The sequence below is a fragment of the Triticum aestivum genome, chromosome 5D (genome assembly GCF_018294505.1).
Source record: "Triticum aestivum cultivar Chinese Spring chromosome 5D, IWGSC CS RefSeq v2.1, whole genome shotgun sequence".
Classification (NCBI taxonomy): domain Eukaryota; kingdom Viridiplantae; phylum Streptophyta; class Magnoliopsida; order Poales; family Poaceae; genus Triticum; species Triticum aestivum.
Window position 1 is genome coordinate 132,746,206 of NC_057808.1, and position 72,089 is coordinate 132,818,294.

Sequence of the window (72,089 nt, forward strand, 5' to 3'; positions counted from 1 at the left end):
GAAGAAACCCAAGGTTGAACCCAAACCCGAGACTACGTGCTTCTGAAATGAGGGGAACGGTCACTGAAGCAGAACTACCCTAGATACTTCGTAGATGAGAAGGCTGGCAAGGTCGACAGAAGTATATTGGATATACATTATATTAATGTGTACTTTACTAGTACTCCTAGTAGCACCAGGGTATTAGATACCGGTTCGGTTGCTAAGTGTTAGTAACTCAAAATAAAAGCTGCGGAATAAACGGAGACTAGCTAAAGGTGAGATGACGATATGTGTTTCCAAGGTTGATGTGATCAAGCATCGCATGCTCCCTCTACCATCGAGATTGGGGTTAAACCTGAATAATTGTTATTTGGTGTTTGCGTTAAGCATAGACATGATTGGATTATGTTTATCGCAATACGGTTATTCATTAAAGGAGAATAATGGTTACTCTGTCTATTTGAATAATACCTTCAATGGTCTTGCACCTAAAATGAATGGTTTATTGAATCTCGATCGTAGTGATACACATGTTCATGCCAAAAGATATAGGATAGTAATGATAGTACCACATACTTGTGGCACTGCCACTTGAGTCATATTGGTATAAAACGCATGAAGAAGCTCCATGTTGATGGATCTTTGGACTCACTCGTTTTTGAAAAGATTGAGACATGCGAACCATGTCTATTAGTATATATGCATGAAGAAAGTCCATACAGATGGATCATTTGGACTCACTTGATTTTGAATCACTTGAGACATGCAAATCATACCAGATGGGCAAGATGACTGAAAGGCCTCGTTTTCAGTAAGATGGAACAAGAGAGCAACTTGTTGGAAGTAATACATTTGATGTGTGCAGTCCAATGAGTGCTCAGGCACGCAGTGGATATCGTTATGTTCTTACTTCACAGATGATTTGCGTAGATGCTGAGAATGTTTACTTGATGAAACACAAGTCTGAATTATTGAAAGGTTCAAGTAATTTCAGAGTGAAGTTGAAGATCGTCGTGACAAGAGGATAAAATGTTTGTGATATGATCATAGAGATGAATATCTAAGTTACGAGTTTGGCACACAATTAAGAAATTGTGGAAATTGTTTCACGACTAATACCGCCTGGAACACCATATTGTGATGGCATGTCCGAACATCATAACTGCATCCTATTGGATATAGTGCATACCATGATGTCTCTTATCGAATTACAACTATCGTTTATGGGTTAGGCAGTAGAGACAACCGCATTCACTTTAAATAGGGCACCACGCAATTCCGTTGAGACGACACCGTATGAACTATGGTTTAGAGAAACCTAAGCTGTCGTCTCTTAAAAGTTTGGGGCTGCGACGCTTATGTGAAAAAGTTTCAGGCTGATAAGCTCGAACCCAAAGCGGATAAATGCATCTTCATAGAATACCCAAAACAGTTGGGTATACCTCCTATTTCAGATCTGGAAGCAAAAGTGATTGTTTCTAGAAACGGGTCCTTTCTCGAGGAAAAGTTTCTCTCGAAAGAATTGAGTGGGAGGATGGTGGAGACTTGATGAGGTCATTGAACCGTCACTTCAACTAATGTGTAGCAGGGCACAGGAAGTTGTTCCTGTGGCACCTACACCAATTGAAGTGGAAGCTTATGATAGTGATCATGAAACTTTAGATCAAGTCACTACCAAACCTCATAGGACGACAAGGATGCGTACTACTTCAGAGTGGTACGTAATCCTGTCTTGGAAGTCATGTTGCTAGAAAACAATGAACCTACGAGCTATGGAGAAGCGATGGTGGGCCCAGATTCCGATGAATGGCTTGAGGCCATAAAATCCGAGAGGATCCATGTATGAAAACAAAGTATAGACTTTGAAAGAACTACTTGATGGTAGTAAGGCTGCTGGGTACAGATGGATTTTAAAGGGAAGACAGACAATGATGGTAAGTGTCACCATTAAGAAAGCTTGACTTGTCGTTAAGATGTTTTCCGGCAAGTTCAAGGAGTTGACTACGATGAGACTTTCTCACTCGTAGCGATGCTAAGAGTCTGTTAGAATTATATTAGCAGTTACTGCATTATTTATGAAATCTTGCAGATAGGATGTCAAAACATTGTTTCCTCGACGATTTTCTTGAGGAAAGGTTGTATGTGATACAACCAGAAGGTTTTGTCAATCCTGAAAGATGCTAACAAGTATGCAAAGCTCCAGCAATCCTTCTAAGGATTGGAGTAAGCATCTCGGAGTTGAAATGAACGCTTTGATGAGATGATCAAAGATTTTGGGTTTATACAAGGTTCATGAGAAACTTGTATTTCCAAAGAAGTGAGTGGGAGCACTATAGAATTTTTGATGAGTATATGTTGTTAACATATTGTTGATCAGAAATGATGTAGAATTTCTGGAAAGCATCCAGGGTTATTTGAAAAGTGTTTTTAATGGAAAACCTGGATTAAGCTACTTGAACATTGAGCATCAAGATCTATAAGGATAGATCAAAAAACGCTTAATAGTACTTCCAAATGAATACATACCGTGACAAGATTTTGAAGGAGTTCAAAATACATCAGCAAAGAAGGAGTTCTTAGCTGTGTTACAAGGTGTGAGTATTGAGTAAGACTCAAGACCTGACCACGGCAGAAGAGAGAGAAAGGACGAAGGTCGTCCCCTATGCTTTAGACGTAGGCTCTACAGTATGCTACGCTGTGTACCGCACTTAAAGTGTGCCTTGCCATGAGTTAGTCAAGGGGTACAATAGTGATCCGGGAATGGATCACATGACAGTGGTCGAACTTATCCTTAGTATCTAGTGGACTAAGGAATTTTCTCGATTATGGAGGTGGTAAAACAGTTCGTCGTAAAGGGTTACGTCGATGCATACTTTGACACTAATCCGAATGACTCTGAGTAGTAAACCGGATTCTTATAGTAGAGCAGTTATTTGGAATAGCTCCAAGTAGCGCGTGGTAGCTACATCTACAAGATGACATAGAGATTTGTAAAGCACACACGGATCTGAATGTTGCAGACCCGTTGACTAAAACCTCTCTCGTAAGCATAACATGATCAAACCCTAGAACTCATTGAGTGTTAATCACATGGTGATGTGGACTAGATTATTGACTCTAGTGAACTTTGAGTGTTAATCACATGGTGATGTGAACTAGATTATTGACTCTAGTGCAAGTGGGAGACTGCTGGAAATATGCCCTAGAGGCAATAATAAAATGGTTATTATTGTATTTCCTTGTTCATGATAATTGTCTGTTGTTCATGCTATAATTGTATTAACTGGAAACCATAATACATGTGTGAATACATAGACCACAACATGTCCCTAGTAAGCCTCTAGTTGACTAGCTCGTTGATCAATAGATGGTTATGGTTTCCTGACCATGGACATTGGATGTCATTGATAACGGGATCACATCATTAGGAGAATGATGTGATGGACAAGACCCAATCCTAAGCATAGCACAAGATCGTGTAGTTCGTTTGCTAGAGCTTTTCTAATGTCAAGTATCATTTCCTTAGACCATGAGCTTATGCAACTCCCGGATACCGTAGGAATGCTTTGGGTGTATCAAATGTCACAACGTAACTGGGTGGCTATAAAGGTGCACTACAGGTATCTCCGAAAGTGTCTGTTGGGTTGGCACGAATCGAGACTGGGATTTGTCACTCCGTATGACGGAGAGGTATCTCTAGGCCCACTTGGTAATGCATCATCATAATGAGCTCAATGTGACCAAGTGTTTGGTCACAGGATCATGCATTACGGTACGAGTAAAGTGACTTGCCGGTAACGAGATTGAACAAGGTATTGGGATACCGACGATCGAATCTCGGGCAAGTAACGTACCGATTGACAAAGGGAATTGTATACGGGATTGATTGAATCCTCGACATCATGGTTCATACGATGAGATCATCGTGGAACATGTGGGAGCCAACATGGGTATCCAGATCCCGCTGTTGGTTATTGACCGGAGAGTCGTCTCGGTCATGTCTGCATGTCTCCCGAACCCGTAGGGTCTACACACTTAAGGTTCGGTGACGCTAGGGTTGTAGAGATATTAGTATGCGGAAATACGAAAGTCGTTCGGAGTCCCGGATGAGATCCCGGACGTCACGAGGAGTTCCGGAGGTAAAGATTTATATATGGGAAGTCCTATTTTGGCCACCGGAAAATGTTCGGGATTTTTCGGTATTGTACCGGGAAGGTTCCGAAGTGGGGCCCACCTGCATGGGGGGACCCACATGAACGTGGGTAGTGGGGGCAAGGCCCCACACCCCTGGTCAAGGCGCACCAAGATCCCACCTTAGAAGGAATAAGATCATATCCCGAATGGATAAGATCAAGATCCCTAAAAAAGGGGGATAACAATCGGTGGGGAAGGGAAATGATGGGATTTCTTTCCCCCACCTTTGCCAACGCCCCAATGGACTTGGAGGGCAAGATACCAGCCCCCTCCACCCCTATATATAGTGGGGAGGTGCATGGGAGCAGCACCCCAAGCCCTGGCGCCTCCCTCCCTCCCGTGACACCTCTTCCTCCCCGCTTGCGCTTGGCGAAGCCCTGCCGGGATCCCGCTACTTCCACCACCACGCCGTCGTGCTGCTGGATCTCCATCAAGTTCTCCTCCCCCCTTGCTGGATCAAGAAGGAGACGTCGCTGCTCCGTACGTGTGTTGAACGCGGAGGTGCCGTCCGTTCGGCGCTAGGATCATCGGTGATTTGGATCACGACGAGTACGACTCCATCAACCCCATTCTCCTGAACGCTTCCGCTCGCGATCTACAAGGGTATGTAGATGCACTCCTTCCCTCTCGTTGCTAGTAAACTCCATAGGTTGATCTTGGTGATGCGTAGAAAATTTTGAATTTCTGCTACGTTCGCCAATAGTGTTGTGATCATGGAAGCTGACCATTCCAAAGTCTTCGAAGGCTTTAGGAGAGGAGACTTGTATATTGTTGATTTCTCTGCAGGACCACAACCTGCTACATGTCTACTTGCAAAAGCTTCAGAAGGCTGGCTATGGCATCGACGACTTGGTCATGCCGGCATGAGGAACTTGCACACTCTCCCGAAGAAGAAGCATGTCATTGGCATCGAGGATGTCAAATTCCTCAAGGATCACCTGTGTGGAGCTTGTGAAGCTGGAAAGATGACAAAGGCCAAGCATCCCTCAAAGACCATCATGACTACCACTCGTCCATTTGAATTGCTTCACATGGATCTCTTTGGCCCTACTCATTATGCCACATTCACCAATCCTGCATCATTATATGGCTTTGTTATTGTTTATGACTATTCTCGTTACACATGGGTGTATATCGTCACATACAAATATGAAGTGCGGGAAGTCTTCAAACGATTTTCCTCGAGGGCTTCAACCAACTTTGGTGTGAAGATCAAGCACATTAGAAGTGACAATGGGACCGAGTTCAAGAATACTGGTCTTGATAACTATCTTGATGAACTTGGTATTACTCACGAGTTATCTGCTCCTTATACTCCTCAGCAGAATGGCATCGTGAAGCGCAAGAACAGGACTCTTGTTGAGATGGCTTGCACCATGCTTGACGAATAGGACACCTCGTCATTTTTTTCCTGAGGCAATTGATACTGCGTGCCACATCATCAACAGGGTATATCTTCACAAATTCTTCAAAAAGACCTCATATGAACTCATCACTGACAAGAAACCCAATGTAAGTTATTTCAAAGTCTTCGGTGCTAAATGTTGGATTAGAGATCCTCATCACAATTCTAAATTTGCACCGAAAGCACATGAAGGTTTTATGCTTGGTTATGGAAAGGACTCGCACACCTACAGAGTCTTCAACACCGTTCATCACAGGTTGTTGAAACTGTAGATGTGTGGTTCGATGAAACCAATGGCTCGCAAAGAGAGCACCTACCTCCTGTGCTAGATGAAAAGTCACCTGAGGAATCCATAAAGTTCAAGGCTACTGAGGATGTCATTCCTACCGAAGAATCTCCTGAAGAAGTCATTCCAGAACGTGAAGAACATCATGCTGGTGCACCTGAGGAAAATGGTTCTAAAGAAAATGTTGAGCCGACTCAACGTCATCAACCCGCTCATCCTCGCATTGCAAATGAAGTGCGGATCGAGAAAATTATCAGCGACATCAACGCACCAGGTCCTCTCACACGCTCAAAAGCTTCATATTTGTCTAAATTTTGTGGGCACTTTGTTTTTGTCTCTATCACAGAGCCCACCAAAGTTGATGAGGCATTTTTGGAGCCTGAGTGGATTCAAGCGATGCAAGATGAATTACACCAGTTCGAGCTCAACAATGTCTGGGAACTTGTCAAGCAACCAGACCCACGCAAGCACAATATCATCGGCACCAAATGGATCTACCACAACAAGCAAGATGAAAATGGCCTTGTGGTGAGGAATAAGGAACAGCTTGTAGTTCAAGGCTACACACAGGTTGAAGGAATTGATTTCAATGAAACTTTTGCACCTGTTTCTAGACTTGAGGCTATTCGCATATTACTTGCTTATGCTAACCATCATAATATCATCTTATATCAAATGGATGTGAAAAGTGCATTCCTCAATGGTAAGCTTGAGGAAGAAGTATATGTTGCTCAACCCCCAGGTTTTGAAGATCCAAAGCATCCTAACAAAGTCTTCGGACTTAATAAGGCCCTCTATGGCCTCAAGCAGGCCCCTCGGGCGTGGTATGATACTTTGAAGGAATTCCTCGTGAAGAAAGGCTTCAAACCCAGTTCACTTGACCCAACTCTTTTCACCAAAACCTATGATGATGAATTATTCATGTGCCAAATATATGTTGATGATATCAGCTTTGGCTGTACTGACCAACGTTACAGTGATGAATTTGCCTATATGACGAGTGAAGAATATCAAATGTCTATGATGGGAGAATTGAAATTCTTCTTAGGTCTTCAAATTCGTTAACAGCGCAACGACATCTTCATATCTCAGGAGAAATACCTCAAGGATGTATTGAGGAAATTCGGCATGCAAGATTGCAAAGGTGTCAAAATCCCTATGCCCACAAATGGTCATCCATGCACTCATGAAAATGGTATTGACTTCGATCAAAAGGTATACCGCTCCATGATTGGCTCTTTATTGTATCTATGTGCATCTAGGCCAGATATTATGCTTAGTGTTTGCATGTGTGCCCGTTTTCAAGCTACACCGAAGGAATCACACCATAAGGCTGTGAAGCATATTCTTCGATATCTAGCTCACACTCCAACACTTGGATCATGGTACCCCAATGGCTCGGCTTTTGATCTCATTGGATATTCAGACTCTGACTATGCTGGTGATCGTGTGGACCGCAAGTCAACATCAGGCACATGCCATTTCCTCGGACGATCCTTGGTATGTTGGTCCTCAAAGAAACACAACTGCGTATCACTCTCTACTGCTGAAGTTGAGTACATTGCTGCTGGTTCATGCTGTGGTCAATTGCTATGGATGAAGCAAACCCTCAAGGACTACAACAACAATGTGAAGAATGTGCCTCTCTACTGTGACAACGACAGTGCCATCAAGATTGCTCATAACCCGGTTCAGCACTCGAAGACAAAGCACATCCAGATTCGTCATCACGTTCTTCGTGATCATGTGTTGAAGGGCGACATCTCTATCGAGTACGTGAAGAATGAAGAACAGCTAGCCGATATCTTCACAAAGCCCTTGGATGAGAAGAGATTTAGCAAGTTGCGGTGTGAGCTAAATATCTTAGAATCTTCGAATGTCCTTTGAAAAGGACACACATCCTAACACTTATGCAAAATTGATGACTTAGATGTGCAACACACGAAGTAACATTTTTCTTCAATCAATGAAGACTAACCCTCTAAGTGTAAAGAAATTAATGAAGAATTTGATTCTCAGAGCCCTACGATAATTGTATGTACGCGACGTCAGAAATCATCATTCTTATACGGTGGGTCACGCCATGTGACGCCCCGAGACCGACGCTTCAGACGCCTTCCATGTTTTTCGTTGTCGCCGTGTTTTTTTTGTTTGCTGCATTTCATCATGGCATTATCCGCATTGCATCGGCACTCGTTGCCGTCATTGTTTTTAAAACTTGCATCCGCTCGTAGTTGCCGCTTCTTGTCTCTGTTGACCTTCTCTCAGATCAACCGGATCGCTCACTTCTCTCTCTTCTCTGAACCCGTCAAAACCCGTGGTCTCCGTTGACCTTTGGTGAGACCCCTTTATCTTTGTCGACCTCTCTCACACCCCCTCACGTGCGCGTCCGAAAACTTCCCCGAACCTGAACCGGGTTGTCGTTATCGATGGGTCCAGATCATCCCCAAACACCCCTAAAATATCTTTGATTTCTCTTTTGATCTTCCTAACCTATTTATTCTGGGCCGTCCGATTATGATCAGAGGGACCAAAACGACCCTACCCAAATCCACTAGGTATATATATCCGGACAAACCCTAGACTAGGCAATCCCATTAATCATTTCCTCCCCGTCGCCGCAAAAAACCTCCACCTTGTCTCCTCTTCGTTTTCCCCTCGGGATCACCAGCGATCCAATCACCAGCCTCATCCTCCCCGGTCCAAATCCATCTAGCCTCCACCTCCTCCCTTCGATCCATCCTCGTGCCCGCTTCCAGATCGAGCAGGAGGCTCGATCCCAAGCCACCTCTCTGCCCGAGCTGCTCCTCTGCTTCTTCCCCAGGCGCCCGAAGCCTACCTCTTCTCCCCTCGATCCCGAATGGATCGTGAAGCCGCCCAAGGCCCCGAGCAGGAGTGCTCATCCTCGTCTCCTCGCGACCCCGAGCCAACCTCACCTTGTTTGACCCCGCCGCCCCTGCTGCACATCTGGCCGTGCCCGGAACCGCCACCGCCAGAGCAGCAGCGCTGCCGGTGACCCGCTCCTCTCCTTCTTGTTGTTATTCTCATTTTCCTCTTGTTCTCTCTCACCCCGCAGCTATGGCCGTTCCTTCTGCAGCTCGACTCGCCGGAGTTCCCCGTGAGCCTCCCGCTCGTTTTCGTCCGCAACCGCGAGGCAGTGCCTCCTCGCGCGCCCGTGCTCCTCTCGAAGTCTGCGCCGCCTCACCTGACTAGCAGGTCTCATTGCCGCCCTCCTTCCCTGCCTCTTCTGCTTTCTGCTCTCTCTCTCTCTCTCATGAGGCTCTCTCTCCCTGTCTTTCCTGCTACAACAGGGAGCTCGCCATGGCCTTCGACGCCTGCTGCCGCCACTGCAGCGCGGTCCGGATCCGTCCTCCGCCTTGGATCCTGGCCGTCCCCCCCTGTTCGTGCCGCCGACAAGGTCCCCGACGACCCAGCCACCGCCGGCTTCTTCTCTGCTCGAGGAGCTCCAGCAGCCACGCACGACCACATCGACCTCCCCTGCCTCATTTGCGTCGTCGTTGCAACTGATGCATGCGCCTCTCGCCGACCTTCCTCTCCGCCTCCCCAAGCTGCGCCCTCGCCGACCGGAGTTCCTGCTACCGCCATCGTCCTTCGAGGCCAGCACCTCGCCTCTGCTTCGAACCAGGGGGTCGACGCCTCCAGCGCCCGCGTTGACCGCTCCCTTCGTCAGATCCCCCAGCAGATCCGGCCTCCAAGACCTAGTCGCCCCGCCTGGCCTCTTCTTGTAGCCAAGGCCCGGCCGCTGACCAGATTCGGCCCAACGAGGTGAGGACGCGCCCAGACCCTCTCCTGTGAACTGTTGGCCCAGCCAGTTTTGGCCCGCTTATGTTTTTTTTCAGCGTCTGCGAATTTAGCTAATTATCCAGAGTTGGCAGATTTGCAGAAAAACCCTCATGTTCATGCATATAATAACTCACAAACCATGCATCGGATTAAAATGTTTTATATATGTAAAATGCTTAGTTTTTCATATACTTTCGTAATATGCTACTTTCATCTATGTTTAAAATGTTTAAAATTCTGTTTGATCAAATTTGCTCAAATGCCATGCTAAAATGATTTATTTAATAGCTAAATAACTGTAGCTCCGAATTTAATAAACTTTATATGTAAATGGGGTAGAAAAATGCATAGATTAACTTGGTGGCATTACTTTGCATGTTTAACAACTCTAAAATATGGTTTAGGGCAGAACAGTACCAATTCCAAAATATGCATATGAGGATTTTTCGGAATTGTTGTTTGTTGTTCCGGCCTCATTTAGACTTCCCCAAATATTTAGTTTACTTATGCTTCACCTCTTGCCATGTTAATCAACATTTAATATTGTTGGGTACATAAACGAGAGCGAACTAAATAACTTGAATGTGGTGTTTCGTCAATATGCAACTCGTTGCATATTGAGCTCCACTTAATTTGTAGTGTTGTTTGTTGCACTTTGCCATGCCATGCTCATTAAATCGGACATGCATCATACTTGATTGTGCATCATGCCATGTTTATGTGATGGTTGTTTACTATGTCGTTTGCTTCTTTCCGGTTGCGCTTCTCCTTGATAGTTCCGGTTATGTTGCGATTGTGAGGATTCGTTCGTCTACGCCCGTTCGTCTTCTTCATGGACCTGTTCTTCTTCCTAGCGGGATTTCAGGCAAGATGATCACTACCCCCGATATCACTTCTATCTTTGCTTGCTAGTTGTTCGCTCTATCGCTATGTCGCGCTACCTACCACTTGTTTCTCAAGCCTCCCATATTGCCATGTCAAGCCTCTAACCCACCTTCCTAGCAAACCGTTGTTTGGCTATGTTACCTCTTTTGCTCAGCCCCTCTTATAGCGTTGCTAGTTGCAGGTGCAGTGCAGTGCAGGTTGTTCCATGTTGGAACATGGATATGTTGGGATATCACAATATCTCTTATTTAATTAATGCATTTATATACTTGGTAAAGGGTGGAAGGCTTGGCATTTTGCTCGGTGTTTTATTCCACTCTTGCCGCCCTAGTTTCCGTCATACCGGTGTTATGTTCCTTGATTTTGCGTTACTTACGCAGTTGGGGTTATGAGACCCCCTTGACAGTTCGCTTTGAATAAAACTCCTCCAGCAAGGCCCAACATTGGTTTTACCATTTGCCTAATAACAACTAAAAACTTGCATAGGGACTTTCCGGACCCCGTGGACTTAATCAACCCCTCGGGCCAGTGCTACGCGCACCTCCTACAGGCTGGTTGGTGCAACGGGAGGTCTTGCTGGACTTGTTTTACCATTGTCGAAATGTCTTGTAACCGGGATTCCGAGTCAGGTCGGGTTGTTCCGGGAGAAGGAATATCCTTCGTTGATTGTGAGATCTTTTGATGGGATAAGTTGGGACACCTATGCAGGGTTTAAACTTTCGAGAGTCGTGCCCGTGGTTATGTGGCAGGTGGGAATTTGTTAATATCCGGTTGTAGAGAACTTGACACTTGACTTAATTAAAATACACCAACTGCGTGTGTAACCGTGATGGTCTCTTTTCGACGAGGTTCGGGAAGAGAACACGGTGGGGTTATGGTTGAACGTAAGTAGTTCAGGATCACTTCTTGATCATTGCTAGTTTACGATCGTTGCGCAGTTTCTCATCTTACTCTTGTACTCGTATGTTAACCACCATATTTGATTAGTGCTTGCTGCAGCTCCACCTCATAACCACATCCTACCTATAAGCTTAAATAGTCTTGATCTCGCAGGTTTTGAGATTGCTGAGTCCTCGTGACTCATAGATACTACCAAAACAGTTGCAGGTGCCAACGATACCAATGCAGGTGATGCCACCGAGCTTAAGTAGGAGTTCGACGAAGACCTTGGTTGTTACTATGTTTCCTTTTCAGATGAACAGTAGTGGTGCCTAGTTGGGACGATCGGGATTTAGCATTTGGGGTTGTCTTCTTTTCATTTTTATCCGCACGTAGTCGGACCTTGTGTGTACTCTGATTGATGTATGAATAATTTGATCATTGTGTGACATGGCGATTGTAAGCCAACTATTTATTTCCTTGTTCATTACATGGGATTGTGTGAAGATGACCCTTCTTGCGACCATACCAAAATGCGGTTATGCCTCTAAGTCGTGCCCCGACACGTGGGAGATATAGCCGCATCTTGGGCGTTACAAGTTGGTAATCAGAGCCATCCCGACTTAGGAGCCCCCTGCTTGATCGAACCGCTGACGTTGTTGAGTCTAGAGAAAACTGTTTTGAGTCTTAGAATTATATATATCGAAGAGTAGGATTCTTTTTACTGCTCAGCCCCCTTCATCGCTCTAGTGAGATCTCTTGACGTGGATGTTTTGACTTCCCTCTCCTCATTTTCACTAAAAAAAATTAGGATCGCGCAGGTATGTTGGGATCATTCTGATATTCTTGTGACGAGAACGTTGTTCTTGGTGCCTCCTGACATTTAGGGGTTATGGCAGCGTCCCCCGGAGTTGAGCTCTGAGGTGTTGTCGTCACAATTTTATCGTTGCTGTTCTGCAATACCTGAGCTCGCCGACATCGAGAATCTCTTTTATGCAGTTAGTGGTGAGATAACCTCGACGCCACCCAGTACTGGGGAGGGAGTTCGGGAGTATTGCCATAGCTAGTATAACAGATGCTTTTTGAAGGTCGAGGTACATGATTTCCGGAGTTTTCTTGGTTATGTGTTGACAGATGGATACAGTTGGAGCGTAGGGCTTGTTAGTTGTGTGATATATTTGTGCCTCCCTGTATCCCCAACACCAGATTGCATAACCAGAAAGTTTCGGGAGTTAATAGGTGGGAATTCAAGTAGCTCCTAGAATATCTTTTCCGACAGATGCATGATATGGGATTGGGTAAATCTCTATCATATGTATTTGTTCCGGCTTATTCTGCAAGCCAAATCTTTGTTTTGTTTTGAGCTGTGGTATTCAAGTTGCTTCAAAGTCAAGTGTTGATTCCATACCTTTCCTCAGCGGTGTTCTCGTATTCCTATGTGAATACTAATCCTTCTTATTTATCGAGATTGTCATCCCAATTCTATTTCCAACCAGTGCGCTTCTCTTTGAGATGATCCCATCATTCTCCCCATCCGCAAGATCAATTCTAAGGTTTCTCAACGGTGTTTGTTCCATCTGTCCCAAGTTGCCTTTGTTTTTCCTGCCCTCCCACCCTTTTCTTCAAGGACTCATATATCCTTAATCAAGTATCCATTTATTGAGTGAAGTCTCTTCATTATTTTCCTTTAATGTTTTTACCCGGTGCTTCTTATGAAGATGCTAAGGGAGCTTCAAGTTCGTCATTCTTCACACGTTTTCTTCTCCGGTGGATTAATTTCAAGCTTTAGGTGTTCATCATATCACTTTCCTCCTTTCAAATGCTTTCTCATGCCGGTGGACCTCTTAGTTGTTCACCTTTGTCTATTCATGTCTGGAGTGCTGAATATAACTCAGAAGATTCGTGTTTCCGTTCTAGATACGTTCAAACTATTTGAGGTTGTTATCTCATTCAAGCCATTTATTTCAACCGGTGCAATCTCTCTTTGAAAAATCATTCAACGGAGTTTCTTTGAGTGGGCCCTAACCCACAGGTCTTTTCCCAGGATCTTACCTGACTCTTCTAATTTATCCAGAGCGATTCTCAAATTCTTTGAAAGTTTGACGTAAGAATGAATTCTCATCAGTCAAATGTCTTCTCTGAGGTTCCCTTCAATTCCTTCCATTTTGATCCCAATCCTCATCTTTTTATCATTCCGGAGTGTCTCCAATTTTTTTCTTTCTTCCATGGTGGTTCTCGTTGTCATTCTCAACTTTTGAAGACCGAAGAAGTGTTTTCCTTTAAATCATGCTCCGTTTCTCTTGAAGATTCGTAGTTCAAGCTTGATGCCATTCCTCTCAAGTTGTTTCAATCATCAAGAATTATTTTCACACCCAACTACAGCATTCAGGATTCTTTTCAGTTTGATTCTTCGGAGCCCATCATTTCAGAAGTATTCATCCTCAGCTTTCAGCTCTCGTTCTCCAAATCTTACCGGTGCACCGTTAAAGTATTCTCTATTCAGCTTGTCATCTCTTCATTCTCATGTATCTATATTCACTCAAGTATCTTCTCTCTCTCTCTCTCTCTCTCTCTCTCTCTCTCGCTCTCGCAACGATCTCAAGGCTTAACTCGACGAACCCAAAGAACAAGAGACACGAGAGTTTATACTCGTTCGGGCCACCGTTGTGGTGCAATACCCTACTATAGTGTGGTGTGGTGGATTGCCTCGCAGGCTGAGGATGAACAAGTACAAGGGAAGAACAACCTCCTGAGGAGAGGTGTTCTTGAGCTCGGTGAGCTTATGTGGTCGGGGATAATCTGAATGATCCGTCCACTTGCTAGGGTGGTGGCTAGTCCTATTTATAGTGGCCCGGGTCCTCTTCCCAAATATTAGGCAGGAAGGGATCCCACAACGGCCAATTTGAAGGGGGACAGCTAGTACAAGTTATCCTGACAAAAAGGTGGTCTCCGCCGGCCAAAGACTCTGGTGGTGACGCCGTCGTGGGCTCCGCGGTGACCTCCGTCTTGACGTCCTGCTGGTCTTGGTCTCGTTGCACCAATATGGAAACCTTTGCCTGATGCCTCGGGACTCCTCGCCTGCGCTTGCCCCTTTAGCACCAAAGAGGCAACGAGTACTCTGCGCCTGCTGGCGCCTGCCTGGCCGCGGCCGTCATGGCTCACGTCATGCGAACCTCGCGAGGTGCCCCTTGCATAGATATCTTCGCTCCTCGGGATCCAGCCTAGGGAGGCCGCCCCTGAGGAGGTCTTGCATTGTCTGCCTCGTGAGGCTTGGCCCCTCGCGAGGGTCTTGAGTGGTTGTTGATGAAGATGGGCCGTACCAGGCCCCTGACTGAGCCACGCCCTAGGCCGTAGGCAGGCAAGTCTGGGTACCCCCGTTCCCAGGACGCCGACAGTAGCCCCCGGGCCCAAGGCGCGCTCGGACTTGGCTTCGCGGCGAAGCCAAGGGTGAAGTGCGGAGCGCCGCGGGCCCCAATAGCCTGCGGCCTTGAATGACGTGTGGCGATTGACAAGAAGTGGGTGTCTTCGCTTCCCCACGCTGCCTTGGCAACTGCCCCACTTGACGAGTCCCTGCTGCATGCAAAAAAACCATCATTACCTGCGATCGTGGAGGCCGGTGGTTGGCCTCCCTTGGGCTATAAATGAGGAGAGGGGCAGAGCCCCCGTCACTCATCTCTTCCTCCATTCCGACCGCTTCTTCTTCTTCCTCCTTGCCGCGACACCCATGGCGCCGATACGGAGATTCTCTGCTGCTGAAAAGGGGAAGGCTCCCCGCGAAGAGCCGAAGCCACTCCCGCCGAAGAAGAGGCTGGCCCGCTCCCGCGATGTCATCGTGAGGCCGGAGGTGACGAGGCCTTGGCATGAACAGCCTCCCCCCGGCTACCCGATGCCTTTGTACGCCCAGGCAGAGGGCTCCGGAGGAGGAGGCAGCAATCGGCGCCGTGGCCGCGGTGGCCGTGCCACGACGGTGCGCGTTGCCGCCCCGGGAACCCACGGCGAGGGCTCCTCGCGTGAGCTTGTGGTGTGGGCGGCGATGCCACCGCGCTCTTGGATCCGCTTCCCGCAGTTCTTCTCCGGAGAGATGCCGCCAAGGGGGCCGCTTGAGCTGTGGCTGCAGCATGCCGAGTGCGACACCCCGGCGACTGGGGCGGAGGTTGAGGTCGTCTCCCCGGGCAAGATCTTCATGACTCGCGGATGGGGCGAGGTCGCCCGAACTTGCCGCGCGGAGGGTGCCCTCGCCATCCACTTCGAATACGATGGTGCCTCCATGATGTTCTTCAAGGTCTTCGACGAGGAGGGCCGCCGCCTGGAATGCTGCCCTGGAGGGGGCCGTCGGGATGGCACTGCGGCAGGAGCCGGGCCCGCCACTGGCCTTGCCGGCAGCTCCTGCAACAGCAGTGATGACGCTTGGGAGTCCAGCGACTCTCCCGAGCCCTACGAGACTCCAGAGACGAGCGACGACAGCTACATGCCACCGAGCTCTCGTCGTGGCCGGAGCGCAACAGCGGCGTCCGCCCGTCGCCGCCGTTGATCTGGATGGGGTTAGCGCCGGCCCCCCCGTGGCCCACTGTTGATGATGGCGTCAGCGGCGATGCTTATAGGTAGGGCTCCTAGAAACCTTCTCCTTTTGTTCCCTGCGAGGAATCGAGATGAACCCCATGGGGGCGTGTAAAGGATCTGTAGTGCCTTTTGTTAATATTATCCTTATTATGAAGATCTACAACTGCGTGTCTTGCTTCGGCTCAGTCCCTCATTTCCCAACCTTGTGGTAGCTTGGTGCTCGACGCTGACAGGTCTCGGTCCCTAGGCAGGCTGCAGTCGTCGCTTGTATGCCAGGTCAGGATGTCGTAGTCAAGGCCAGGAAGTGAGCGGCCCGAGGTCCAGTAGAGCTCCTGAGGAGCGATGCTCAAGAGGTCCCCTTTAGCGTGCAAGCAACTACCTGAAGGCAGGAAAGGAAGGTGGTGTCGCCGTAGCAAGGCTGCAAGAGATGGGAATCCTGTGTCGCAACGCTTGGCTGATCCGAGTGCGAGACTTATGTTAGCGGTCCAGAGTCGATCCTTCGTGCAGCGCCAGATTCGCGCGTCAATGGCCATAGTGTAGCCGGGTTAGGCCTGTGCGAGCCTTCCTCTCTTTTTCACGCTCTGACGCGCGTCTTCAACCATCTACATCTTTGCAACCCCGACGTTGACCTCGGCGAGCTGCTCGAGCCCGTGGAGGAGGAGCGCTGCGCAGCTGCAGCCGTGGAGGGCCAGGTGGAGGCCCTGCTGAAAAAGTTCCTTGCAGTCGAGCCTACACCTCCAACCGACGGCGCCGCCAATCCCGCGACCAAGGCCGACGACGCGGCCGACGGGAAGGTGCTCCCTGACGACGGCGCCCAAGGCTGAAGACAAGGCTTGCTGGTGAAGGACGGCGCTCCTTCTCGTTTTATTTTCCTGCGAACTTTCCTGTGACATGAGGCGTGTCTCGTGGAGGCGTTAAAACTCTGCTTGATGTTTGGAGGACAATATGTTGTGTCATAATTTATTTAGGTTCCGCGATTTCCTTCCCGTTTGCTTGATGTTCTACGTTGGCAGGGCCCGACCCCGCACATACCTCAGCCACCGTTGGGCCGTCCGGATCACCAGGACGGGACCAAGGGGTGAGGGGCTACGTGGCCAGTTAGGCTCCTGAGTCGCGATGCTCAGGAGTCCCCCTTGACGTGCAAACGACCTGCGGGGAGGAAATGCGAAAATAGGCCTTAGGGTTCTACGTTGGCAGGGCCCGACCCCGCGCATACCTCAGCCGCCGTTGGGCGGTCCGGATCACCTGGACGGGACCCAGGGGTGAGGGGCTACGTGGCCAGTTAGGCTCCTGAGTCACGATGCTCAGGAGTCCCCCTTGACGCTCAAACAGACCTTCATACTTTCCTCGCCGAGGTCCCGCTCGGGAGTGGTGCGCGACGACCAGGTCCGAGGGACCTGGCAGGGTGGCGTACGCTAGGCGAGGCCTGAGCGTAGCCCCCTCACGCGACTCTCCTGAGGGGAAAGCGTTGCGGTGAGGCTGGACATTGAGCCGGGTGGCTCCCTAAGGTCGGTATGGCCGTGGGGCCGCCCTCAGTTGTTTATCACCAGCGCGGAGCGTAGCGCTTCCGCACTTGCACGGGCATAGCCGCTCCTCGACCGTGTCGACTGCCAGCGCGGAGCATGGTGCTTCCACTGGTGCGTGGGTGAGGGCTCCCTCTGAGTGGAGCCCCGGGGCGTGTACAGCCCCGCCCTGACACGTGGCTTGCACGGCAGGACTAGACGAGGTGTGTCTAGGCACCCGTGAGCCAGCGCGGGACTCACGAGGCCCTACCTCAAGGCGGGTTGCGCCTGGTCTTGGTTCTTGATAGCTTCAGTGGTCCTGCGAGATGGTTAGGCAACTTGCGCCGGACGAATTTCCTGAGGCGATCACATGAGAAGGCCAAACACCAACGACCCAGGAGGTGACGTGAACGGGGCCGGCCCGCCAGACAGAGCTCAGTCATTGGGTTTATCGACGCTGCAGGGATGGACCCGAGCACAGACACCATGCCTAGCCTACTCATGCGAGGAATCATAAAGAAAGACAACCGGCGTGCGGCTCCCGTGGTAACGAGGGCGGTCGCGGGTGGGGTATCAAAGTACCGGATAAGCCGGTGACAATCATAGGACAACTCAAACAAAGAGTCAGGTTAGCTTAGATAGATGCAAGAACGACACATGCCACTGGGACGGACTCGAGCGGCCTGGGGAAGATGCAGCCCGAGGGGCGCTCCTAGTAGAGTGAGCTAAAGATGCAAAAGGATACACGTCGCAGGGACAGACCCGTGCGACCTAGGGATAATGCTGCCCGAGGGGCGCCCCCAACTAAATGAACTGGAAAGAGTTACCTGATACCATAGCCGGAGCGATGTTGGAGTAGCTGAAGATGCATGTTGAAGAGTTGCTCCTCACGAGCCGCCAGGGTCCTGAGCCTCAGGAGGCTCTGCAGGCCCAGGTGGCTCCTGGAGAACCATCACGATCTCCTCCAGGACGGCGTGATGTCTGGGCTCCTGAGCCGCCAGGATGCTCCGCAGGTGGCGCTGGAAGGTCACAGCCATGTTCGGCAAGCCGAATGGCATGCGGACGTAGCTGTGAGGTGGTCCCTCGCACCGTCCAACGCGCGAAGGCCAGAAATGTCCTTGAGACGCGGCCCTGTTGAGCCCTGGAATGTCGCCGCAGATGCGCAGCCCGTCGTCCTCGCCAGGATGGGGAGCTGCGCCGGGTGGTGGGCGGCGGTCGCCGCGTATGGCCCTTGCTTCCTGAAGCTCCTGGATCGCCTTGGTGATGAACTCCTAAGCACTAGGTGCTCCTCGCCTTGTGCCCTCTTGAGGGAAACGTGCAGCGAAGCACGCCTCCACGTGGTGCCCGAGCGCCTCCCTCGTGACATTGGCTAGGTCTAAGGCCCTCCAGAAGAGAGCTCCCGAGCCCAGCCTGAGGAGGGCATCGGGCGTGCCTTCCTATGCAAGGAGGGAGGTGCCTCGACTGCGGGCGCAGATCCTGAGGTGGTGCAACTAGAGACACCGCTTCCCTGAGGCGCTGGGTGGAATAGCTGCTTCTTCTTCTTGGGGACGGCCTCAGGAGGGTACACGGTGCCTTCGTTGTCGGGGTTTCGACTGCTACTACCTAGTAGGCGCGCTCGAGGGAGCACACCGCATCTCTTTCTTCACATGGGACCATGATGATGCCGCCGCTCCCTGGCATCTCGAGGACATTGTAGCCGTGGTGGGTCACTGCCATAAACTTGGCCAAGGCTGGATACCCAAGGATGGCATTGTACGGCAGGCGGATGTGGGCGACGTTGAAGTCGATGAGCTCGGTGCGGTAGTTGTCACGCTGGCCGAAGGTGACTGGGAGGCGGACCTGCCCCATCGGGGTGGTGGAGCCGTCGGTCACTCCTGAGAAGGGCTTGGTAGGCTGCAGCTGATCGTATGGCACTTGAAGGCTGTCGAATGTCTCGACGGACAGGACATTGAGCCCTGCGCCGCCGTCGATGAGGGTCTTGGTGACTTGGACGTTGCTGATGACTGGTGAGCGGAGCATCGGGAGGGCGCCGACAGTTGCCGCGCACTTGAGCTAGTCTGCTGAGCTGAAGGTGATGGCGCACTTGGACCACCTGAGCGGGCGCGTGGCCTCGAGCCTGGGGAGGGCCGCATTCACCTCACGAGCAAACTTCTTGAAGATACGCTGAGTGGCCGGGGCTTGGGCGCCACCCAAGATGCAGGCGATGGCGCCAGGCTCTTGGAATCCCCCAGCCCCCTCGTCCTGATGATGGTCTTCGTTCCTCCTTGGCGGTGGCGGCAGCGGAGGGAGCCCGGCGTTGCCCTGAGGGCGGTCCTCACGGGGCTGGTCTCTCCATGTGCCCTCGCGGGGTGGGTCCTGCCAGCGGTCCTCACGAGGCCAGTCGTGCCACTCCTGGCGGGGGCCGCGGTCATCCCAGCGTCCCCCACTTTGTCCTCCTCCTCGGCCGTAGCCCCGGTCGTTGCGCTCAGGGTGTCGACCGAAGCGCCCATCACGGATGGCCCTGTGCTCCCGACAGTCGCTAGTGTTGTGGCTGTGAACGTTGTGGAAGGCACAGAACGAGCAGTTGGCCTTGGACGACTCTGGGTGGTCGCGGCCGCGCTTCATCTCTGGCTCTGCCGTGAGCACAGCAGCCCCCTTGCGCTTCACGTCCTTGACCTTGGCCTTCTTGTCCTTTCTGAAAAAATTTAGTAACTTAAAATAAAAGTGAACCAATTTCAACAAAATTGATAGCAACTACTCCCACAAGTGCCTAGAGACTATATCATGCATTAGAACTACTTGGGACCAAATAAATTTGACATGCAAGCTCAAGAACAGGGTCACCTAGGCAGCAAAAATTTGCAATGAATAAAGCACTAGAAAAAAAACTAAGTTGACCATTGGAGGAGTCACATACCGAAGAACAATCCCCCAAAGTAGTTTTGTGAGTGCAGCTTTGAGCAAGGAGATTGAAAATCGCAGCAAGATGAGCAAGAACTTGTGCTTGAGCTGGTTGGTGATTTTTTTTGGGAGGAAGAAGGAGTGTGTGGTTGCTGGAATAAGTGGAGGGGGGCCACCAGGGGCCCACGAGGCAGGGGGCGCGCCCAGGGGGTGGGCGCGCCCTGGACCCTCGTGGCCAGGTGCTTGCTCCCCCTGATGTGTTCTCAGTGCCAAATATTCTAAAATATTCTAAAAAAATCATATTTCATTTTTGGGGTATTTTTTATTGCAAGGATAATTCGGAAAACTGACAGAAAATACTATTTTTGCTTTATTTAATCTTAATAACAGAAAGTAAAAGGAGGGTACAAAAGGTTGTGCTTTCTAACTTCATCCATCTCATGCTCATCAAAAGGAATCCACTAACAAGGTTGATCAAGTCTTGTTAACAAACTCATTTCGAATAACATGGAACCGGAGAAATTTCGAATGACACTATGTTACTTCAACGGGGATATGCACATCCCCAACAATAAGAATATCATATCTCTTCTTGACAGTAGGAAGAGGAAATTCAAAACCTCCAATAATGATTGATGAAATTTTTCCAATAGAATTGATACTGTGGACTTGAGGTTGTTTCCTCGGAAAGTGTATCGTATGCTCATTACCATTAACATGAAAAGTGACATTGCCTTTGTTGCAATCAATAACAGCCCCTGCAGTATTCAAAAAGGGTCTACCAAGGATAATCGACATACTATCGTCCTCGGGAATATCAAGAATAACAAAGTCCGTTAAAATAGTAATATTTGCAACCACAATAAACACATCCTCACAAATACCGACGGGTATAGCAGTTGATTTATCAGCCATTTGCAAAGATATTTCAGTAGGTGTCAACTTATTCAAATCAAGTCTACGATATAAAGAGAGAGGCATAACACTAACACCGGCTCCAAGATCACATAAAGCAGTTTTAACATAGTTTCTTCTAATGGAGCATGGTATAGTTGGTACTTCTGGATCTCCAAGTTTCCTAGGTATTCCACCCTTAAAAGTATAATTAGCAAGCATGGTGGAAATTTCAGCTTCCGGTATCTTTCTTTTATTTGTAACAATTTCTTTCATGTACTTAGCATAAGGATTCATTTTGAGCATATCAGTTAAACGCATACGCAAGAAGATAGGCCTAATCATTTCAGCAAAGCGCTCAAAATCCTCATCATCCTTTTTCTTGGATGGTTTAGGAGGGAAAGTCATGGGTTTCTGAACCCATGGTTCCCTTTCTCTACCGTGTTTCCTAGCAACAAAGTATCTCTTATCATAACGTTGATTCTTTGATTATGGGTTATCAAGATCAACAGCAGGTTCAACTTCTACTTCATTGTTATTGCTAGGTTGAGCATCAACATGAACATCATCATTAACATTATCACTAGGTTCATGTTCATCACCAGATTGTGTTTCAACATCACAGATAGAAATATCATTTGGATTCTCAGGTGGTTCCGCAATAGGTTCACTAGAAGTATGCAAAGTCCTATCATTTTTCTTTTTCTTCTTTTTAGAAGGACTAGGTGCATCTATATTATTTCTCTGAGAATCTTGCTCAATTCTCTTAGGATGGCCTTCAGAATACAAAGGTTCCTGAGTCATCTTACCAGTTCTAGTAGCCACTCTACCAGCATAGTCATTATTCTTATTATTCAATTCATTGAGAAAATCATTCTGAGCTTGAAGTACTTGTTCTACTTGAGTGGTAACCATAGAAGCATGTTTACTAATGAGTTTAAGTTCACCTTTAACTCTAGGCATATAATCACCCAAGTGTTCAAGCATATCAGAATTCTATTCCAATTCCTACTAACATAAGCATTGAAGTTTTCTTGTTTAACAATAAAATTATCAAACTCATCTAAGCATTCTCTAGCAGACTTATAGTGAGGAATATCACCATCATCAAATCTATAGAGAGAATTTACCTTTACTACCGGTGTCGGGTTATTAAGACCATATATTTCTTCAACAGGCGGTAAATTAAGACCATGTATTTCTTCAATAGGAGGTAAATTCTTAACATCTTCAGCTTTAATACCCTTTTCTTTCATAGATTTCTTTGCCTCTTGCATATCTTCAGGACTGAGAAATAGAACACCTCTTTTCTTCGGAGTTGGCCTAGGAGTTGGTTCAGGAATTGGCTCAGGAAGTGTCCAATTATTTTCATTTGTCAACATATTATTCAATAGAATTTCAGCTTCATCTGGTGTTCTTTCCCTGAAAATAGAACCAGCACAACTATCCAGGTGGTCTCTGGAAGCATCGGTTAGTCCATTATAAAAGATATCAAGTATTTCATTTTTCTTGAGAGGATGATCAGGCAAAGCATGAAGTAATTGGAGAAGCCTCCCCCAAGCTTGTGGGAGCCTCTCTTCTTCAATTTGCACAAAATTAGATATTTCCCTTAAAGCAGCTTGTTTCTTATGAGCAGGGAAATATTTAGCAGAGAAGTAATAAATCATATCCTGGGGACTACGCACACAACCAGGATCAAGAGAATTAAACCATATCTTACCATCACCCTTTAATGAGAACGGAAATATCTTAAGGATATAATAGTAGCAAGTTTTCTCATCATTAGTGAACATGGTGGCTATATTATTTAATTTCGTAAGATGTGCCACAACAGTTTCAGATTCATAGCCATAAAAAGGATCAGATTCAACCAAAGTAATTATATCAGGGTCAATAGAGAATTCATAATCCTTATCAGTAACAAAGATAGGTGAAGTAGCATAAGCAGGATCATATTCCATTCTAGCATTCAGAGTTTTTTGTTTAAGCTTAGCTAATAATTTCTTAAGATCACTTCTATCATTGCAAGCAAGAAAGTCTCTAGCAGTTTCTTCATCCATAACATAGACCTCAGGCACAACAGGCAATTCATATTTATTGGGAGAGTCTTCATCATCACTTTCATCAATATTATCAGTTTCAATAATTTCATTCTCTCTAGCCCTGGCAAGTTGTTCATCAAGAAATTCACCAAGTGGCACAGTAGTATCAAGCATAGAAGTAGTTTCATCATAAGTATCATGCATAGCAGAAGTGGCATCATCAATAACATGCGACATATCAGAATTAATAGCAGAAGCGGGTTTAGGTGTCGCAAGCTTACTCAAAACAGAAGGTGAATCAAGTGCAGAGCTAGATGGCAGTTCCTTACCTCCCCTTGTAGTTGAGGGATAAATGTTTGTTTTCTCGCCTTTCAAGTTCTTCATAGTGACCAGCAGATATAAATCCCAAGTGACTCAAAGAATAGAGCTATGCTCCCCGGCAACGGCGCCAGAAAATAGTCTTGATAACCCACAAGTATAGGGGATCGCAACAGTTTTCGAGGGTAGAGTATTCAACCCAAATTTATTGATTCGAGACAAGGGGGGCCAAAGAATATTCTCAAGTATTAGCAGTTAAGTTGTCAATTCAACCACACCTGGATAACTTAGTATCTGCAGCAAAGTATTTAGTAGCAAAGTAGTATGGAAGTAATGGTAACGATATCAAAAGTAATATTTTTGGGTTTTGTAGTGATTGTAACAGTAGCAACGGAAAAGTAAATAAGAGAAGAACAATATGTGAAAAGCTCGTAGGCATTGGATCGGTGATGGAGAATTATGCCGGATGCGGTTCATCATGTAACAATCATAACATAGGGTGACACAGAACTAGCTCCAATTCATCAATGTAATGTAGGCATGTATTCCGAATATAGTCATACGTGCTTATGGAAAAGAACTTGCATGACATCTTTTGTCCTACCCTCCCGTGGCAGCGGGGTCCTAGCGGAAACTAAGGGATATTAAGGCCTCCTTTTAATAGAGTACCGGACCAAAGCATTAACACTTAGTGAATACATGAACTCCTCAAACTACGGTCATCACCGGGAGTGGTCCCGATTATTGTCACTTCGGGTTTGCCGGATCATAACACATAATAGGTGACTATTGACATGCAAGACAAGATCAAGAACTCACATATATTCATGAAAACACAATAGGTTCAGATCTGAAATCATGGCACTCGGGCCCTAGTGACAAGCATTAAGCATAGCAAAGTCATGGCAACATCAATCTCAGAACATAGTGGATACTAGGGATCAAACCCTAACAAAACTAACTCGATTACATGATAAATCTCATCCAACCCATCACCGTCCGGCAAGCCCACGATGTAATTACTCACGCACGGCGGTGAGCATCATGAAATTGGTGATGGAGGATGGTTGATGATGACGATGGCGACGGATTCCCCTCTCCGGAGCCCCGAACGGACTCCAGATCAGCCCTCCCAAGAGAGTTTAGGGCATGGCGGCAGCTCCGTATCATAAAACGCGATGAATCTTTCTCTCTTATTTTTTTTCTCCCCGAACACGAATATATGGAGTTGGAGTTGAAGTCGGTGGAGCTCCAGGGGGCCCACGAGGCAGGGGGCGCGCCAAGGGGGGCAGGCGCGTCCCCCACCCTCGTGGCTAGGGTGTGGGCCCCCTGGCCTTGATTCTTTCGCTAGTATTTTTTATTATTTCCAAAAATTAGCTCCATGAAGTTTTAGGTCATTCCGAGAACTTTTGCTTCTGCACATAAATAACACCATGGCAATTCTGCTGAAAACAACGTCAGTCCGGGTTAGTTCCATTCAAATCATGCAAATTAGAGTCCAAAACAAGGGCAAAAGTGTTTGGAAAAGTAGATATGACGGAGACGTATCACTTGGCGGCAGCTCCGTATCGTAAAACGCAATGAATCCTTCTCTCCGATTTTTTTTCTCCCCGAACGTGAATATATAGAGTTAGAGTTGAGGTCGGTGGAGCACCAGGGGGCCCACGAGGCAGGGGGCGCGCCCAGGGGGGTAGGCGCGCCCCCACCCTTGTGGATAGGGTGTGGGCCCCCTGGCCTTGATTCTTTTGCCAGTATTTTTTATTAATTCCAAAAATATTCTCCGTGAAGTTTTAGGTCATTCCGAGAACTTTTATTTCTGCACAAAAATAACAGCATGGCAATTCTGCTGAAAACAGTGTCAGTCCGGGTTAGTTCCATTCAAATCATGCAAGTTAGAGTCCAAAACAAGGGCAAAAGTGTTTGGAAATGTAGATATGATGGAGACGTATCAACTCCCACAAGCTTAAACATTTGCTTGTCCTCAAGCAATTCAGTTGACAAACTGAAAGTGATAAAGAAAAACTTTTACAAACTCTGTTTGCTCTTCTTGTTGTAAATATGTAAAGCCAGCATTCTAGTTTTCAGCAAAGATTATGAACTAACCATATTCATAATAACATTTAGATCTCATGTTACTCATATCAATGGCATAATCAACTAGCGAGCAATAATAATAAATCTCGGATGACAACACTTTCTCAAAACAATCATAATATGATATAACAAGATGGTATCTCGCTAGCCCTTTCTGAGACCGCAAAACATAAATGGAGAGCACCTCTGAAGATCAAGGACTGACTAAACATTGTAATTCATGGTAAAAGAGATCCAGTCATAGTCATACCCAATATAAACTAATAGTAATGCATGCAAATGACAGCGGTGCTCTCCAGCTGGTGCTTTTTAATAAGAGGATGATGACTCAACATAAAAGTAAATAGATAGGCCCTTTGCAGAGGGAAGCATGGATTTGTAGAGGTGCCAGAGCTCGATTTTAAAGCAGAGATAAATAATATTTTGAGTGGCATACTTTCATTGTCAACATAACAACCGAGAGATCTCGATATCTTCCATGCTACACACATTATAGGCGGTTCCCAAATAGAATGGTAAAGTTTATTCTCCCCCACAACCAACAAGCATCAATCCATGGCTGGCTCGAAACAACGGGTGCCTCCAACAAGCAACAGCCATGGGGGAGTTTTGTTTGCAATTATTTCGATTTGATTTGCTTAGAGCATGGGACTAGGCATCCCGGTGACCAGCCATTTTCTCGTGAGTGAGGAGTGAAGTCCACTCCTCGTGAGAATAACCCGCCTAGCATCGGAGATACAGACAGCCCTAGTTGATACATGAGCTATTCGAGCATGCAAAACAGAATTTCATTTGAAGGTTTAGAGTTTGGCACATACAAATTTACTTGGAACGACAGGTAGATACCGCATATAGGAAGGTATAGTGGACTCATATGGAATAACTTCGGGGTTTATGGAAGTGGATGCACAAGCAGTATTCCCGCTTAGTACAAGTGAAGGCTCGAAAGAGACTGGGAAGAGACCAACTAGAGAGTGACAACAGTCATGAACATGCATTAAAATTAATGAACATCGAGTGCAAGCATGAGTAGAATATAATCCACCATGAACATAAATATCATGGAGGCTATGTTGATTTTGTTTCAACTACATGTGTGAACATGTGCCAAGTCAAGTCACTTGAATCGTCCAAACGAGGATTCCACCCTATCATACCACATCACAACCATTTTAATAGCATGTTGGCACTCAAGGTAAACCATTATAAACTCCTAGCAAATTAAGCATGGAATAAGCAACTATAATCTCTAATTGTCATTGCAAACATGTTTCATTCATAATAGGCTGAATCAGGAACGATGAACTAATCATATTTACAAAAACAAGAGAGGTCGAGTTCATACCAGCTTCTCTCCTCTCAATCGGTCCATCATATATCGTCATTATTGCCTTTCACTTGCACGACCGAATGGTGTATATAATAATAATAGTGCACGTGCATTGGACTAAGCTGGAATCTGTAAGCATTCAATACACAGGAGAAGACAAGATAATATGGGCTCTTTGTTAAGTCAACAATAATGCATATAAGAGCCACTTCAACATTTTCATCATGGTCTTCTCCTCTCGACCCCCAAAGAAAAGAAAAGAAAAGAAAACTATTTACACGGGAAAGCTCCCAACAAGCAAAAGAAGAACAGGAAATCTTTTTGTGTTTTCTTTTAGTTATTACTACTACAGGCATGGAAAGTAAACTAGCTAAAAGCTACAACTGATTTTTTTTGGTTTTTTTCTTAAGGTTATTCAAACACACAAGAAGAAAGCTAGAAAAGAAAGTAAATTAGCATGGATATTACAATGAAAAAGTATGAACACCGACAACTAGAATGAGTGTGTGAACATGAATGTAATGTCGGTGATAAATACGTACTCCCCCAAGCTTAAGCTTTTGGCCTAAGTTAGTCTATGCCCAAGGATCAAAGTTGTAGTTGGGGTCGTACTGAGCTGCAGCAGCTATTGCCTCATGAGCTGCAGCTTGGAGGCGAGCTGCCTCCGTCCTCCTCTTATACTCGTTTGCCTCCTCCCTGGTTATAATATACCTCCCTTTTGCCTGAAAGTCAAAGAAAGTAGGAGCAGGGAGAGCGACATGGAAAGTGCGGCGCCAGTCAAACATTAGTCGGTACTGGAGAGGCTGTTCATTCCTCTCAATAAATTCATGGCAAACCATAGCATCATAATCTAGATAAGCGGGAGGCAATTCCATATCATTTTTATGTATGGGTATCTCAAGAAAATTAGCCACACGGGTTGCATAAATCCCACCAAACAAGTCTCCACTTAAACCATTATTATGCAACCTTCATGCAATAATGGCCCCCAAGTTATATTGTTTATCTCCTAAAACAGCACTCTTGAGAACACTAAGATCAGGAACACACATGTGACATGCCTCATACTTACCGTTTATGCATCTACCTATAAAGAGAGAAAAATAATGTATAGCAGGAAAATGAATGCTCCCTATGGTAGCTTGTGTTATTTCCCTAGATTCCCCCACAGTGATACTAGCAAGAAAATCTTTAAACTCAGATTTGCGAGGTTCACTAGCACTACCCCATCGCAGAAGTTTACAAGCAGTATTAAAATCTTCTAACTCCATAGTATAAGATTTACCATAGAGATCAAATAGGACAGTGTGAGAATTGCGTGAAGATGAAAATTTGAACCTTCTCACAAAGGAATCAGTTAGGTGATAATACTAAGGGCAGTTATCTAGCATGAAGCCCTCGAGTTCAGCGCATATGCGTCAAATTCCTCCTTAATTCCAGCTCGGACCATGAAATCTTCTGACGGCCATTCACAAGGCCCCACTTGAGCTTCTCTTGGTGGTTCATGGTCCGGCTCACGTATTGCGGGCCTGGGTCCTTGCTTCCTTGAAGAACCACCTTGGTACATTTTCCTAAACATATATCTTCCTCTGAAAAATTTCTGAATTTAGTAACTTAAAATAAAAGTGAACCAATCTCAACAAAATTGATAGCAACTACTCCCACAAGTGCCTAGAGACTATATCATGCATTAGAACTACTTGGGACCAAATAAATTTGACATGCAAGCTCAAGAACAGGGTCACCTAGGCAACAAAAATTTGCAATGAATAAAGCACTAGAACAAAAACTTATTGGACCATTGGAGGAGTCACATACCGCAGAATAATCCCCCGAAGTAGTTTTGTGAGTGGAGCTTTGAGCAAGGAGATCGAAAATCACAACAAGATGAGCAAGAACTCGTGCTTGAGCTGGTTGGTGATTTTTTTGGGACGAAGAAGGAGTGTGTGGTTGCTGGAATAAGTGGAGGGGGGCCACCAGGGGCCCACGAGGCAGGGGGCGCGCCCAGGGGGGTGGGCGCACCCTGGACCCTCGTGGCAGGTCCTTGCTCCCCCTGATGTGTTCTTAGTGCCAAATATTCTAGAAAAAAATCATATTTCATTTTCGGGGCATTTGGAGAACTTTTATTTTTGGGGTATTTTTTATTGCAAGGATAATTCAGAAAACTGACAGAAAACACTATTTTTGCTTTATTTAATCTAAATAACAGAAAGTAAAAGGAGGGTACAGAAGGTTGTGCTTTCTAACTTCATCCATCGCATGCTCATCAAAAGGCATCCACTAACAAGGTTAATCAAGTCTTGTTAACAAACTCATTCCGAATAACATGGAACCGGAGAAATTTCAAATGACACTATGTTACCTCAACGAGGACATACACATCCCCAACAATAAGAATATCATATCTCTTCTTGACAGTAGGAAGAGGAAATTCAAAACCTCCAATAATAATTGATGAAATTTTTCCAATAGAATTGATACTGTGGACTTGAGGTTGTTTCCTCGGAAAGTGTATCCTATGCTCATTACCATTAACATGAAAAGTGACATTGCCTTTGTTGCAATCAATAACAGCCCCTGCAGTATTCAAAAAGGGTCTACCAAGGATAGTCGACATACTATCGTCCTCGGGAATATCAAGAATAACAAAGTCCGTTAAAATAGTAACATTTGCAACCACAACAGGCACATCCTCACAAATACCGACAGGTATAGCAGTTGATTTATCAGCCATTTGCAAAGATATTTCAGTAGGTGTCAACTTATTCAAATCAAGTCTACGATATAAAGAGAGAGGCATAACACTAACACTGGCTCCAAGATCACATAAAGCAGTTTTAACATAGTTTCTTTTAATGGAGCATGGTATAGTTGGTACTCCTGGATCTCCAAGTTTCCTAGGTATTCCACCCTTAAAAGTATAATTAGCAAGCATGATGGAAATTTCAGCTTCCGGTATCTTTCTTTGATTAGTAACAATATCTTTCATGTACTTAGCATAAGGATTCATTTTAAGCATATCAGTCAAACGCATACGCAAAAAGATAGGCCTAATCATTTCAGCAAAGCGCTCAAAATCCTCATCATCCTTTTTCTTGGATGGTTTAGGAGGAAAAGGCATGGGTTTCTGAACCCATGGTTCTCTTTCTTTACCGTGCTTCCTAGCAACGAAGTCTCTCTTATCATAATGTTAATTCTTTGATTGTGGGTTATCAAGATCAACAGCAGGTTCAATTTCTACATCATTGTTATTGCTAGGTTGAGCATCAACATGAACATCATCATTAATATTATCACTAAGTTCATGTTCATCACCAGATTGTGTTTCAGCATCAGAAATAGAAATATCATTGGGATTCTCAGGGGTGTCAACAACAGGTTCACTAGAAGCATGCAAAGTCCTATCATTTTTATTTTTATTCCTCTTAGAAGGACTAGGTGCATCAACATTAGTTCTCTGAGAATGTTGCTCAATTCTCTTAGGGTGGCCCTCAGGATACAAAGGTTCCTGAGTCATTTTACCCCCTCTAGTCATAACTCTAACAACATTATCATTCTTCTTATTATATAATTCATTGAGCAAATCATTTTGAGCTTTAAGAACTTGTTCTACTTGAGTGGTAACCATAGAAGCATGTTTACTAATGAGTTTAAGTTCACCTTTAATGCTAGACATATAATCATTCAAGTCTTCAATCATATAAGCATTTCGTTTCAATTGTCTACCAACATAAGCATTGAAGTTTTCTTGTTTACAAACTCATCTAAGCATTGGCTAGCAGACATATAACGAGGAATATCACCTTCATAAAATCTATAGAGAGAATTTACCTTTACTACCTGTGTCGGGTTATCAAGACCATGTATTTCTTCAATAGGTGGCAAATTAAGACCATTTATTTCTTCAATAGGAGGTAAATTCTTAACATCATCAGCTTTAATACCCTTTTCTTTCATAAATTTCTTTGCCTCTTGCATATCTTCAGGACTGAGAAATAGAATACCCCTTTCCTTCGGAGTTGGCTTAGGGGTTGGTTCAGGAAGTGTCCAATTATTTTCATTAGTCAACATATTATTCAATAGCAATTCAGCTTGATCAACTGTTATTTCCCTGAAAACACAACCAGCACAACTATCCAGGTGGTCTCTGGAAGCATCGGTTAGTCCATTATAAAAGATATCAAGTATTTCATTTTTCTTGAGAGGATGATCAGGCAAAGCATTAAGTAATTGGAGAAGCCTCCCCCAAGCTTGTGGGAGACTCTCTTCTTTAATTTTCACATAATTACATATTTCCCTTAAGGCAGCTTGTTTCTTATGAGCGGGGAAATATTTAGCAGAGAAGTAATAAATCATAACCTGGGGACTACGCACACAACCAGGATCAAGAGAATTAAACCATGTTTTAGCATCACCCTTTAATGAGAACGAAAATAACTTAGGGATATAGTAGTATCGAGTTTTCTCATCATTAATGAATAGGGTGGCTATACCATTTAATTTAGTAAGATGTGCCACAACAGTTTCAGATTCATAGCCATAAAAAGGATCAGATTCAACCAAAGTAATTATCTCAGGATCAACAGAGAAATCATAATCCTTATCAGTAACACAGATATGTGAAGTAGCAAAAGCAGGGTCATATTTCATTCTAGCATTCAAAGTTTTTCTTTCAGCTTAGCTAATAATTTCTTAAGATCATATATATCATTGCAAGCAAGAAAGTCTCTAGCAGTTTCTTCATCCAGAACATAACCCTCAGGCACAACCGGAAATTCATATCTAGGGGGAGAATCTTCATCATCACTTTCATCAATATTATCAGTTTCAATAATTTCATTCTCTCTAGCCCTAGCAAGTTGTTCATCAAGAAATTCACCTAGTGGCACAGTATTATCAAGCGTAGAAGTAGTTTCATCATAAGCATCATGCATAGCAGAAGTGGCATCATCAATAACATGCAACATATCAGAATTAATAGCAGAAGCAGGTTTAGGTGTCGCAAGCTTACTCAAAACAGAAGGTGAATCAAGTGCAGAGCTAGATGGCAGTTCCTTACCTCCCCTCGTAGTTGAGGGAAAAATCTTAGTTCTTTCGTCTTTCAAGTTCCTCACAGGGACCAGCAGATATATATCCCAAGTGACTCAAAGAGTAGATCTCTGCTCCCGGCAAAGGCGCCAGAAAATAGTCTTGATAACCCACAAGTATAGGGGATCGCAACAGTTTTCGAGGGTAGAGTATTCAACCCAAATTTATTGATTCGACACAAGGGGAGCCCAAGAATATTCTTAAGTATTAGCAGTTGAGTTGTCAATTCAACCACACCTGGATAACTTAATATCTGCAGCAAAGTATTTAGTAGCAAAGTAGCATGGAAGTAACGGTAACGGTAGCAAAAGTAACGGTAGCAGTTTTGTAGTAATTGTAACAGTGGCAACGGAAAAGTAACTAAGCAAAGAGAAATATGTGAAAAGCTCGTAGGCATTGGATCAGTGATGGAGAATTATGTCGGATATGATTCCTCATGCAATAGTTATAACATAGGGTGACACAGAACTAGCTCCAATTCATCAATGTAATGTAGGCATGTATTCCAAATATAGTCATACGTGCTTATGGAAAAGAACTTGCATGACATCTTTTGTCCTACCCTCCCGTGGCAGCGGGGTCCTATTGGAAACTAAGGGATATTAAGGCCTCCTTTTAATAGAGTACCGGACCAAAGCATTAACACTTAGTGAATACATGAACTCCTCAAACTACGGTCATCACCGGGAGTGGTCCCGATTATTGTCACTTCGGGTTTGCCGGATCATAACACATAATAGGTGACTATTGACATGCAAGACAAGATCAAGAACTCACATATATTCATGAAAACATAATAGGTTCAGATCTGAAATCATGGCACTCGGGACCTAGTGACAAGCATTAAGCATAGCAAAGTCATAGTAACATCAATCTCAGAACATAGTGGATACTAGGGATCAAACCCTAACAAAACTAACTCGATTACATGGTAAATCTCATCCAACCCATCACCGTCCAGCAAGCCTACGATGGAATTACTCACGCACTGCGGTGAGCATCATGAAATTGGTGATGGAGGAAGGTTGATGATGACGGCGGCGATGGATTCCCCTCTTCGGAGCCCCGAACGGACTCTAGATCAGCCCTCCCAAGAGAGATTAGGGCTTGGCAGCGGCTCCTTATCGTAAAACACGATGAATCCTTCTCTCCATTTTTTTCTCCCCGAACGTGAATATATAGAGTTGGAGTTGAGGTCGGTGGAGCAACAGGGGGCCCACGAGGCAGGGGGCGCGCCCAGGGGGGTAGGCGTGCCCCCCACCCTCGTGGACAGGGTGTGGGCCCCCTGGCCTTGATTCTTTCGCCAGTATTTTTTATTAATTCCAAAGATATTCTCCGTGAAGTTTCAGGTAATTCCGAGAACTTTTATTTCTGCACAAATATAACACCATGGCAATTCTGCTGAAAACAACGTCAGTCCGGGTTAGTTCCATTCAAATCATGCAAGTTAGAGTCCAAAACAAGAGCAATAGTGTTTCGAAAAGTAGATACGATGGAGACGTATCACCCATAGTGTCGCGCACTAATAGCCTGGTACGGCCCATCTTCATCAACAATCACTCAAGACCCTCGCGAGGGGCCAAGCCTCACGAGGCGGACGACACAAGACCTCCTCAGGGGCGGCCTCCCTAGGCTGGCTCCCAAGGAGTGGAGAGATCTATGCAAGGGGCACCTCGCGAGGTTCGCATGATGTGAGCCATGACGACCAAGGCCAGGCGAGCGCCAGGCGGTCGCCAGCGCACGCAGAGTACCAGTTGCCTCTTTGGTGCTAAAGGGGCAGGCGCAAACGAGGAGTCCCGAGGCATCAGGCAAAGGTTTCCATGTCGGTGCAACGAGACGAAGACCAGCAGGACGGCAGGACGGAGGTCATCGCGGAGCCCACGGCGACATCACCACCAGAACCTTTGGCAGACGAAGACCACCTTTTGTCAGGATAGCTTGTACTAGCTGTCCCCCTTCAAATTGGCCGTTGTGGGATCCCTTCCCGCCTAAATATTTGGGAAGAGGACCCGGGCCTCTATATATAGGAGTAGCCACCACCGTAGGAGGTATCTCATCTTGCACTGGATCCATCCCACCAAGGCCACCATACAAGCTCACCGAGCTCAAGAACACCTCTCCTCAGGAGGTTGTTCATCCCTTCTACCTGTTCATCCTCAACCTACAAGTCAATCCACCACACCACACTGGAGTAGGGTATTACACCACATCGGTGGCCCGAACTAGTATAAACTCTTGTGTCCCTTGTTCCTCGGGTTTGGCGAGCTAGGCTTTGAGATCATGGCGAGAGCGTGAGCTAGGGGAGAGAGATCTTCGTGCGCACCCCAGAGTTTGAACCTCAAGGGTTTTGCCGGAACCCGTAATCCGACATTTGGCGCTGAAGCTTTTCTTCCATTGATCCACGCTCCGCTGCTCCGCCACGTCCATGGCGGACGCACGCCGAGCCCGCACCGAGCGCCGGGCCGCCCTCGCCGCCCATGTCGCTCATACAGCTCCTGTCGGCGGGCCTCCCTGTCGTTCTCCATCACCCTCCGCCAACGCTGCCACCAGCCCGACGGGAAACGAGCAGCAAGCATCATCGCTGCAACCCTCTGTGCGGCGGGACGGCCGCACCGCCACCCCGTCGCTGACTCCGGCCGGCTCATCGTCCCACACTCGTCGCGTGCCCACGAACGCGCAGGCCACGCTGCTCCTGGCACGCGAGCTCCTGCGCTACTGCTCGGTCGACGACCTCTACGAGAACTTGCTGGACCGCATTGCCGAGCTTGTCAGCGCCGCTGGGGGCTCCCCCGCACCATCTCTCTCGCTGCCTTGCCCTCCCCCAGCTACGAGCGACGTAGCTCATGGAGCGCCTCCGCCACCTCCGCACCAAGACGGCGTCCTGGCACCAAGACGCACGGCCCCTCGGCACGACGTGCCGCGCTGGGTGCCCACGCGCGAAGAAGGAAGCTGCCAAGAAGTTCCCCGACTGCCGGAAAACGCTCCTGCACTCCTGGCGCCACCACATCAAGACCGCGTGCCGCCTGCGGTGGTGGTGCGTGGGCATCAAGATCAAGCTCCGCCCCCGCGCCGGGCCCCGGTGGCCACAGCAGGCTGCCGTGCCTTCACTCTAGAGCTGCGTAGCGTAGTCTGTCCAGGCAAGTTCAAGCCAGACCTGCCTCCGCGCTACGATGACACCCCCGACCCTGCGGAGTTCTTGAAGCTCTATGAGCTGAGCATCGAGGCGGCCAACGGCGACGAGAAAGTCATGGCGTCCTGGTTTCCCATGGCTCTCAAAGATGGTGCTCGCTCATGGCTCCTGAATTTGCCCCCGGGGTCAATCTCCTCCTGGGGTGAGATGCGTGACCACTTTGTCGCCAACTTCTAGGGCACTCACGACCGCCCACCAGCCGCGGGTGACCTGCGCTGCATCAAACAGCAGCCATGAGAGACCCTGCAGAAGTACATCCAGCGCTTTAACAGCGTTCGCCTAAAGATTCCCAAGGTGATGGACGAGGCCATCATCTCAGCGTTCTCTGATGGCGTCCGCGATGTCAAGATGAAGGCGGAGCTCGCCATCCACGAGGAGTGTGCACGGCCCTGGAGATGTTTAACATGGCGACCAAGTGCCCAAGAGCTGAGGAGGGGCGCCTCTCCCTCCTCGAGCTCCCTGCTGCCGACCCAAAAGAGAAGAAAGCCAAGGCCAAGGACGCGAAGCGCAAAGGGGGCTGCCGTGCTCGCGGCAGAGCCAGAGATGAAGCGCGACCGCGACCACCTCGAGTCGTCCAAGGCCAACTGCCCGTTCTGCGCCTTCCACAACGTACACAGCCACAACACCAACGACTGCCAAGAGCTCAGGGCCAATCAAGATGGACGCTTCGGTCGACGCCCCGAGCGCAATGACCGGGGCTACGGGCGAGGAGGAGGACGAAGTGGGGGACGCTGTGACGACCGCGGCCCCCGTCAGTAGTGGCGCGACCGGCCTCGTGAGAACGACCAGCAGGAATAGCCTCGCGAGGGCGCCTGGAGGGACCATCCTCGTGAGGACCGTCCTCAGGGCAATGCTGGCCTCCCTCCATTGCCGCTGTCGGTGTCAAAACCGGCGGATCTCGGGTAGGGGGTCCCGAAATGTGCGTCTAAGGCGGATGGTAACAGGAGGCGTGGGACACGATGTTTACCCAGGTTCGGGATCTCTCGATGGAGGTAATACCCTACTTCCTGCTTGATTGATCTTGATGATATGAGTATTACAAGAGTTGATCTACCCGAGATTGTAGAGGCTAAACCCTAGAAGCTAGCCTATGGTATGATTGTTGTTGTCCTACGGACTAAACCCTCCAGTTTATATAGACACCGGAGGGGGCTAGGGTTACACATAGTCGGTTACAAGGGAGGAGATCTACATATCCGTATTGCCAAGCTTGCCTTCCACGCCAAGGAGAGTCTCATCCAGACACGGGACGAAGTCTTCAATCTTGTATCTTCATAGTCCAATAGTCTGGCTAAAGTATATAGTCCGGCCGTCCGAGGACCCCCTAATCCAGGACTCCCTCAGTAGCCTCTGAACCAGGCTTCAATGACGATGAGTCCGACGCGCAGATTTGTCTTCGGCATTGCAAGGCGGGTTCTCCCTCCGAATACTCCATAGAAGATTTTTGAACACAAGGATAGTGTCCGGCTCTACAAAACAAGTTCCACATACCACCGTAGAGAGAATAATATTTCCACAAATCTAATCTGCTGAAAACTTTTCATAACGTGACATCACACCATGGCCTGGTCATTATTCGAACCGTTTTTCTCAATCAGCCTACCACTGCACGTTTTGCGAGGTGATTTTATTGGCACGTCTTGTCGAAGCAGAGATCGTGTCCCCCTTATTACGGGATTCTCATCAATACGGATGTGGGTAACCCAATCGTGCCCGTTGGTATGACTCCTCGATTTTAGGCAAGTTCCAAACGGCCACGCGGAGGACGCTTGATATTCAACCTCTTTATAAAGAGGCCAAGGCCTGTCCTTTTTCTTCTCGCACTCAATCGAACCCTTCCCCCACCTCGAGTTCCAACACCCAAGGCTCAGGCTAGGCGCTTCGGACCTTCAACCATGTCCAGATCCAACCTTCAAGGTCGGTGGATGCCCTCCTCTGTCACAGAGGGGGACATCAAGAAGCTAAGAGAAGCCAGGTATCTGACCGCTGAAATCTCGCACAGGCTACCTGCTCGAGGGCAGGTCATTCCCACTCCCGAACCTGGCGAGAGCATCGTATTTATCTCTCACTTCCTCCGAGGGCTAGGCCTTAGTCTAGATCCCTTTGTTAGGGGGCTCATGTTCTATTACGGGCTAGATTTCCACGACCTGGCCCCGGATTCCATCCTTCACATCTCGTCGTTTATCGTCGTGTGTGAGGCCTTCCTCCACGTCACCCCACACTTCGGCTTGTGGCTCAAGACCTTTAATGTGGAGCCGAAGACGATTAATGGGCGACACGCAGAATGCGGAGGAGCCGTAATAAGCAAAGGCGCCGATGTTCCATGGCCAAAGGGTTCCTTCCCGGAGGTATCCAGCTTATGGCAACGGGAGTGGTTTTACATCACAGCTCCCCGCGGTACTAAGTGGGTGGCCGCCCCTGCCTTTAGCTCGGCCCCCCCGCCACAACTAACGTCATGGATCAACAAGGGGCCGGAATGGGGGCTAGTAAATGATGTGCCGATATTGCAGAGTCGCATCCGAGATCTCCTCGAGAGAGATGTCAGCCTGGTCACGGTAATGCAAGTCATGCTAGTTCGTTGAGTCCCGCCTTGCAAACGTCCACCTCTCCGTATGTGGGAGTTCAACCCAGAAGGACCGCGAGCTATTCAGCACTTCCTCGGCATGACGCTCGAAGAGATGTACAGATTGTTCTTCGGATCTCAAATAAAGTGTCCGGACACCACCGAGGATGCGGGTCTGAGCTGCAATTGTCCAGATACCCAAGTAAGTAGTCCTTCGGCCGAACACGTTGTCTCTTTATTTATCACAACATCATTTTGAAAAGTCACTCTTTGACCAGGACTGGGTAAAAAAGGCGAAGATGATCAGGTGTTCGGGCCCCCTTCCCGAAGGCTCAGCAGATCCAGTACTGGCCAGAATGCTTGAGCTTGCGCCTTATCAAGCGCCTTCAGGGGAAGATAAAGGGGGGAATAAAGAGGCTGAAAGCAAGCCTCACTCATTATTCATCCAAACCGGGGGAATTAGCACCTCCGTGAAGGAGGATAACCAGGGAGAAGAATCTGAAATTCCCTCTCCCCAGGGAAGGAAGAGGACCGCCTCTGAAGACTTGGAAACAATGGTTTCCAAACGAGGGAAGAAATCTTCGCCAGAGGGTCCTGCCCCGGAGGGTATCCTTACCGCACAGTGCCCGCAAGGGGATCAGCCCTCCACCAACCTGTAAGTAAACAAAAGTACTTCATAGTAAAAATATCCTGCTTTATTTCTAAGGACAATAACCGAAGCATATGTCTTGTAGTTCGGATCGTAGCCCTTCTCGACAGAGTTCGTCTTCGGGGGAACTTCTTCCGGAGATGATGGAGAGCGAAACACCTCCCCATGCCTCCCCACCTCGTGAGGCGGGCGACCCTGAGGTGTCATCACGGAGGGTTTCTCCTGATCCGCCAAGGCCAGAAGGTAACCCTTCGGCCACCTGAAGTCCGGAGTATTCGGCTCCTAAGGAGAGCAACAGAAAGAGGCCGGGACTGTCCGTTGCGCGACCCGACACACTGATGAATCTTCTGGAGCAAGCGGCTATCTCAGAAGTGCATCGTACACTAATGGGTACGGTGGTTGAGAGGATTTCATCCGCCGAAAGCGGGTTGCATGAAGCTTTTATGAGCCTGTTGAGAGGCTTTGAGGTACGCAAAGTAGTATATGTTTTTGACGGTACTGCACATGCTAGGTGTGCCCTATGCAGATAGTAGCCCCTGAGACTCTGGTTGCTGTCGAAAACGGCGGCAAACAGAGGATCATAGTCCCACGTAATAATCATGCCGCCTTCATGTGCAGGTGGCTGAAGGTCCGGTGGCTAGCCGGACTGGTGAGTTTGCCGAGCTGAAGCGGCAACTTGATGCGGCAGATGCCGACATCGTGCTTGTAAACAAGCGGCTTGATGAGGCATAGGGTATGTGTTTTCTCCGGTGATCAACACATATTTAAGAGGAGCATGATGCTAGTATCTTTAATATGTTGTGACTGTAGATGGGGCTACTGCCGTGGAGACCCTTCGGGCAGAACTTGCCCGAGCCAAGGAACAAGCCAGGAAGAGTGATGTGGCCGCTCTAAAGGCGGTCGAAGAGCTGAGAGCCGAACAGGCTGCGCATTCCCAAAGCAATGACAAAATAGCCAAGATGGCTGTTGAGTTGAAAGATGCCGCCGACCGTTACGAGCTTCTTGAAAAGGAAAGCCGAACGAAGATGGGACCTGGAGAAAGCCATGGTAGCAGCCAAGGACGCCCGCCCTAAAATCAGAGCGGCGAAGGAGGAGCTACGTCAAGCCGGAGATATCGCGGCTGGGAAGCCCTTTTTGTTGCGGACGAAGTTCGGAGATCCTAAGTATGCCCCTCTTGATCAATTATGGAGTTCGGCAGACGCATACGTGGATTTGGCAGCGAGTGCTGCTGATGTGGCCGAGTTTTTCAAAGATCAAAAAGATCGTGAAGTGGAAAAGCTGTTCTGGTCACAGTTCAATGTTCTAGTGCATCCGCTGCTGTTAAATGAGCGAATGGCCGAGTGGGCCGAGCTCCATAGGTTGTCCGGGCTTGCCATGAGGTCTGTTGTGGATCATCTTTGGCCGGAAGGACCAAGGCCGAATAGTTTTTTTGGCTTAGTGCAACGATTCCTTGGTGCTGTGCCGCATATCGACGCTATGAAGAGGTCGGCGTGCATAGAGGGTGTGCAGATGGCTCTTGCCCGTGTCAAGACATACTGGGCAGAGATGGAGGCCACCACCAATGCAACCCAGAGTTCGGCCGTAGGCCGAGTATCGGCCGAGCACTACTTTGAAGAAGTCCTTGAAGGCGCTCGTTTAATAGAGGCTCAGTGCTCGAAGAATATTATGTTTTAGTGACATGTATCCCCATTGTAAGAACAATGTTATTTGAATTACAAAGGTTGTGTTTATACTTTTGCCTGAAAGTATTATTATGCCTCCTGTGCGGTCGTTTATGTATATATATATATATATATATATATATATATATATATATATATATATATATATCCTGAAAGTTTGCAGTCGTCGGCTTCAGCCCCCACGCATATAATGCGGGGGTGTTCGCAAAAGCGCGTCTTCACACTTGATCCAACGTCTTGGTCCATTAAGGAGGTGGCAGCGCGGCGAACGGGGCAATCGGACTATATTGCTTTAACACTTTCACTTAACCATAGGAGTTTGACAGTGGGGCTACTATATAGCCCCTGGTATTTCCGCGGCTATCCGAATACGGTGCGCATACATACATGGCCGAGGAAACCGGCCCTTCGTTAATGCGGAGGAATCCCAAAGATTCCGATGAGTCTTCGAGTGGTTGACCAGTCTCACGCTTTATCATGACAGACAGTTTTTGACTTTCTCTACTGAGGTGCTCGTCCGATGAACCAGGGCACAATCACAGTAGTTCTCCCGGTGCCACCTTAGCCGCTAGAGCAGAACGTAAGGTAGCAAAACATGGGAGCCGGGCAAACCCAACATTTGACCAAAGACATGATTCGGAGCTGATGCATATAAGGCCAAACTCGCGACGCCGAACACTCCCTAAGGTATCCAGTCTTTATAACATATATCGGGCTGAGCAATGCCCTTGATAATGAACCCCGAGTGTCCAGGTACGTGCAATATTCTGACATAGCGAAACGCCAATAACGTCAGCATCCTTCTCGGTTATACTGAGTATCCGGAGGATGTGAAGCAACAAAATACAGTAAAAAAGGTTTACACAGGGTCTTAATCTAAAAAGAAACCTTTGAGCGGGTCCCTGCTGCACGTCTGCGCCTGTGTCTCCGTTGTGCCGTATCCTGGAAGGGTGTAGCATGATTGTCATCTGTAAAAGAGAAGAACTTAGGTGAAAGTTGTCGTGCGAAAAATTGGTTATTCTCAATAAACCATTAAAATTCAAGATAAGTAAAGTTGAGCCGAACCAGTCCTTTTTACACGCGGGAAGCCCCTGGTACCGCCTATGGGGGTATAATCATCAAGCCAATCTCAGGTTTATCTAAGCTGTTACAGCTAGTAATGCGCCGGACTCGTCTAGCCGTGTCCGCGGTCTTGACGACCGATCATTTATTCTGGTTGGAGAGGCCGTTTAGTGTTCAGCTGTTAAAGCCGCCGCACGTTCCTCCACGCGTAAGGAATGCTCAATATTTCCACTAACTGTGATGATGCCACGTGGACCGGGCATCTTAAGCTTAAGAGAAGCGTAATGCGGTACTGCATTAAAACGAGCGAAAGCTGCTCTTCCGAGTAGTGCTTGATAGCCGCTTCGGAATGGAGCGATGTCGAAGGTTAACTTTTCACTTCAGAAGTTGTCGGGGGAACCGAATACAACCTCTAGTACCAGAGAGCCCGTACAGCGGGCCTCTGGGCCTGGTATTACCCCTTTAAAGGTAGTAGTACTTTGGCAGATTCTTGTCGGGTCTATCCCCATTTTGCGGACTGTGTCCTGATATATCAGATTAAGACTACTACCACCGTCCATGAGGACTTGGGTGAGATGGTATCCGTTGATAATTGGGTCTAGCACCAAGCCAGCCAATCCTCCATGCCGGATACTTGTCAGGTGATCCCTGCGATCAAAGGTGATTGGGCGGGCCGACCAAGGGTTGAACTTGGGGGTGACGGGCTCTACGGCGCATGTGTCTTGGAGTGCAAGTTTGCCCTTTCTTTCTGTTACGTGAATCATGTTCACTGTTTTGACCTCTGGTGGGAATTTTTCTGTCCCCCAGTGCTTTGCTGACAAGGCTCATCCTCGTCTTCACTTGGTGTCTCCCTCCCCTTGTGTTCGGCGTTTAGCTTGCCGGCCTGCTTGAAGACCCAGCATTCTCTGTGGGTGTGATTCGCAGGTTTGTCGGAGGTGCCGTGAATCTGACATAATTTGTCTAGAATCTTGTTGAGGCTGGACGGTCCATCTCTGTTGCCTTTGAAAGGCTTCTTCCACTGACCAGGTCGAGAGCCCCTGAATCCGGCGTTTACCGCCGTGTTGGCTGGGTTGTCTTCGTTATTTCGACGCTTGCTTTTACTGCGTCGTGGTTTTCCATTACCATCCCTGACTTCAGATGTGCCTGGGTCGCTGGTGCTACTACGAGCCAGCCAGCTATCTTCGCCCGCGCAAAAGCGGGTCATGAGGCTTGTTAGGGCTGCCATTGTCCTTTGTTTTTCTTGGCCGAGGTGTCTGGCGAGCCATTCGTCGCGAATGCTGTGTTTGAAAGCTGCTAAGGCTTCGCCGTCCGGGCAGTCGACGATTTGGTTCTTCTTAGTGAGAAATCTGTTCCAAAGCTTTCTGGCTGACTCTCCGGGTTGTTGAATTATATGACTTAAATCGTCTGCATCCGGAGGTCGGACATAAGTCCCTTGAAAATTGGCCCTAAAAGCATCCTCAAGCTCTTCCCAACTTCCTATTGAATTTTCGGGGAGGCTCCTCAGCCAGTGCCGAGCTGGCCCTTTCAGCTTGAGGGGCAGGTATTTAATGGCGTGGAGATCGTCTCCGCGAGCCATATGGATATGGAGGATGAAGTCCTCAATCCAGACCCCAGGGTCTGTCGTTCCGTCGTATGCCTCTATGTTAACGGGCTTGAATCCCTCTGGAAATTCATGATCCAGTACCTCATCGGTGAAGCATAGGGGGTGTGCAGCACCCCTGTATTTGGATGTATCATGGCGTTCGGACGGTTGTAGTATTTGGTTTTGATTTTGTGCCGGAGCACGCTTCCTGGATCCATAGATGGACCTGGTCAAACCGGTTTTTTGGCACAAGTCCTCACGTAAATCTTGTGTCGACTTATGTGCGGCCCCATTAGCCGCCCTATCGCGGCCACGAGGGGGTCGATCCGGCTGATCAGCCGTTTTATTCTTCGGCCGTGTAGGCTCTACGGCCTCATCATTGAACTCAGGCAACAGTTTGCGCTTTGGATAGCTCTTTGTATGGCAATTACCACCATACTTTTATTCAGTGTTGAGCACTTTGTTCCATCTACTGTTGAGCGTATTCTTCGCGGCCTTAAGCCTTTGCTTCTGCTTCTTCAGACTCCTCGCGGTGGCAATAAGCCTTCTACGGAGGTTCTCTTGTTCCAAGTGCCTTTCCGGGATGACGTGTGCGTCGTCGTCCGGACTGTTTTCCTCTCTGGAGAGAGGTTGATGAGCTTTATCCTCGGCGTCGACGTGTTCGGACAACTGCTCCGTACTATGTTCGCCGTTCACTGGTTCATCCTGCTCTATCGCTGGGTCAATGTTGTCGTCTCCTCTGGAGTCGACCGGGGTGTTGTTTTCCCTTGCGCTGTTATCGCTGTTTTTGCCGAGGCGGGATTTGGAGCGGCGCCTACGCCATCGCTTTGGTTGCTTCTCGAGGGAGCTATCCTTCTCTGCATCCTTCCGTTCCTCGTCATTGTTTTCTTTGGGTGTATCCACCATGTATATATCGTGTGATGAGGTGGCTGTCCAGTGCCCTGTGGGCGGTAGTTCCTGTTCGTCTCCTGCATCGTCGTCCATACCGTCGATGTCTTCGGAGTCGAAGTCGAGCATGTCGGTTAGATTGTCGACAGTGGCTACTAAGTGGGTGGTGGGTGGGGAGCGAATTTATTCGTCGTCTGTATCCCATTCGAGCTGGACATAGTTCGGCCAAGGTTCTCCTGACAAGGAGAGAGACCTTAATGAATTTAGCACATCACCGAAAGGCGAGTGCTGAAAGATATCCGCGGAGGTGAACTCCATAATCGGTGCCTAATCGGATTCGATAGGCACGGACGTAAGCGGCTCGGAGCCCGTGGCCGGGGACGAATCCAACGGTTCGGCAACACGGCTCTCGTAGGAGGTGAAGTCAGTATTCGGCTCTATCGCCATCGAGAGTGCGGCCTCCGTGGTGGGGTCTATCCACCCGTCCTCAGATGGCGCAATCTGTTCCGGATTGAGGGCCGGAGTAGTTGCAGGTGTGATCTCCCGAACACTGTCCGACAGCAGAGTTAAGTCATGCTCATCGTGATTGTGCGGCGCACCTGACATGGGCTCGAATCCGTCGAAGATCAAATCTCCGCGGATGTCGGCAGTATACTTCAAGTTTCCGAACCTGACCTGATGGCCAGGGTCGTAGCTCTCGATCTGCTCCAGATGGCCAAGCGAGTTGGCCCGCAGTACGAAGCCGCCGAATACGAAGATCTGTCCGGGGGGAAAACCTCACCCTGAATCGCATCGTTACCGATGATCGGAGGATCCATCAAGGCTTTTGGTGACGACACAGTGGAACTCTCAACGAAAGCACCAATGTCGGTGTCAAAACCGGCAGATCTCGGGTAGGGGGTCCCGAACTGTGCGTCTAAGGCGGATGGTAACAGGAGGCGGAGGACACGATGTTTACCCAGGTTCGGGCTCTCTCGATGGAGGTAATACCCTACTTCTTGCTTGATTGATCTTGATGATATGAGTATTACAAGAGTTGATCTACCACGAGATCGTAGAGGCTAAACCCTAAAAGCTAGCCTATGGTATGATTGTTGTTGTCCTACGGACTAAACCCTCAGGTTTATATAGACACCGGAGGGGGCTAGGGTTACACAGAGTCAGTTACAAGGGAGGAGATCTACATATCCGTATAGCCAGCTTGCCTTCCACGCCAAGGAGAGTCTCATCCGGACACGGGACGAAGTCTTCAATCTTGTATCTTCATAGTCCAACAGTCCGGCTAAAGTATATAGTCCGGCCGTCCGAGGACCCCCTAATCCAGGACTCCCTCAGCCGCCACCGCCAAGGAGGAACGACGACCACCATCAGGACGAGGGGGCTTGGGGCTTCCAAGAGCCGTGCGCTATCGCCTGCATCTTTGGCGGTGCTCAAGCCCCAGCTTCCCAGCGCATCTTCAAGCAGTTTGCTCGTGAGGTGAACGCGGCCCTTCCCGGGCTCGAGGCCACGCGCCCGCTTAGGTGGTCCAAGTGCGCCATCACCTTCAGCTCGTCGGACTAGCTCAAGTGTGCGGCAACTGCCAGCGCCCTCCCGATGCTTTGTTCACCCGTCATCAGCAACGTCCAAGTCACCAAGTCCCTCGTCGACGGCGGCGCAGGGCTCAATGTCTTGTCCGTCGAGACGTTCGATAGCCTCCAAGTGCCATATAATCAGCTACAGCCTACCAAGCCTTTCTCAGGAGTGACCGACGGCTCCACCACCCCGATAGGGCAGGTCCGCCTCCCTGTCACCTTCGGCCAGCGTAACAACTACCACACTGAGCTCATCGACTTCGACGTCGCCCACATCCGTCTGCCGTACAATGCCATCCTTGGGTATCCAGCAGTGGCCAAGTTTATGGCAGTGACCCACCACAGTTACAATGCCCTCAAGATGCCAGGGAGTGGCGGAGTCATGACGTTCCCTGCGAAGAAAGAGATGCGGTGTGCTCCCTAGAGTGCGCCTTCCAAGCTGATGCAATCGAAGACCCCGACAACGAAGGCACCACGTACCCTCCTGAGGCCATCCCCAAGAAGAAGAAGCAGCTACTCCACCCAGTGCCTAAAGAGAGCGGTGTCTCCAGCGGCACAACCTCAGGACCTCCGCCCACAACTGGGGCGCCTCCCTCCCTCGCATAGGAAGGCGCGCCCGACGCCCTCCTCGGGCAAGGCTCGGGGGCTCTCGTCAGGAGGGCCTCAGACCTAGCCAACATCACGAGGGAGGCACTCGGGCACTGATGACCCACAAGTATAGGGGATCTATCGTAGTCCTTCCGATAAGTAAGAGTGTCGAACCCAACGAGGAGCAGAAGGAAATGACAAGCGGTTTTCAGTAAGGTATTCTCTGCAAGCACTAGAATTATCGGTAACAGATAGTTTTGTGATAAGGTAATTTGTTACGGGTAACAAGTAACAAAAGTAAACAAGGTGCAGCAAGGTGTCCCAATCCTTTTTGTAGCAAAGGACAAGCCTGGACAAACTCTTATATAAAGGAAAACGCTCCCGAGGACACATGGGAATTATCGTCAAGCTAGTTTTCATCATGCTCATATGATTCGCATTCGTTACTTTGATAATTTGATATGTGGGTGGACCGGTGCTTGGGTGCTTCCCTTCCTTGGACAAGCATCCCACTTATGATTAACCCCTCGTGCAAGCATCCGCAAATACAAAAGAAGTATTAAGGTAAACCTAACCACAACATGAAACATATGGATCCAAATCAGCCCCTTACGAAGCAACGCATAAACTAGGGTTTAAGCTTCTGTCACTCTAGCAACCCATCATCTACTTATTACTTCCCAATGCCTTCCTCTAGGCCCAAACAATGGTGAAGTGTCATGTAGTCGACGTCCACATAACACCAATAGAGGAAAGACAACATACATATCATCAAAATATCGAACGAATACCAAATTCACATGACTACTTATAGCAAGACTTCTCCCATGTCATCAGGAACAAATGTAACTCATATTCATGTTCATAATCAGAGGGGTATTAATATGCATAAAGGATCTGAACATATGATCTTCCACCAAATAAACCAACTAGCATCAACTACTAGGAGTAATCAATACTACTAGCAACCCACAGGTACCAATCTGAGGTTTTGAGACAAAGATTGGATACAAGAGATGAACTAGGGTTTGAGAGGAGATGGTGTTGGTGAAGATGTTGATGGATATTGACCCCCTCCCAATGAGAGGATCGCTGGTGATGACGATGGTGATGATTTCCCCATCCCCGAGGGATGTTTCCCCGGCAGAACAGCTCAGCCGGAGCCCTAGATTGGTTTCGCCAGGTTCCGCCTCAAGACGGCGGCGCTTCGTCCCAAAAGCTTCCTTCTGATTTTTTCAGGGCGAAAGACTTCATATAGCCAAAGATGGGCACCGGATGCCTGCCAGGGGGGCCGCGAGGCAGGGAGGCGCGCCCCCCACCCTCGTGGATGGTGGGTGGCCCCCTCTGGTACTTTCTTCTCCCAATATTTTTTATATATTCCAGAACTGACTTTCCTGGAGTTTCAAAACTTTTGGAGTTGTGGAGAATAGGTCTCTAATATTTGCTCCTTTTCCAGCCCAGAATTCCAGCTGCCGGCATTCTCCCTCTTCATGTAAACCTTGTAAAATAAGAGAGAATAGGCATAAGTATTGTGACATAATGTGTAATAACAAACCATAATGCAATAAATATCGATATAAAAGCATGATGCAAAATGGACGTATCAACTCCCCCAAGCTTAGACCTTGCTTGTCTTGAAGCGGAAGCCGAAATCAAAAAATATGTCCACATGTTTAGAGATAGAGGTGTCGATAAAATAAAATACGGACATGAGGGCATCATGATCATTCTTATAACAACAACATATATATTGTCATATGCTAAAGTATCAATCTATTCACAATGTCAAGTATGAATTAGAAACTTCATTGAGAACCAACAAACTATAATCTCAGTCATTGAAGCAATTGCAATTTATCATAACATCGGAAAGAGTCAATATAAGAGATTTTCAGCAAGTCCACATCCTCAACTATCATTTAGTCTTTCACAATTGCTAACACCCACGCAATACTTATGGGTATGGAGTTTTAATCAGACACAGAGAAAGATAGGGGCTTATAGTGTTGCCTCCCAACCTTTTACCTCAAGGGTAATGTCAACAATAATAGTTTATGACAACTTACATCCAATTGGATATATATATCAGGATCTTTCCAACACAATGTGCTTGCCAAAGGATAAAATATAAAAAAGGAAAGGTGAGGATCACCATGACTCTTGTATAATACATGAGACAAAAATAAAAGATAGGCCCTTCGCAGAGGGAAGCAGAGGTTGTCATGTGCTTTTATGGTTGGATGCACGAAATCTTAATGCAAAAGAACGTCACTTTGTATTGCCACTTGTAATAGGGACCTTTATTGTGCAGTCCGTCGCTTTTATTGCTTCCATATCACAAGATCGTATAAAGCTTATTTTCTCCACACTAATAGATCATACATATTTGGAGAGCAATTTTTATTGCATGCAACAATGACAACTTACTTGAAGGATCTCACTCAATCCATAGGTAGATATAAGAAAACATAACCCATTACGTTGTCTTCCTTGTCCAACATCAACCTTTTAGCATGTCATATTTTAATGAGTGCTCACAATCATAAAAGATGTCCAAGATAGTATATTTATATGTGAAAATCCCTGTTTCTTTATTACTTCCTATTAATTGCAACAATGACCAAAACTATGTTTGTCAACTCTCAACAACTTTTATTCATCATACTCTTTATATGTGAAGTCATTACTCTACATAAGATCAATATGATCTCTTTAATTCTTTTTATTCTTTCTTTTTCTTATTATTCCCTCAAGAACATAGCAATAAAATCAAGCCCTTGACTCAAAACTAATCTTTATTATATATAGCTCACGGACTCGATTACATAGAAGGATCATAAAGCATAACTCAAAACTAGATCATACTAAAACTTTATTCTACTAGATCAAGATATTACCAAAAGGATCGAACTAAGAAAATGGGTAAAGATAGGAGTGTGATGGTGATACGATACCGGGGCACCTCCCCCAAGCTTGACAATTGCCAAGGGGAGTGCCCATACCCATGTGATTATGTCTCCTTCCTCGGAGGTGGTGCTGATGGAGTTGTTGATGATGTAGGCTTGTCGTCCATCTTCCAAGGCATAGGCTCACCATCATAGAAGGATGATCGAGTCTCTGGGATCCTTAAATCTGCAGCCAAACTCATCCTCTTGAATCTATATTCATACTCACAGTTTTGGTTTTGCAGGTCATAGATCTGGGCTTGGAGATGCTCGATTTTCTCGTGAAGCTTGAAGATGATCTCCCCAATGTTCTTGGCATCTAGCTTGTGGTTGTTGGTGAACTCCGCGATCATCATGTGGTTGGCGTTGAGTCCGCGTTCCACCATCCCCTGGCACTTGAAAACTTGTTGCTCCATTGCTTCGAGTCTTGTCTGCACGCTTCCGGTCCTCCGTGGTCCCTCAACATCGCAGATGTGCAGCAACCCATCATGCATCTGAATGGTTTGAGGGTGTTGCAACACCTCCGCGAGGTAGGGATTGATAACCTTCTCGAAGAACTTGTCCTTGGGGGCGTTTGAAGACGTCATGATGATCTAGATCTGTCAGAAAAATAGCTCAAAACAAAAACAGAGTATATTTGTGTGGTACGGTGGTCAAAACCTTCGGGAGATTATATAATGAATTTTTACCGACCAAAAGAAGTATCATGCAAGAAAACGGAGTCGGGAGAGCACACGAGCTGCCCACGAGGCAGGGGCGCGCCCTCCACCCTCGTGGATGCCTCGTGTCCTCTTCGGACTACTTCTTATTTTCCTATTTTCTAAAATATTCCAAAACGGAGAAAAATTGCTATTAGAACTGTTTTGGAGTCGGTTTACTTACCGTACCACATACCTATTCCTTTTCGGAGTCTGAAACGTTCTGGAAAGTGTCCCTTATGTATTCCTCCGGGGTTACGGTTTCAATAACATTAGTTTCAACATTTATTGCATTCCCTGAGATATAATGTTTGATTGTTTGACCGTTCACCACCTTCGAATTTGTGCCCTCGAAGTTGTTGATTTTTATGGCACTAGAACGATAGACCTCCACGATAACGTAAGGACCTTCCCATTTAGAGAGGAGTTTACCTGTAAAAAATCTTAAACGAGAGTTGTATAGCAAAACATAATCACCTACATTAAACTCACGCTTTTGTATCCTTTTATCATGCCATCTTTTAACTTTTTCTTTAAACAGTTTGGCATTCTCATAAGCTTGGGTTCTCCACTCATCAAGTGAGATAATGTCAAATAGTCTCTTCTCACCGGCAAGTTTGAAATCATAATTGAGCTCTTTAATGGCCCAATATGCCTTATGTTCTAGTTCGAGAGGTAAGTGACATGCTTTCCCAAACCATTTTATATGGAGACATACCCATAGGATTTTTATATGCAGATCTATAGGCCCATAATGCATCATCAAGTTTTTTGGACCAATTCTTTCAAGATCTATTAACAGTCTTTTGTAAAATTAATTTAATATCTCTGTTACTCAATTCTACTTGACCACTAGACTATGGGTGGTATGGAGGTGCAATTCTATGATTGACATCATACTTAGCAAGCATTTTACGAAAAGCACCATGAATGAAATGTGAACCACCATCAGTCATTAAATATCTAGGGACTCCAAACCTCGGAAAAATAACTTCTTTAAGCAACTTAATAGAGGTGTTATTATCAGCACTACTAGTTGGAATAGCTTCTACCCACTTAGTAACGTAACCAACAGCAACTAAAATATGTGCATACCCATTAGAAGAAGGAAACGGTCCCATATAATCAAAGCCCCACACATCAAATGGTTCAATAACAAGTGAATAGTTCATAGGCATTTCTTGATGTCTACTAATATTACCAATTCTTTGACATCCATCACAAGACAAGACAAACTTACGGGCATCTTTGAAGAGAGTAGGCCAATAAAAACCGGATTCCAATACCTTATGTGCAGTTCTATCTCCAGGGTGGTGTCCTCCATAAGCCTCAGAGTGACACTTGCGTAGGATATGTTCCTGTTCATGCTCAGGTACACAATGTCTAATAACACCATCTACTCCTTCTTTATAAAGATGTGGGTCATCCCAGAAGTAATGTCTTAAATCATAGAAAAACTTTTTCTTTTGCTGGTATGTGAAGCTAGGTGGTATAAATTTAGCAACAATGTAATTAGCATAATCAGCATACCATGGAGCAGTACGAGAAGCCTTTATGATAGCTAATTGTTCATCAGGAAAGCTATCATCAATAGGTAGTGGGTCATCAAGAACATTCTCTAACCTAGACAAGTTGTCTGCAACGGGGTTCTCATCTCCCTTTCTATCAATAATATGCAAATCAAATTCTTGTAGTAAGAGAACCCATCTAATAAGTCTAGGTTTAGCATCTTTCTTTTCCATAAGATATTTCATAGCAGCATGATCAGTGTGAACAGTTACTTTAGAATCAACAATATAAGGTCTGAACTTTTCAGTAGTAGCATAATTTCTCTGGGCACTGTCTAGAGTTTTACTGGCATATTGGATAACATTTAATTTATTATCAACTCTTTTTCCTAGAACAGCACCTACAACACACTAGCATCACATATAATTTCAAAGGGTAGATTCCAATCAGGTGGCTGAACAATAGGTGCAGAAATCAAGGCTTTCTTAAGTATTTCAAATGCTTCTACACAATCATCATCAAAGACAAAAGGAACATCTTTTTGTAAGAGATTAGTCAGAGGCCTAGAAATTTTTGAGAAGTCTTTAATGAACCTCCTATAAAAACCAGCACGACCAAGGAAACTTATTATACCTTTAATGTCCTTAGGACACGGCATCTTTTCAATAGCATCCACTTTAGCTTTATCAACTTCAATACCTCTTTCAGAAATTTTATGCCCCAAGACAATACCTTCATTAACCATAAAGTGGCACTTCTCCCAATTCAAGACAAGATTAGTTTCTTCACATCTCTGCAAAACTCGATCAAGGTTGCTTAAGCAATCATCAAAAGAAGTTCCATATACGGAGAAATCATCCATGAAAACCTCAACAATCTTTTCACAAAAGTTAGAGAATATAGCAGTCATACATCTTTGAAAGGTAGCAGGTGCATTGCATAAACCAAAATGCATACGTCTATAAGCAAAGGTACCGAAAGGGCAAGTAAAAGTGGTCTTTTCTTGACCCTCTTTTGACACAGGTATTTGAGAGAAACCAGAATAACCATCTAGAAAGCAAAAATGTGTATGTTTGGATAATCTTTCTAGCATTTGATCAATAAAAGGTAAAGGGTAATGATCCTTTTTAGTGGCTTTATTTAGTTTGCAGAAATCAATTACCATTCTATAACCTGTAACAATTCTTTGTGGGATCAATTCATCTTTATCAGTAGGAACAACAGTAATACCTCCCTTCTTAGGAACACAATGGACAGGACTTACCCACTGACTATCAGCAACAGGATAGATTATACTCGCCTCCAAAAGCTTTAATATTTCTCTTGTTACCACTTCTTTCATCTTAGGATTCAACCATCGTTGGTGATCAACAACCGGTTTACCGTCTTTCTCCAATTTTATTTTGTGTTGGCACAGAGTGGGACTAATGCCCTTAAGATCATCAAGAGTATATCCAATAGCAGCAGAGTGCTTCTTCAGAGTTTTCAATAATTTCTCTTCTTCCTGCTTTGAAAGGTTAGCACTAATAATGACAGGATATATCTTCTTTTCATGAGGATAAGCATATTTAAGAGTATCAGGTAATGGTTTAAGCTCAAACACGGGATCACCCTTGGGTGGAGGAGGATCCCCTAGAATTTCAACAGGCAAGTTGTGTTTCAAAATAGGTCCATGTTTAAAGAATACTTCGTCTATTTCCCTTCTTTCATTCATAAACATATCATTTTCATGGTCTAGCAAATATTGTTCTAAAGGATCATTAGGAGGCATGGCAATAGAAGCAAGACCAATAATTTCATCTTTACTAGGCAATTCTTTATCATGGGGTTGTCTACGAAATTTAGCAAAATTAAAATCATGAGACATATCCCCTAAACCAATAGTAACAACATCCTTTTTGCAATCTATCTTAGCATTAACAGTATTCAAGAAGGGTCTACCAAATATAATGGGACAAAAGTTATCTTGTGGGGAAGCAAGAACAAGAAAATCTGTAGGATATTTAACTTTCCCACACAAGACTTCAACATCTCTAACAATCCCAACTGGTGAAATAGTATCTCTATTGGCAAGCTTAATTGTAACATCAATACCTTCTAACTCAGCAGGTGCAATATCATGCATAATTTCTTCCTATAAGGAATGAGGTATTGCACTCGCACTAGCACCCATATCACATAAGTCATGATAACAATGATCTCCTTTTTTAACATTAATAACAGGCATGCCTACAATAGGTCTATGTTTATTTTTAGTATTGGGTCTAGCAATTCTAGCAGCTTCATCACAGAAGTAAATAACATGCCCATCAATATTATCGGCCAAGGGATCTTTAACCATAGCAATACTAGGTTCAACTTTAATTTGCTCAGGGGGTGTAGGTGTTCTAGTATTACTCTTACGAACCACAGTTGAAGCTTTAGCATGATCCTTTATTCTAATAGGGAAAGGTGGTTTCTCAATATAAGCGGTAGGAACAATAGGATCAACATTATAAGTGATAGTCTTTTCTTCAACTTTAATAGGTTCAACTACTTTTACTTCAATGGGAGGATGATATTTAAACCACTTCTCCTTAGGGAGATCAACATGAGTAGCAAATGATTCACAGAAATAAGTTACTATCTCAGAGTCAAGTCAATATTTAGTGCTAAATTCACGGAAAATATCGGTATCCATAAAAGATTTAACACAATCAAACTTAGGTGTTATACCTGACTCCTTACCTTCGTCGAGTTCCCAATCTTCAGAGTTGCGTTTAATTCTTTCCAATAAATCCCATTTGAATTCAATAGTCTTCATCATAAAAGAACTGGTATAAGAAGTATCGAGCATGGAGCGATTATTGAGAGAAAGCCGAGCATAAAATTTTTGAATAATAATTTCTCTTGAGATCTCATGATTGGGGAATGAATATAAACATGACTTAAGCCTCCCCCAAGCTTGAGCAATGCTTTCTCCTTCGTGAGGCCAAAAATTATATATATAATTATGATCACGATGAACCAAATGCATAGGATAAAACTTCTGATGAAATTCCAATTTCAATCGGTTGTAGTTCCATGATCCCATATCATCACATAGCCTAAACCATGCCAATGCCTTTCCCTTAAAAGATAAAGGGAAGACCTTCTTCTTGATAACATCCTCGGGCATACCTGCAAGCTTAGATAATCCACAAACTTCATCCACATAGGTTAGGTGCAAATCGGGATGCAATGTTCCATCTCCTGTAAAAGGATTAGCTAGCAGTTTCTCTATCATACCCGAAGGAATTTCAAAGCAAACATTTTCAGTAGGTTCAGTTGGTTGAGGAGCAACTCTTTGCTCTACTAGTCAGGGTGAAGATACCCTGAACAAGCCCCTCAAAGGATTACTTTCCATAGTAACAAGTGACAGTAAATTTAAGCACACTATATAAATTTCTCCTTACCAAATTCCACTTACCAAAGGTGCTTCACTCCCCAGCAACGGTGCCAGAAAAGAGTCTTGATGACCCACAAGTATAGGGGATCTATCATAGTCCTTTCGATAAGTAAGAGTGTCGAACCCAACAAGGAGCAGAAGGAAATGACAAGCGGTTTTCAGTAAGGTGTTCTCTGCAAGCACTGAAATTATCGGTAACAGATAGTTTTATGATAAGGTAATTTGTAATGGGTAACAAGTAACAAACTTAATCAAGGTGCATCAAGGTGGCCCAATCCTTTTTGTAGCAAAGGACAAACCTGGACAAACTCTTATATAAAGGAAAACGCTCCCGAGGACACATGGGAATTATCGTCAAGCTAGTTTTCATCATGCTCATATGATTCACGTTTGTTACTTTGATAATTTGATATGTGGGTGGACCGGTGCTTGGGTGCTGCCCTTCCTTGGACAAGCATCCCACTTATGATTAACCCCTCTTGCAAGCATCCGCAACTACAGAAGAAGTATTAAGGTAATCCTAACCACAGCATGAAACATATGGATCCGAATCAGCCCCTTACGAAGCAACGCATAAACTAGGGTTTAAGCTTCTGTCACTCTAGCAACCCATAACCTACTTATTACTTCAAAATGCCTTCCTCTAGGCCCAAAGAATGGTGAAGTTTCATGTAGTCGACGTTCACATAACACCACTAGAGGAAAGACAACATACATCTCATCAAAATATCGAACGAACACCAAATTCACATGACTACTTATAGCAAGACTTCTCCCATGTCCTCAGGAACAAACGTAACTACTCACAAATCATATTCATGTTCATAATCAGAGGGGTATTAATATGCATAAAGGATCTTAACATATGATCTTCCACCAAATAAACCAACTAGCATCAACTACAACGAGTAATCAACACTACTAGCAACCCGTAGGTACCAATCTGAGGTTTTGAGACAAAGGTTGGATACAAGAGATGAACTAGGGTTTGGAGAGGAGATGGTGCTGGTGAAGAAGTTGATGGATATTGACCCCCTCCCGATGAGAGGATCGATGGTGATGACGATGGTGATGATTTCCCCCTCCCGGAGGGATGTTTCCCTGGCAGAACAGCTCCGCCGGAGTCCTAGATTGGTTTCGCCAGGTTCTGCCTCGAGACGGCGGCACTTCGTCCCGAAAGCTTCCTTCTGATTTTTTCCAGGGCGAAAGACTTCATATAGCCAAAGATGGGCACCGGAGGCCTGCCAGGGGGGCCACGAGGTAGGGGGCGCGCCCCCACCCTTGTGGATGGTGGGTGGCCCCCCTCTGGTACTTTCTTCGCCCAATATTTTTTATATATTCCAAAACTGACTTTCGTGGAGTTTCAGGACTTTTGGAGTTGTGCAGAATAGGTCTCTAATATTTGCTCCTTTTCCAGCCCAGAATTCCAGCTGCCGCCATTCTCCCTCTTCATGTAAACCTTGTAAAATAAGAGAGAATAGGCATAAGTATTGTGACATAAGGTGTAATAACAGCCCATAATGCAATAAATAGCGATATAAAAGCATGATGCAAAATGGACGTATCAGGCACCATGTGGAGGCGTGCTTCCTCGCACGTTTCCCTCGGAAGGGCACCGGGCAAGGAGCGCCTGGTGCTCAGGAGTTCATCGTCAGGGCGACCCAGGAGCTTCAAGAGGCAAGGGCCATACGTGGCGACCGCCGCCTACCACCCGGCGTAGCTCCCCATCTTGGCGAGGACGGCGGGCTGCGCGTCTGCGTCGACATTTCAGGGCTCAACAGGGCTGCATCTCTGAGGAGCGACCCCTTCAGCCCGCACCTTCAGCTACTTCAACACTCCTTCGACAACGGTACCAGGTGACATTTTCCGGTTTACTTAACTGGGAGCACCCCTTGGGCTGCATCACTCTTTCCCAGGTCGCACGGGCCTATCCCTGCGGCATGTCTCTTTCTGCATCTTTAAGTTTACTCCAATTGGGGGCGCCCTCCGGGCTGCATCATCCCCAGGCCGGTCGGGTCCGCCCCAGTGGCATGTATCGTGCTTGCATCTATTCGAAGTAGCTTATCTCCTTGCGTGGTTTCCCTACGCTTATCACTTGCCTGATTGCACTTCGCGGCATCCTGCACTGCTAACCAATTTCCTATCTGCCCCATGGCGAGAGCTCCGCACGTCGGCACGATGCTTGTGCTCGGGTCCATCCCTGCAACGCTGACAAATATGAGAGATCGAGCTCTGGCTCGCGGCCTGCTCCGCGCACGTCACCTCACCAGGTCCTCAGTGCCCTCGTCTCCATACGGGACGATCCACCTCTGGGTAGCCATGCGATTGCAGGCTATGCTCTCTCTTCAGCTAACTTGCTGGAACTTCCGGAGCACAAGCTACGGGAGGCCCCATTAGCTCATTTCTCCTCTTGTGCGGTTCGATTGCGTGTGAAAGGGGGGCTCCTGAGCATCGCGCCTCAGGAGTCCTTACTGACTCTCTAGCCCTCACCCCCTGGCCTTGACCACGGCATCACGACCTGGCATACCAGCGGCGGCTAAGCCTTGCTCGAGGGTCGGGACCCGAGAACGCAGAGCACTCAGGATAGCACGAAGGGGGGAAGGATCTGACACGGGCCTGAACTGACAGTACCACGACCGCCGACGCACAGGTCGGGCGCAGCCTAAGGGATCAATCCGAGATCACTAAAGATAAGACATGCATTCGAATCAGCTCGGCGCCATAGCACAGGATTCCCAACACTTGCAGCCTTGCTACGGTGCTGCCGCCTTCCTTTCCTGCCCTCAGGTAGTCGCTTGCACGCTAAAGGGGACCTCTTGTGCATCGCGCCTTAGGAGCTCTTACTGGACCTCGGGCCACTCACCTCCAGGCCTTGACCACGGCATCGCGACCTGGCATGCCAGTGATGGCTGCAGCCTGCCTGGGGACCGGGACCTGTCGCTGTAGAGCACCAAGCTACCGCGAGGTTGGGAAAGGAGGGACTGAGCCGAAGCAAGACACGTAGTCGTGGATCCTCATAATAAGGATATTATTAACAAAAGGCACTACAGATCCTTTACAAGCCCCCATGGGGTTCATCTTGATTCCTCGCAGGGAACAAAAGGAGAAGGTTTCTAGGAGTTCTATCTACGAGCGTCGCCGCCGACACCATCATCAACAGTGGGCCACGGGAGGCTGACGCCAACCCCATCCAGATCAACAGCGGCGACGGGCGGACGCTGCTACTGCGCTCCGGGCATGGCGAGAGCTCGGGGGCACGTAGCTGTCATCGCTCGTCTCCGGAGTCTCGTCGGGCTTGGGAGAGTCGCTGGACTCCCAAGCGTTGTCGCTGCTGTCGGAGGAACTGCCGGCGAGGCCAGTGGCGGGCACGGCTCCTGTCGCTTCGTCGTCCCGACGGCCCCCTCCAGGGCAACACTCCAGGCGGCGGCCTTCCTCGTCGAAGACCTTGAAGGACATTGTGGAAGCACCGTCATACTTGAAGTGGATGGCGAGGGCACCCTCCGCGCGGCAAGCGCGGTCGACCTCGCCCCATCCACGGGTCATGAAGATCTTGCCCGAGGAGATGACCTCAACCTCCGCTCCCGTCGCCAGGGAGTCACACCTGGCGTGCTGCAGCCATAGCTCAAGTGGCCCCCACGGCGGCATCTCTTCAGTGAAGAACTGCGGGAATTGGATCCAGGAGCGCGGAGGCATCACCGCCCACACCACAAGTTCTCTCGAGGAGCCCTCGGCATGAGTTCGCGGGGCAGCGGTGCGCACCGCCACGGCACGGCCACCGCAGCCATGCCATGGACGGCGCTGGTCACTGCGTCCTCCTCCTCTAGAGCCCTCTGCCTGGGCGTATAAGGGCAGCGGATACCCAGGGGGAAGTCGCTCGTACCAAGGCCTCGTCACCTCCGGCCTCAAGACGACATCACGAGGGCGGGCCAGCCTCTTCTTCGGTGGGAGAGGCCCTAGCTCTTCGCGGGGGGTTTTCCCCTTCTCAGGGGCGGAGAACCTCCGTATCGGCGCCATGGATGCCACAGGAGGGGGAAGAAGAAGAAGCGGGCGGAATGGAGGAAGAGATGAGCGACGGGGGCTCCGCCCCTCCTCATTTATGGCCAGGAGGAGGCCAACCGCCGGCCTCCATGATCGAAGGTAATGATGGCTTTTCTTCTGCATGCAGCAGGGACACGTCAAGTCGAGCAGTTGCCGAGGCAGCATGGGGAAGCGGAGAAGCCCCGTCCCCTCAATCGCCACGCGTCAATCAAGGATGCAGGCTGTTGGGGCTAGCGGCGCTCCGCACTTGACCCTTGGCTTCGCCTCGAAGCCAAGTCTAAGTGCGCCTTGGGCCCGGGGCCTACTGTCGGCGATCTGGGAACGGGGGTCCCCAGACTTTCCTGCCTGCGGCCCATGGTGTGGCGCACTAACGGCCTGGTACGGCCCATCTTCATCAACAATCACTCAAAACCCTTGCGAGGGGCCAAGCCTCGCGAGGCGGACGACACAAGACCTCCTTAGGGGCGGCCTCCCTAGGCTGGCTCCCGAGGAGCGGAGAGATCTATGCAAGGGGCACCTCGCGAGGTTCACATGACGTGAGCCATGACGACCAAGGCCAGGCGGGCGCCAGGCGGTCGCCAGCATGCAGAATACCAGTTGCCTCTTTGGTGCTAAAGGGGTAGTCGCAGACGAGGAGTCCCGAGGCATCAGGCAAAGGTTTCCATATCGGTGCAACGAGACCAACACCAGCAGGACGGCAGGACGGAGGTCATCGCGGAGCCCACGACAGCGTCACCACCAGAACCTTTGGCAAGCGAAGACCACCTTTTGTTAGGATAGCTTGTACTAGTTGTCCCCCTTCAAATTGGTCGTTGTGGGATCCCTTCCCGCCTAAATATTTGGGAAGAGGACCCGGGCCTCTATATATAGGACTAGCCACCGCCGTAGGAGGCATCTCATCTTGGACTGGATCCATTCCACCAAGGCCACCATACAAGCTCACCGAGCTCAAGAACACCTCTCCTCAGGAGGTTGTTCATCCCTTGCACCTGTTCATCCTCAGCCTACAAGGCAATCCACCACACCACACTGGAGTAGGGTATTACACCACATCGGTGGCCCGAACCAGTATAAACTCTTGTGTCCCTTGTTCCTCGGGTTCGGCGAGCTAGGATTTGAGATCGTGGCGAGAGCGTGAGCTAGGGGGAGAGAGATCTTCGTGCGCACCCCAGAGTTCGAACCTCAAGGGTTTTGCCGGAACCCGTAATCCGGCAGTACTTCTGCAGGGTTTCCCTAGGCTGCTGCTTGATGCGCTGGAAGTCACCCGTGACCGGTGGGCGGTCGTGAGTGCCCTGGAAGTTGGCGACGAAACGCTCGCGCATCTCGCTCCAGGAGGAGATCGATCCCGCGGGCAGGTTCAGGAGCCACGAGCGCGCGTCATCTTTGAGGGCCATAGGGAACCAATTCGCCATGACCTTCTCGTCGCCGTTGGCCACCTCGATGCTTAGCTCATAGAGCTGTAGGAACTCTGCGGGGTCGGGGGTGCCGTCGTAGCGCGGAGGCATGTCCGGCTTGAACTTGCCGGGCGAGACGACGCTGCGTAGCTCGGGAGTGAAGGCATGGCAACCTGCTGTGGTCACCGGAGCCCGTCGCGAAGGCGGAGCCTGGTCTTGATATCCACGCGCCACCGCGGCAGGCGGCGCGCGGACTTGGCGCTGTGGTGCTGGGAGCGCAGGAGCGTTTTCTTGCGGCCGAGGGACTTCTTGGCAGCTTCCTTCTTCGTGCACGGACGCCCGGCGTGGCGGGTCATGCCGCGGGGCTGCGCGTCTTGGTGCGAGGGCGGTGTCTTGATGCAGAGGTGGTGGAGGCGCTCCGTGGGCGACGTCGCCCGCTGCTGGAGGTGGTCGAGGTAGCGAAAGGGACAGTGCAGGAGAGCCCCCAGTGGCACTGATGAGCTCAGCGATGCGTTCGAGCCAGTCATCGTAGAGGTCGTCGACTGGTTAGTTCATAATATTTGCTGAAAACTTGAATGCTGGCTTTACATATTTGCAACAACAAGATCAAACAGAGTTTGTAAAAGTTTTTCTTTATCACTTTCAGTTTATCAACTGAATTGCTTGAGGACAAGCAAAGGTTAAAGCTTGGGGGAGTTGATACGTCTCCATCATATCTACTTTTCCAAACACTTTTGCCCTTGTTTTGGACTCTAACTTGCATGATTTGAATGGAACTAACCCGGACTGACGCTGTTTTTCGTAGAGTTGCCATGGTGTTTTTTTTGTGCAGAAATAAAATTTCTCGGAATGACCTGAAACTTCACGGAGAATATTTTTGGAATATATAAAAAATATTGGCGAAAGAATCAACACCAGGGGGCCCACACCCTGCCCACGAGGGTGGGGGCGCGCCCCCCTGCCTCGTGGGCCCCCTGAGGCTCCACCGACCTCAACTCCAACTCTATATATTCACGTTCGGGGAGGAAAAAATCAGAGAGAAGGATTCATCACGTTTTACGATACGGAGCCGCCGCCAAGCCCTAATCTCTCTCGGGAGGGCTGATCTGGAGTCCGTTCGGGGCTCCGGAGAGGGGAATCCGTCGTCGTCGTCATCATCAACCTTCCTCCATCACCAATTTCATGATGCTCACCGCTGTGCGTGAGTAATTCCATCGTAGGCTTGCTGGACGGTGATGGGTTGGATGAGATTTACCATGTAATCGAGTTAGTTTTGTTAGGGTTTGATCCCTAGTATCCACTATGTTCTGAGATTGATGTTGCTATGACTTTGCTATGCTTAATGCTTGTCACTAGGGCCCGAGTGCCATGATTTCAGATCTGAACCTATTATGTTTTCATGAATATATGTGAGTTCTTGATCCTGTCTTGCATGTCAATAGTCACCTACTATGTGTTATGATCCGGTAACCCCGAAGTGACAATAATCGGGACCACTCCCGGCGATGACCGTAGTTTGAGGAGTTCATGTTTTCACTAAGTGTTAATGCTTTGGTCCGGTACTCTATTAAAAGGAGGCCTTAATATCCTTAGTTTCCAATAGGACCCTGCTGCCTCGGGAGGGTAGGACAAAATATGTCATGCAAGTTCTTTTCCATAAGCACGTATGACTATATTCGGAATACATGCCTACATTACATTGATGAACTGGAGCTAGTTCTGTGTCACCCTATGTTATAACTGTTGCATGAGGAATCGCATCCGACATAATTATCGATCACTGATCCATTGCCTACGAGCTTTTCACATATTGATCTTTGTTTAGTTACTTTTCTGTTACCACTGTTACAATTACTACAAAGTTGCTACTGTTACCTTTTCCACCGTTATCGTTACTTCCATACTACTTTCCTACTAAATACTTTGCTACAGATACTAAGTTTTCCAGGTGTGGTTGAATTGACAACTCAAATGCTAATACTTGAGAATATTCTTTGGCTCCCCTTGTATCGAATCAATAAATTTGGGTTGAATACTCTACCCTCGAAAACTATTGTGATCCCCTATACTTGTGGGTTATCACTCGGTCATTATTTCGAACCGTTTTTAGCCTCCCGCTCCATGTTTTGAGATGCAGTTTTATTGGCACGTCTTGTCAAAGCAGAGATCGTGTCCCCTTATTGTGGGATTCTCATCAATACGGGCGTGGCTAATCCAACCGCCACGTTGGCACGATTCCTTGAGAATAGGCAAGTTTTAAGGCCCATGAGGAGGCGTTCGATATTCATCGCCTTTATAAAGGGGCACAGACCTGTCTTTCTCCTCCACGCCTACCTCTTCCTCAACTTTTCCAACCTCAAGCTCCATCACCCAGGTTTCAACTTAATCGCTCCAAGCCTCCCAGTCATGTCCGGACCCATCCCTCAAGGCCGGTGGGTGGCCTCCTCTGTCACAGAGGAGGATATCGCGAAGCTCCGGGGGGCAAGGTACCTGACCGCGGAAATCCTCCACAGGCTCCCTGCTAAGGGGCAGGTTATTCCTACACCCAGATCCGGCGGGAGGGTCGTATTCATCTCCCACATCCTCCGGGGGCTAGGGTTCACTCTCTGCCCTTTCATTCGTGGCCTCATGTTCTATTACGGGCTAGATTTTCACGATCTAGCTCCAGACTCCTTTCTTCACATCTCGGCGTTCATTGTCATGTGCGAGGCCTTTCTCCGCATTCCCCCACACTTCGGCTTATGACTCAAGACCTTTAATGTGAAGCCAAAGGTGGTCGACGGGGCGCAAGCGGAGTGTGGCGGTGCTATGGTGAGCAAGCTCGCCAATACTCTTTGGCCAAAGGGCTCCTTCATGGAAACTTCCAACCTATGGCGGCGGGAGTGGTTTTACATCACTAAACCCCGCGGTACCAAGTGGGCGGCTACACCTGTGTTCCGATCTGGCCCTCCATTACGACTCGCATCATGGATTAATAAGGGGCTGGACTGGGGATCAATTGATGAAGTGCAGACGCTAAAAAGCCGTATCCGGAGCCTCCTTGAAAAGGACACCGGCGTCATCAACGTGATCCGGGTAATGCTAGTCCACCGGGTCCTGCCGTGTCAGCGACGGCCTCTCCACGTGTGGGAGTTCAATCCTGAAGGACCACGGACCCTTCAGCACTTCTTCGGCACAACGCACAAAGGGATGTGGAAGTTATTCTTTGGGACCCGAAAGCAGTAGCCGGATACAACCGAGGACATCGGCCTCGACTGCAACCATCCGGATACCTCGGTAAGCACTCGACTCCTGAACACAGCTTAGTTGATTATCCTGTATCAATATACTGAGAAACATGTCTTCGACCAGGGATGGATAAAGAAGGCGGAACGAATTAGGTGTTCGGCTCCACTTCCCGAAGACTCAGTTGATCCTGTGTTGACAAGGATGCTGGCCCCAGCGCCGTATCAAGTGCCGGCGAAGGAGGACAAAGAGGAGAGCAAAAAGGCCCAAGGTGGCCTCCACTCTAAAGGTACACCGGACACTATGTCCGGGGAGACCGGAACTCCCTCTTCTGAAGACGAAGGGGAAGAAGAAGCTGATATCCCTTCTCCCCATGGGAAGAAAAGGACCGCCTCCAAAGATTTGGAGGTGGATGCTCCCAAGAGAGGGAAGACGTCCCTGTCAGACGGTTCGGGTTCGGAAGACGATGTTGTCGCACAGTTCCTCCGTAAGGACAAGCCTTTCGCCGAATCGTAAGTGAACAAGGGTATTCTAGACATATCCCGTTCTTTTCAGGTTACAACGATAACATCTTAAATATATGTTTGCAGTCCGGCCCGCAGTCTTCCTCAACAGTCCTCCTCCTCGGGTGAGCTGCTTCCGGAGATGATGGAAAGCAAGACGCCTCCACAGACTTCCTCGCCCCTTAGGGCGGACGACTTCGAGGTGTCATCCCGGAGGGTCTCCCCTGATCATCAAGTGGTGCGTGGGGCAAGGCAATGAAGACAGCGCCCGAAGGTGATACTTCGGCCGTCAAGGGTCCGGGGTGTGCAGCCCCTATGGGGACCAACAATAAAGGCCCCGGACTATCCGGTTTACAGCCGAAGACGACTCTAGGGTCGAGTAAACATATCCCTTCAAATGGAGTTCGTATTCCCACAGCCGCTTCCAGGAATCCGGAGGTGCCGGATACATTAATGGGCATGTTGCAAAATGCGTCCATCTCAGAGGAACATCGTACCTTAATGGGTATGGTAGTTGAGAGGATTCTGTCCGCAAGAAGCGGATTGAATGAAGCCTTCACGGGACTACTAAGAGGCTTTGAGGTATGCAATGTAATATCTTAACCACTCTTTACATGCAGAATGCGCCTGTGTATAGATAGTAGGCCCTGAGACTCTGGTCGGCTTCCACAAGGAGGTGATCAGAGGATCAAAAAGATATGCTCAGGAAATGACATGATTAATTTGAAAACAGGTTGTTATGTCAATGGCGACTGCCCACGCTGTGGAAGTTGCAGATTTAAAGCAAAAAGTTGAGTCAGCGGATGAGGACATTACTCTTGTTAACAGGCGGCTCGACGAGGAACAAGGTATGTTTTGGGGCAGTCAGCTTATGCATGTATAATAATATGAGCACGAAGCTGAAAATTATATACTAGGACATGCATAATTGCAGATGGTGCTGCTGCGGTTGAGACCCTTCGGGCTGAACTTGCCCGGGCCAAGGAGCAAGCCAGAGTGAACAATGCATCTGTCAAGAAGGCAGCTGCTGAGTTAAAGGCCGAATAGGCCGCTCGGCGCCAGTGCGAGGAGAGAATATCTTCCCTGGCGCGAGAACTAAAGGATGCCACTGGCCAATGCAAATCACTCGATAAGGATAGCAAAGCCCAGGAAGCCGAATTCGACAAGGCTTTACAAGAGGCGCGAGGGGCACGGTCCGAGTCTAGAGCGGCTCGGGAGGAGATTCGGAAAGCTGGGGAGATAGCGGCTGGTAACCCTTTCTATTACAGACTAAATTCGGTGACCCGAAGTATGCCCTGCTTAATCAATTGTGGAGTTCTCCAAATGCATTCTTGGACCTGCTGAAGAGTGTCTCCGGTGCGGCGCAGTTTTACCAAGCGCAAGAAGGACGTGCAGCGGAGAAGCTTTTCTGGTCACAACTCAACGTGCCCAGGCGTTCGTCGTTGCTAAACGAACAGATGGCCCAGTGGGCCGAGCTCCACAAGATGTCTGGAACTGCCATGAAGGACGTCATGGTCCGGCTGTGGCCGACTGAGCCAATTCCGAACAGTTATTTCGGTTTGGTGCAGCGACTTGTTGATGCGGTGCCGCGTATCGACGTTGTTAAGCGGTCGGCGTGCATTGAAGGTGCGCGGATGGCCTTTGCTCGCGTCAAGACGTACTTGGCAAAAATGAAGGCCGCCGATGTTGCAGCAAGGAGCCCACCCGAGGGCAAGGACCATCGCACGCCGGAGCAATATTTTGAGGATGTCCTAGAGGGCGCCCGCTTGATAGAGGGTCAGTGCTCGAAAGATATTATGTTCGAGTGAATGTATCGGAATTGTGATAACAATATTATGATATATTAAGGTTGTGTTATATTTATGCCTTTTGCCTGAAAGGTATTTCCTCCTGTGCGGCCATTTTCTGTAATCTGAAAGTTTGCCAGTCGTCGGCTTCAGCCCCCTCGCATATAATGCGGGGGTGTTCGGAATAGCGACTGACTACACTTGACCCAACGTCTTGGTCCGTGAAGGAGGTGTCAGTGCAGTGAACTAGGCAATCGGACTATAGGGCTTTAACACCTTCACTTAGCCATAGGAATTTGACGGTGGGTCTACGATATAGCCCCTTGTATGTGCGCGTTTATCCGAATACGGCTGCGCTACATAGGTGACCGGAAAATGGTCCTTCGTGTTATACGGAAGAAATCGCAAAAGATTTTAATAAGTCGCCGAGTGGTTGACCAGCTCTCGTTGTATCATGACAGTCAGTTTTCGGCTTTCTCTACTGAGGTGTTTAACCAGGTGAACCGGAAACACAATCGCAGAAGTTCTCCCTTTACTACCCTAGCCGATAGAACGGAACGTAAGGTAGTAAGCACAGGAGCCGGCCAACCCAACTATTGACCAAAGACACGATTCGGAGCTGATGCATATAATGCCAAACTCGTGACGCCGAAGTATGTTGTAGAGCTGTTCGGACTTGTTGGCGGCTAATATGTTGCCGTATCGAGCCCCTAGCGATTAGTGCCGAGGTGTGTATATGAAACCACTGAAGAGGTAAAATACAGTTCTATGAGGAAAAGTAAATACTGAAGACGGATTGTGTTCACTGGAATCTGATTGATACGTTGATACGTCTCCAACGTATCTATAATTTATGAAGTATTCATGTCATGTTTACAATAGTTTTATATGATTTTGGTACGATTTGATTAGAACTAACTCGGACTGATGCTATTTTCAGCAGAACTACCGTGGTATTGTTTTTGTGCAGAAATAGAAGTTCTCGGAACACGATGAAAATCAACGGAGAATTTTTCTGGAAAATATGAAAAATACTAGAACAAAAATCTACCGGAAGGGAGTCCCGTGGGCCCCACGAGGGTGGGGGCGCCCACCCCCCTGGGGCGCGCCCCTGCCTCGTGGACTCCCCAAGGGCCCCCCTGACGTGAAATCAATGCCAACTCCTCCTATAAATCAAGAAAACCCCAGAACAGAACCTAGATCGGAAGTTCCGCCGCCGCAAGTCTCTATAGCCACGAGAAATCAATCTAGGCCCTCTCTGGCACCCTGCCGGAGGGGGCCATCATCACCGGAGGCCATGGAGGAGGATCCCGGAGGGGCCATCATCGCCATGAAGGCCAAGGACCAGAGGGAGAACCTCTCCCCATCCAGGGGGAGGCCATGGAGGAGGAAGCACAAGGGGGAGAACCTCTCCTCCTCTCTCTCCGTGGCGCGGGAGTGCCATCGGGAGGGGAATCATCGCTGCGGTGATCGTCTTCATCAACATCACCATCCTCATCTGTTTTACGCGGTCCACTCTCCCGCACCCTGCCGTAATCCCTACTTGAACATGGTTCTTTATGCCACATATTATGATCCAATGATGTGTTGCCATCCTATGATGTTTTGAGTAGATATCCTTTGTCTTTGGGTTGATTAATGATCTAGATTGGTATGAGTTGTATGTTTTATTTTGGTGCTGTCCTATGGTGCCCTCCATGTCGAGCAAGCGTGAGGGGTTACCGCTGTAGGGTGTTGCAATATGTCCATAGTTTACTTATTGTCTGCGTTGCTTGAGTGACAGAAGCATAAACACGGATAAGTGGGTCACGGCGTATGGGATAAAGGGGACTTGATGCTCTAATGCTATGGTTGGGTTTTACCTTAATGATCTTTAGTAGTTGCGGATGCTTGCTAGAGTTCCAATCATAAGTGCATACGATCCTAGACGATAAAGTGTGTTAGCTTATGCCTCTCCCTCATATGAAATAGCAATAGTGATTACCGATCTTGTTAACAATTGCCTAGGACAATTCCGCACACCGATCCATCATTATTCCACACTCGCTATTTATAATATTTAGTAATATATTCTAACTTTATGATAACAGCACCTACTTTTATAATTTAGCTCTCCGGTATCCTGCAAAGTTATCCTCTTCATACCCACAACGTAGTTTTATTTCTCGTATCTAGTTTGAAGCAAACTTTCGGTGTACGTAGAGTCGTATCAGTGGCAGATAGGACTTGAGAGAATATTGATCTTACCTTGAGCTCCTTGTGGGTTCGACACTCCATACTTATCACTTCCACCTTTGTAAATCGCTACGATGATTCCCTGCACTTGGGGATTATCAACCTCTTTTCTGGCGCCGTTGTTGGGGAGCAATAGCGTGGGGTTGGCATTCTCGTGTGTGCTTGTTTGCTTTCTTCACTAAGTAGATTTTGATTTTACTTTGTGTTTCTGTTTAGTTGTGGGTGAAACATACAAAAAAATTAAAAGAATGAAAATACCAAAAAAATGCTTGCCTCTCATGCCTAAAAAGTTTTTCCAATAAGAGAAGTGATTGGAAGATTATGCATTGAAGAAGTGAGGCTCGACCTTGAGCACTTGTGTTCATGCTCACGGAAACAATGTATAATTTTTCATGGAAGTTTCTATGTAAATAATTATCCCCATGTATATATCCATTGTATTATAAAAATAATGTGCGAAGCTTTGGTTTTAGGATGATTAGATTGCTTGTTTACTTTGTGCAGTACAAAACAGAAACTTTGGCTGTAGCGTGTCAATTTACGTTTTTTACTGGAAAGTCAAATGAGTCTGAAAATTTTTGCACATTACTTAAGTACAATTTTTTTAAATTTTCATATTTTTTATAGAATTTTTGGAGTTACAGAAGTTTGCTAAACTTCCAGATTACTACAGACTGTCCTGTTTTTGACAGAATCTGTTTTCAATGTGCTGATCGCTTATTTTGATGAATCTATGGGTAGTATCGGGGGGTATGAACCATGGTGAAGTTGGAATACAGTAGATAAAGTGCTAATATGAAATTGAAATGAATTTGCAACATTACCTAAAGTTAGTGATTTGCTTTAGTATACTAACGGATCTCACAAAGTTTTTGTTAAGTTTTTGTGGATGAAGTGTTCGAAGAACGAGGAGTTACCGATGTGAGAAGAATAAAGAGAGGCAAGAGTTCAAGATTGGGCATGCCCAAGGCACCCCAAGTAAATATTTCAAAGGATACTCAAGCATCTAAGCTTGGGGATGCCCCGGTTGGCATCACATCATTCTTCTTCAACAAATATCGGTATACCTCGGTTTTGTTTTGTTCACATGATTTGTGTCCTTTGTGTTTTTGTTTTTCCTTTAAGAACCATGCTAGTATGAGATATCCCATGTGCTTCACTTATATCTTTTAAGTATGATCTTATAGAATTGCTCTTTGTGTGTCACTTAAATCATTTGAGTATGGTTTTATAGAATGCTTCGTGTGCTTCACTTATATATTTTGAGCTTGGATATTGGTTAGACTATATTAATTGTAGAATTCTTCATGAACTTCACTTATATATTTTGGAGTATGAATAATACTATCATCTAAAGCGGGTTTGGAAGAGTGTCAACTTTAGGAATTAGTGACCCCGCTATTCCGAATGAGAAGAATTTTGCTTATGTGGAGAGTAGAAAATTCTCTATGCTTATAGATCATGAAAATAATGCTTTATGTGAAGGTTATATTGATGAATTCATTCATGATGCTACTGAAAATTATTATGAGGGAGGAATATATGCTTGTAGGAGTTGCAATAATACCAAGTTTCCTCTCTATATGCTTAAAGTTTTGAAGTTATACTTGTTTTGCCTTCCTATGCTAGTTGATTTTTGTTCCTATAAATTATGTGTTCACAAAATCCCTAGGAATAGGAAGTGGGTTATATGTGCTAGTCATATTCTTCATGATGCTCTCTTTATGTTTCAATTCTTTTCGTTTATGTGAGCATCATTGAAATCATAATGCCTAGCTAAAAGGCATTAAAGAAAAGCGCTTGTTGGGAGACAACCCAATATTTACCCTTACTGTTTTTGTGTGTTTACATGATTAAGCTAATGTATTAATCATGTTTTATAGCTTTTGTTTCAATAAAGTTCCAAGTAAGACCTTTGGGAAGACTTGGGTGAAAGTTAATGTGATCTTGCTGTAAAAAACAGAAACTTTGCGCTCACGAGATTAGCTGACATTTTTTTTACAGAAGAGTGATTTTGAGTTGATTCTTTTTGCAGAAAATTAATAGAAAAATTCCTCAGGTCCACCAATTTATTTTATAATTTTTGGAGTAGCAGAAGTATGGTTGCTGTTCAGATCATTACAGACTGTTCTGTTTCTGACAGATTCTGTTTTCATTGCATAGTTTGCCTGTTTTCTAGTTTCTATGACTTATATTTCTCAATATAAATTGTAGAAATGGTATGGTACAGTAGGCATTGTGTGAGAACAATTATGAACCTTGTCTTTGACAGTACCAAAGTGAATGGTTTACTCTTTATCATACTAACCTATCTCACGAAGTTCCGTTAAGTTTTGTGTGATTGAAGTTTTCAAGCTTTGAGTGAGATATCGATATGAGGAGAATAAGGAGTGGAAAGACCCTAAGCTTGGGGATGCCCAAGGCACCCCAAGGTAATATTCAAGGAAGACTCAAGCGCCTAAGCTTGGGGATGCCCCGGAAGGCATCCCCTCTTTCGTCTTCAAAACTATCGGTATACCTTACTCGGAGCTATATTTTTATTCGTCACATGATATGTGTTTTGCTTGGAGCGTATTTTCAATTTTACTTGCTGTTTGAATAAAATCATTGGATCTGAAATATTGAATGAAAAAGAATCCTCCCATGGCCAGTTAATTATTTGACTACTCAGTGTTCTTGACTTATATCTTTTGGAGTAGTTTGTCACTTACTCATGTGCTTCACGTATATCCTATGAGTAAATTATTGAATGAATTGAATATCATAAATCTGAATTTATATATGTTTCACATTCTTATACCATGGGGAGTAATGACCTCACACAGAATAAGTATAGGTAGTAAACTTATTGAAAGTTAGCAAACGCATAATTGGTCACTTGAACAATTCATGAAAGAATATTGAAGGAAGAGAGATTTCACATATAAATATACTATCTTGGACATCTTTTGTAATTGTGAGCACTCATTAAAATAAGACATGCTAAAGGTTGATGTTGGACAAGGAAGACAACGTAATGGGTTATGTTTTCTTATATCTGAAATAAAGTATATTGTCATGGATCATCCAACATGTTGAGCTTGCCTTTCCCCCTCATGCTAGCCAAATTCTTTGCACCAAGTAGAGATACTACTTGTGCTTCCAAATATCCTTAAACCCGGTTTTGCCATGAGAGTCCACCATATCTACCTATGGATTGAGTAAGATCCTTCAAGTAAGTTGTCATTGTTGCATGCAATAAAAATTGCTCTCTAAATATGTATGATCTATTAGTGTGGAGAAAATAAGCATTATACGATCTTGTGATATGGAAGCAATAAAAGTGACAGACTGCATAATAAAGGTCCTATCACAAGTGGCAATATAAAGTGACATTCTTTCGCGTTAAGATTTTGTGCATCCAACTATAAAAGCACATGACAACCTCTGCTTCCCTCTGCGAAGGGCCTGTCTTTTATTCTTGTCTTATACCTTATACAAGAGTCATGGTGATCTTCACCTTTCCTTTTTACATTTTATCCTTTGGCAAGCACATTGTGTTGGAAAGATCCTGATATATATATATATCCAATTGGATGTAAGTTATCATGAACTATTATTGTTGACATTACCCTTGAGGTAAAAGGTTGGGAGGCAAAACTATAAGCCCCTATCTTTCTCTGTGTCCAATTAAAGCTTTGAACCCACAAATATCATGTGAGTGTTAGCAATTGTGGAAGATTAAATGATAGTTGAGTATGTGGAGTTTGTTGAATCAAAGCTCTCACATAGACCCTTCCTGAAAAAGATGAATTGCAATTGTTTGATGACTGAGAATATAGTTTGTTAGTTTCAAGAAAGTTTATGATCTATACTTTAACATGTGAATAGCTTGTTACTTGATCATGAGAAGTTTTATGAGTTGAGCTACTGTTATGTTATATAATGATGCTAGAAAAAGTGATTGGAATTATCACTGATCATATTTATGCACTTGCTAGCATTCACACTTCATAAATTATTTCTTTTATCATTTACCTACTCGAGGACGAGCAGGAATTAAGCTTGGGGATGCTGATACGTCTCCAACGTATCTATAATTTATGAAGTATTCATGCCATGTTTACAATAGTTTTATATGATTTTGGTATGATTTGATTAGAACTAACCCGGACTGATGTTGTTTTCAGCAGAACTACCATGGTGTTGTTTTTGTGCAGAAATAAAAGTTCTCGGAACGCGATGAAAATCAACGGAGAATTTTTCTAGAAAATATGAAAAATACTGGAACAAAAATCTACCGGAAGGGAGTCCCATGGGCCCCACAAGGGTGGGGGCACGCCCCCCTGCCTCGTGGACTCCCCGAGGGCCCCCCTGACGTGAAATCAACGCCAACTCCTCCTATAAATCAAGAAAACCCCAGAATAGAAC